We start from the raw sequence: 71871 nt of genomic DNA on the forward strand, positions 1-71871 counted from the left end.
AAGGATTTAATTTAATCTCACATTAAATAGATTTTCAAATACATTAGTAAACCAAATAATCAAAGCAATGTGGTACTGCCACAATAATTCACAGGCAGACCAGTAGAACAGAATAGTGTATATTTACACATCTATATCTTTCTATGTATCTATCTATATACTTTTTGTTGTTGTTGTTAATCCTTACCCGAGGATTTTTCCCCCATTAATTTTAGAGAGAGAGAAATCTATGTGAGAGACAAATTGGTTGGTTGCCTCCCAAACACACCCCAAGAGGGGGCAGGGATTAAACCTGCAACCCAGGTAGGTGCTCATGATCAGGAATTGAACTCAAGACCCTTTGGAGTGCAGGCCAATGCTCTAAACACTGAGGACAGCAGCCAGGGCTATCCAGGTATCTCTCTCTCTTTCTTTCTTTCTTTCTTTCTTTCTTTCTTTCTTTCTTTCTTTCTTTCTTTCTTTCTTTCTTTCTTTCTCTTTCTTTCTTTCTTTCTTTCTTTCTTTCTTTCTTTCTTTCTTTCTTTTCCTTCCTTCCTTCCTTCCTTCCTTCCTTCCTTCCTTCCTTCCTTCCTTCCTCTCTCTCTCTCTCTTCCTTCCTTCCTTCCTTCCTTCCTTCCTTCCTCTCTCTCTCTCCCTCCCTTCCTTCCTTCCTTCCTTCCTTCCTTCCTTCCTTCCTTCCTTCCTTCCTTCCTTCCTTCCTTCCTTCCCTCCTCTCTCTCTCTCCCTTCCTTCCTTCCTTCCTTCCTTCCTTCCTTCCTTCCTTCCTTCCTTTCTCTCTCTTTCTTTCTTCCTTCCTTCCTTCCTTCCTTCCTTCCTTCCTTCCTTCCTTCCTTCCTTCCCCCCTTCCTCTTTTCCTTCCTTCCTTCCTTCCTTCCTTCCTTCCTTCCTTCCTTCCTTCCTTCCTTCCTTCCTTCCTATTCACCCTGAAAGCTAAATAGGAGATTCACTTGAACCTGAAGCAACAGAAAGGAATTTGGGATTTGCCAAGAACAAATGCAGGCACTACTTAGAGCAGCAGTGCCCCAAATTATAAAACATTTATTCCATGGAGGCCCTCATTCAAAGGAAATAGCTAACCTTAGGAAATATAATTTTATTTGAAATTAGTAAGAAAGTTTCATAGAGATGTAAGAGTTCAATATACATGTATAAATATTGCCTGCTACATGATGCTACCCACTCTCACATTAAGAATGACCAACTCCTTTCTCACACCAGATTGTAGTGTAAGAGTCCAGAGGTAGAGTTCTTGCAGAGAATGTAGGAGTCACCGGCTCATGTGGCCCCAGACCACCTCTGGCAGACAGAAAATGAGGAAAGCAAAACTTCTTTCTTCAGAAATATGCAGTCCAGTGCAGTGTGCTCCTCACAGCTGCCCAATCATCTCACTGTCTATTTCAAGATCCTTCATTGCATGGAGATCCTAGGGATTGTGGTACTGATGGTGTAGGGGGACCCAATACAGGCTCACACATATTTCTTCTCCAGAAGGAACCTCTCTTCCCAGGTGTGTGGACCTGATATTGAGAGTTCTGTCCCAATTTCCTGCTTCCCGCCCTAACCAGTTTGGCTCAGTGGATAGAGCGTCAGCCTGCAGACTGAAGGGTTCCAGGTTCGATTCCGGTCAAGGGCATGTACCAATTTCCTGCTTCCCAACCTGTTCTACTCTGTTTTGAGGAGAAGTAGGGGAAAGGAAGGGAGAAGCAAAGCAATAAACAGGGACATAGATGCCAAAGACTTCTTTTGGGAAGTTCTCTGTCCCGCCATCTAGGAATGCACAAAGCTCAGTTGGAGTCTGAGTCAGAGGTGTCCCCCGAGGAAGATGAGCTGGAGCTGCTGTCATCTTCATCGCTACTGCTGGAGTCTGAGGAGCTGCTGCTTTTGGCCTTTCCCTCATGTTTCTTCTTTTCTTCAGATCCCTGTAAGCAGTGAGAACAGTCCCCATTTGTCTCTGAAGATGCCATCCTGGGAGCCTGTCGCCCCTGGTTCTGTGCAAGCCCTCCTGGCAGAGGCCTTGCTGGTGGAGACTGCACATCTGACCTCATGATCTTGGGGTCTGGCCCTCCACGCATTCTCATGTTCTTCCGCTTCCCAGAGGTTCTCTCTCTGTAGGCAACGTACTCCTCAGGAGACAGACTCTTAAGCCAGTGCTCCAGGTCCACCTTGTACTGTTTCTGAAGCTCCTCAGCCTGCTTCCTATAATGCTCCTTCTGGCTCCTTGGGATGTGCTGCCAGCGTCTGCTAATCTCCACCATGCGCTCCCTCTGGGGCAGGCCTTGCAGCTCCTTACTCCACCACAAATCCTGGTGGAACTTCTGGAATTCGTTCATGGGGGGCTTCTTGGGCTCTCCATGGGATTTAAAGTCAGAAAAATAGTTTTTTGAGGAAGACTTCACTTTCTTCCCTTTTCTCTGAAATTTCTTGGGGGCTCTGCTTTGACTCCTTTTGGGGACAACAGGGTTCTGCACTAGCTCAGGGTGGTCTATCTTGAACTGAACCAGTTTCTTCTGAAACTCCTGTTTCTCCTTCTGGAAAGCTTGAATATATTTCAGCTTCATCTCCTCTGGGAGCTCCTTGTATTTCTCAGACATGACCTTGGTCAGCTCCTGGTTCTTGAGTTTGGGGTGCATTTGGGAATATTCAAAACGCTTCTCTTTGAAGAAGCGGAGGTAAGGAGTCAGGGGCTTCTTGGGCATGTCCGGATGTTTCTTAAGTTTTTTGCTTTTATAAGAATTTTTAACATGTTCCTTAGCTTCCAGGACTAATTCTGTCAAAGTACGATACTTTCTTATCTTACTAGAAATCTCTAACCACTTGAGTTTGCATTGTTCTCCAGAATAACCTTTAAAAGCTACTTTTCCCCAGTCCATATGTGACTGGGTTGTTTTGAATGTGCGGTTGTCATTGGATGGGAGATTATTCTTCATGAGGTCCAGTAACATCACAATGTCTTCTTTGGGCCATTGGTCTTGGCTGTTACTCAATGCCATTTCTAGGACTTTGGGCCACTTATGAGGCCCCAGTTATGCAAACACCACAGCAGAAACTCAAAAGTCTTCAAGCTTAAGACTTAGCAGCTGAGCTATTTTGGAAGTTCTGCAGTGTGTGTTCTATGTTTCTGAGGAGCAATAGAAAAATGAATGAGAAAATCAGAACTCACTCGGGATATGTCCCTCATACAATTAAATAAATTAATGAAATAAGTAAAAAGTGGCCTGCCTACCTCTGAAGCAAAATTTATGTTTACCTTCCATATGCTACATTTGCACTTTTCAAAAGAGTTATATTAACTTTCATTCTAGCCTGCCTTTTGCCAGATCTCACCAGGGCCTTTGTTAAATAGAACAATAACTGGCTTTTCAAGGCTCAATGTAAGAAAAAATCCCTGGGAAGAAGAAAAAATTTAAAATGAAAAGAGAAATGTGGGAAAGGCAGAGGACTGTTGCTCTCTATTGCCTTGAGTGTGGCCACCTTCTAGGTGCAGCTCAGGTATCTGTGACTGAAGGTACAGGCTTGAAATAAAATGAAACAAGCCAAGGAGACATGCATTCCACTGAGGTCTTTTTCTGTGAGCGAATCTTGAACCTGCAGTAAATGGTGAATTTGTAGGTTATCTGGAGTGCAGGGGAATGAGTGATTTCTAATGAATCATATCGATTCTTTCCTCAAATGTCAAGGACTGAATAAGAATTATGGAACATTTACTATTTTATTTGGTTAACTCTTCGTCATTCTTAAGCATCTGTCACTTTTACTATTTTACAACAAGGTTTTCCAATTAAGCTTTAGGTTTCATGCCAATTATAAAAGTACCCAAAATATATAACTTTCCCTCATCCCAATTTGTATGCACAAGGAACATAACTTAAAAAAATAATTATGTAAATGTCAAAATAATAACAGATCAAAATTCTATAGCTCAAGAGTAAACTAAAAGTAATTATATAATTTTCATTATGTAATTACATTTTGTTAATACAGTCTTAGGCCTACAGATAGTTAAATTAAATTACTATATGTGTACTTATTTATTTATTCTAATCAAAGAAGAAAGAACTCATTTACTTATAAGCGTGTACAAATCTTATGATTGTATAATTGATCTCATCAATGTTTATAGGATCCCCCACCCAGTTGGGTCAGGAGTTCTGTGTTCTCTGGGTTCTTGTACCCAAAGGCAGCAGTAACCTTTTGAGTTTTCCAGCAACTTCAAATGCCTCCAAACAGAATGAATCTGGCTTTTGAGACACATTGATATAGGGATCCCTGAAGCTCCACCCTAATTAGGTTTCTGTAGTGGTGAAGGCAGATCACTGATTCAATTAATTTCCTTTGGAATTTCAGGAATCATCTATTTACCCCTCTTCCCCTTTGTAATTCATCCTTGGCATTGATTTTAAACATCCACATGGCAAATATTCCCACATTCTACTCCCATTCCTGCTCCTACATCTGACTTTATTTGGAATGGTACTGTGTTTGAATATAGGTCCTGTCCTTCAGTGCTAATTTAGTCTTTCCCTCTGGTCTAGAACCTGAAATCCTCTCATCTCTGGGATGGCTGTCTTAGTTGTCTCCATCCTGCTCAGGAAGCCAAAATGAAAAAGGTTCAGGACTGAAAGGTCTTAACAGATTTGGTTTGGTTTTTGCTTGCTGGTTGTTTGGGTTTGTTTGTTTGTTTCCCCACTGGGATTATTTCCCTCTTTCCTTTTGAAACAGGAATCAGCCTGGCCAGCATGACTCAGTGATGGAGCATTGACCTATAAACCACGAGGTTAGGGCACATGCCTGGGTTGTGGGCTTGATCTCCAGTGGGGGACATGCAGGAGGCAGCCAACCAATGTTTCTCTCTCATCATTGATCTTTCTATCTTGCTCTCCCTCTCTCTTCTTCTCTGAAATCAATAAAAATGTACTTAAAAATAAAAATAAAAATGTGCCTGTTAAGGAAAAAAAAATCAGAAACTGGCCACATGAGCCTTAAAAAACAAACAAAAGAAATAGCCAATAGGACCTTTACAAGAGTTTTTTTAACTAATTGAACACATTTACTTTTTAGGTTAAGATGTATGAAGACACTTACATACACATATTATGTGGGATATTTTAGGTAGTGTATGATTTTCATAATTGCTCAAAAACTAGAGAAATCTCTTTTAAAAACTAAAATATCTAGTAGCAATATGGTACTAAAATAAAATATTATCAATTAATTTATTACAATAAATATCCATATATTACAATTGCTCTAATCACAGATATTGCTGTCATTTCAATTAACTAGGAAATCTACTTGTGTACTTAGAAAAGATGCAAGCACTCCAACAGGTAAATTGAAAATATTTGTAATAAGTGAAAGAAGGCATGGAGATATTTACTCCAAAAAAAATATATTTACTCTAAATCCATACTCACCAGTGTGCACTAAGAATGGTCCCACCTCTGGAAGTTGTGTCAATATCAGGGTCAGTAGGAAACCTCTGTGCTCAACTGGAAGCTCCAACTTCAGTCCGTCTCCCCTGGAGAAGAAGTGACGTGGCCTCTGCACAGATGTGCCGTTTATATGAGTCCACCCAGGTAAGACCACACCCACTTGCTGAGATTGGCTTATGTCTTCAAATGGAAGTAACCAGTCTGAACCTGAATAGATTACAGACAGCAGGATGGCTGATTAGGTTTACAACACATAGAAAACACTTGGGGGCTTTCATCCTAACAGAATGTAAATGTATTTTGCAGTAAGAGGCATGAAACTTTCAAATATGGTATTATTAACTATAGTCACCATCTTATAGATGCTGTAGAAAATTATTTTTAACAGTGGTGCCATGCTACCTGTATTTTGTTGGCACCTATCACTATTAACAATCACTGATACACCCACCATCTAAGTTATACAATTTAGGTCTGATTTTTAGAAATATACGAAATGAAAATAATCTAACCATGCTGGAAAGTTGAAAAGTGGAAATCTAAATGAAACTCACCTTTTAAAATTTATTGAAAAATTAATGATAAATCTTTCAAAGCCCACATAACCTAGAAAGAGGCGAAGTACTTGACCTCTTAATGAGTAGGATTGTAAATTACGGTAAGGGTCATTGACCAGAAATGATCCCTAAATTAATTCTGGGAAAATTATCTCAAACATTTATCAACATGTCGCAAGTCATCTACGTAAGCATATAGAGGAAGAAGTTTCATTTTTCAGCAAAAATCAAAAAATTCTGAGGGCAGGCTGCCCTTCGTCACAGTTGGAATCCTGGTCAGGCCACATACCTGAGATGCTGGCTTGTAGGGGATTTGTAGAACGCAGCCCATCCATAATTCTCTCTCTTTATTGATGTCTCTATCTCTTTCTCTCTCTTCCTTCCTCTCTCTGAAATCAATAAAAGCTAAATTTATAAAAATAAATGATATATCAACAAATAACTAAACCATCATAATTAAGTTTTGCTAGGTACCATAGTAACTTCTGGATTCTCCTTCCCAAAACCCAGGCTTCAGTGGTAAGACAAATCCCCTGGAATTTGGAGATTATAGGTCAGTAGAAAAGATGGATATATGCACAGAGAAATTAAAAAAATCAGAACATCAAATAAGGAAGAAGAATTTGCTGTGTACACCTGAAGAAGAAAACAAAGAGCAAATGACTCAACCTGAGATTCCTTTCTTATTTTAGATTCTATGTAGCTTAGTTACTGTATTTATTTACTGTTTTATTTTTGTAAATACATTTTCATATTGATTTCAGAGAGAGGAAGAAAGAGAAATAGAGAGAGATAGACACATCAATGTTGAGAGAGAATCATTAATCAGCTGCTTCTTATAAGCTCTCTACTGGAGGTTGAGCCTGAATGCCAGGCATGTGCCCTGACCTGGAATCAGATCTTGAGCTCCTGTTCCATGGACTGACGCTCCACCATGAGTCATAGCAGCTGGGCTACTTACTATATTTATTGTCTAGGAAGGAATGAGATGGCAAGGTTATAGAATTTTAAAATTCTGTGTGACATAATCACAAATCCAGGAAACAGTACTGCAAGTGATTGTTGGGACAAGTCCCTGTAAGGGGGTGCACCATGTGACAGCACTACAGAGGGCAGACTCTCACAGAATTATTTGATTTTTGCTGAAAAATGAAAGTGCTTCATCCATATGCTTCCATAGTTGACATGCAACATGTTGAGAAATGTTTGAGATAAATTTCCCAGAATTAATTTTGGGATAATTTGCTGATCAATGGCCCTTTGTGGAGAGATAATGAGAAAAAGAGAGACAGAGAGAGAAATATACACTTGAGAGAAACACATAGATTCATTGCCTTCTTTACATGCCCAGAGCAGGGCAGGGAATCAACATTCAATCAACATGCTTGACCTTTACTGGGAATCAAATCCTGGGCTGATACTCCAACCAGTGTGCTCAAACAGCCAGGGCTGTTGTCATATATTAATGTAAGAATACCTTGACCACTACTCTTTATTTTAAAAACCTCACCCAATAGTATCTTTATTTATTCTGGAGAGAGAGAGAGAAAGAGAGAGAGAGAGGGGGAGAGAGAGAGAGAGAGAGAGAGAGAGAGAGAGAGAAGAGAAAGATTGATAGGTTGCCCCCCACATTCACTCTAACCAGGGATAGAATCCGCAACCTGGGTATGTGCCCTGACCAGGAATCAAACCCTTGCCCTGAGATCACAAATAGTACTCCCTTGCTCTAAAATCGCTGCTCTGGTGCTTGGAGCATAGCTCAGTGGTTGAGCCTCAACTTATGAACCAGGAGGTAATGGTTCCATTCTGGGTGGAGGCGCATGCCTGGGTTGCAGGCTTGATCCCCAGTGGGAGGCATGCAGGAGGCAGCCAATTAATGATTCTCTCTCATCATTAATGTTTCTATCTCTCCCCTTCTATGCCTCTCTGAAATAATAGAAAAGAAAAAAATAGCTGCTATGTCCTGCCATGGTTGTGGCTGTGGCTGTGGCCTTGACATCACAGATATTGTTAACATGTTGTTAAAATTAACAGTCAAATTAACCATCTGGGTGCTCCCTGCACAAGTCCGTAAGTGAAGCCTTCCCTGACACCCACCTCTATCCAGCCTGCTGCCTGCTCCCAAGGCAGCAACTCTGAAAATCACTTTGGTCTCCTTTAACTACTTAGTTTATGACTCACTGTAACAAGATGGAAACCCACATCAATAGGGGGAAATGACAAAGAAAGAATATTTTTAAATGAATAATTCCTATCTGGACTCTGCCAAAACTTGCTACTTAAACCTGGATGCATCCCATCCCCGATATATTTCTCACTAAATAAGCCAGCTGTGGGAATGCAGAGATTTTGTAAGAAATGGGAATTGCAACCTTGACTCTAAACCTTTTGCAACAAATGCATATATATACTTAAAGTAGATGAAGTTAGTAAGTTAGTACAGTTATGATTTTTTAAAATAGTCTTGAACTCCAAAAGCACAATTACTCTCTCCTGGGGGCCATAATTGTTCAAAATAAAGCCAAAGGCAATTTTTCCTTCTATTTATTAACCACTTTTTCTAGCAGCAACTTTTCCTCAGTTAAGTACAAGAATTTTATTTACTAAGGAAATATAAACTAATCCATCCCAGCCAGTGTGGGTCAGTGGTTGGGCATCAACCCCTGCCCCAGAGCTCACTGGTTGGATTCCTGGTGAGGGCACTTGCTCAGGGTGTGGGCTCCATCTGCACTGGGATATGTGCAGGAGGCAGCCAATAAATGTTTCTCTCTCATCAGTGTTTCTCTTTTTGTATTTCTCCCTTCTTCTCTCTGAAATCAATTTAAAAAGACAAAACAAAACACATGTAACAGCAAAAAAAGAGAGATTAGTTTGAGTTCATCAAAATTAAAAGCTTAAAATAGTTCTGGGATATAATTAAAGTTAAATTGCCTGAAATTACATGACATAATGAAAATCAAAGTCAAATATCTTGAGCCAAGTGAGTGACTGGCATTGAGTGCTAGCTGGGATATTAGAGCCTGCAGGACCCAGCACCTGGAGCTATAGATTTGGGTAAAGTGCCTGAAACTCAAGCTATTTGGAAAAGGAAGGATGTCAGCAGAAGAGGGATTGTTCTTTATGCAGAAGAAAAGGGGGCGGAAGGGGGATGGAGTTGATTAAATAGTTAAGTAACTTCTCCAGGTTGTGTGATTTCCTGGGTCTGCTTTTCATGCCTACAAAGCCTGTCCTGCTCTAGACACAGAGTCATTGAGTCACAACCTGAGTCACATTTTGCTTAGACCTTTGTGTCTCCAGGGCAGAGGAAGAAACTCTTGATTTTCTTCCCTCAGAAAAATGGGATCAGACCTCCCACAAAACTTCCCTAAAGAGCTCACCTGTGCCATCTGCTTGAATTACTGTATAGACCCAGTCACCATGAGCTGTGGGCACAGCTGCTGTTGTTCGTGTCTCTAGGTACCCTGGGAGAAAGCTCTACTTGCTGTCCTGTGTGCAGGGAACCATCAGAGCAGAAAATCTTCAAAACCAATATTATCCTGAAAAATGTGGTTTCCATTTGCCAGAAAAGCCAGTCTGCGGCAATTCTTAAGCTCTGAGGACAATGGGCGTGGGATGCACAAGGAGACAAAGCAGATCTTCTGTGAAAATGACAGGCGCCTGCTGTTTGCACTGCTCTGGCTCTCAGCAGCACCAGGCTCTCAGACACTGCTCCGTGGAAGAGGCTGTTGAGGAACACAGGGTTAGTGGTGCCCTCAGAGCCCTTTGAATGCTGGAGGAGAGTACAGCAAAGAGATGAAGGTTCAATCTCCTCCTTTCTGACTGCATTGATACCCACTTCAGAATCAATAATGAAGCTGTGAGGAAATGCACTGGTTTACCTGTCTTCATGGACTTTGCAATTAAATATGGAACTGCCATTGGACCCAATGATTATAATTCAAGGAATATATCCCAAGAAAACAGAAAGAATGTATGCACCCCTATGTTCATAGCAGCACAATTTACAATAGCTAAGATCTGGAAACAGCCCAAGTGCACATCAGTAGATAAGTGGATAAAAAAGCTGTGGCACCTTTATAGCATGGAATACTAGGCAGAAGTGAAAAAAGGAGGATCTCTTACTCTTTGAGACAGCAGGGAGGGTAATGGAGAATATTCTACTAAGAAAAATAAGCCATTCGAGAAAGATAAGTATCACATGATCTCAGTCATATGTGGAATCTAATTTATCAAAATAAAGTGGTGAATAGCATGGATCCAGAGACATAGAAGCATGAAAAAGTGTTCGGAATCTTGGGGGGAAAGCAGGGGAAGGTCGTGGGTGGGTGATGATCATTCAAAGAACTAGAAGGCATATATGTATAACCCATGGACACAGACAACAGGGTGATGAAGGCCTGGGGCAGGGGGCGGGGACAGGCTGGCGGGGTTCAATGGGGAATAAAAAGGGACATATTTAATACTTTCAACAAAAAGATTACAAAAGAAAACCATGGCGGCAATGACAGGCACGCGTATCCTGGGCTTGCCTTTCCCCTTTGTGACCTCTCGCCAGGGCCCTGCTTGCTGGGAGTGGGGCTTTCCTGAGCTCTCCTGTTTCTGAGGACTGCTTTCCTGACTTGTACCTGGCAGGCTCCATGGAGAGTGCCTGGGGAGGAGAGAACTCTCCAGGCACCTGCTGTTTCCTGCTCTTCACCTCAGTCAGGCTCAGCGGCCTCCTGGGCATTTCTCCCACTCCTGCCCTGGTGTCCTGGCAGCTGCAGGTTTTCTGTGCTGTGGGGGCTGAGTGGGGCTAACCTGCACCCAGGGCCGTGTGGGGGTCACGGAGCTCTGCTCAGAGGCCTTGCAGGCACTGGTGCCTGCCCCTCTTCTGCTCTGAGCTGTGCTTTCCTGTCCACATTAGGCCATCATCACCATCAGCCTCCCAAGGCTTCCTCACCATCTTTACTGGGTTCTTCCTATCAGTGCTTTCCCATTGGCTGAGGTATCCCCAGGGTTGGAGCAGAGAAGGAACCCTGAGCCCCTTTGCAGCCCACACCTCCACTCACTGTGCTCCCTGGTACTTCTGAGCTTTCTGCCCCAACCCCACTCACCTCCAGGGAAGTGTTTGCATCCTACTGATGCCCTTCAGGCAACAAGGCTGTGCCACCATATCTCCCTTTGCTAGGCCAGCTAGTTAATGCTCCCTCATCTACTTCGCCTTTGCAACAGTCTCCTATTGATTCTCTAAATCTCCCATCTCCTACTTACTCCTCTCCAGTCATACCACCCAGCGTGTTTACAGGGTTTTCCTTTGCTTTACCTTCATATTAGTAGGATTTCTGGGAGTCATGACTAAACAGAAGTCATCTAATAGTAAACATTTAGAGAACTAAACAAACTCATTCTTTAAGTTGACCTGGAAGAAAAGAATATGGAAGATTCATCATGAAAATTACATAGCGAAAGGCCTGGATATATTATTGTAGAGCTATAGGACATAAAACACTGTAGAGTTCGGAATAAAGAGATTCTCTCTTAGCCTTTCCCCTTTTTTATTACAATTAGTGCAGTCTCCTGAGGAGGCTCCAGGATTCCTTGCTGCCACCAGTCCCTTCTACACCTGGCCTTTTGTAACTCCTGGAAAACCTTTCATTTTACTCCCTAAAGTCCCTCCTGGTCCCCGGGCCATGGCTGCTCCTGACACTTTCCAGGGCTAGTGGAGCCTAAGGGCTTTCCTCAGCCCCTCTTGAGATCCAGTCCTTGGGCAATGGGAGCTGTTTCCTCTCACAAGTCCCAGGAACTAGTGTCTGAGGTGTTGCCCCTGGAAGAGCTGGGTTCTCTGTTTCTGGCCCCATCTACAGGTACCTCCCCTGCAGGAGAGCTCAGGGAAATGGGGATTTCTCTGGTTTGGTCCAAGGACACCAGAGGACCCTGCTCCCCATCTAGGTCTTGAGCTAAATATCTTGGACCCCACTTGTAGCTAGATGCAGGACCAGGGACAGTACCTATCTTCTTAAGCTTGGCAGTGACCTACCCTGGACCACAGGTTCACTGCCCCTGAGCTAGATTTCAGAGATGCGTGTTCCCTTCCGTGGCTCCTCTGGGTTCCAGGGACTAACTTCACATTGATATACTCAATATTTACCAGTAGACGGATTTGAACATATAATAAAATATTTTTCAAAAAAAAGAAACCAAACACCTTAGGTGGTTTGGCTCAGTGGATAGAGCATTGGATTTCGGACTGAGTTAGTCTGGGATGTGATTCAGGTCAAGGGCACTTACCTGGGATGCTAGCTCCTCCCAGGCCAGGACCCTGGTTGGGGCCCATGCAGCAGGCAACCAATTGATGTGTTCTCTCACATAGATATTTCTCTCCGTCTTTTTCTTTCTTTTCCATTCTCTCTAAAAATCAATGAAAAAATATCCTTGTGACTCTCTAAAAAAAATGCAAAAATATCCTCAGATGAGGATTAAAAAGAACAAAACAAAAACAGCAACTTGCATTATTATCAGTCTCATTAGATAACAAGAAAAAAAAAATAACTGTAATCCACAGAACTAACTAATAATAGAATGACAGATTAGCCTTTTTAAACTGAAAGATTATTTACATACCATAAGCAAATACCACCAACAACCATCATAACTCTCCAGGCACAGATAGTCCCAGCCCCCCTAACATCCCTTTAGTAACCTCCAGGTGGGCTGGCCATCCTCAAGTGGGGGTAGCAGAACGCTAAGCATAGATGAGATGAGTGGCAGTTGTCAATGCTCAAATTCTGGACCACAAATCAGGTCATAGCAAGCCAAGACCCTGACAGGTTGCTTCCTCCCTGGCTCCTCCATTCTGCAGCAACCAGGACAGGACTATGGAATCTCAACCAAAGGAGAGCTGCTGTGTACATGCATATGTTTGTGTGTGTGGAGGTGGCAGGCCTGGATAGACAAGCTGAAATCTATTTCCCCCACATCATCCTCACACTTACTAGGGCTTTCGTTCACTTTCTAAATGTTTCAAGAAAGCAAAAAGATAACCCATAAATAGAAAGAAAAATATTTTAAATACATATGTATCTTAAAGGATTTGTATCCAAAGAACTCTTACAGTTCAAAAGAAGACCAAAAATCCAATGATCATTGTACAATTTAGAGGACTTGAGTAGGCACTTCACTAAAGAAGATATATGGATGGCTACCAAGGACATTGTCTTAGCCTATTTTTACTTCTATAACAAAAAAACTGTAGACTGGGTGGTTTATAAACAACATCAATGTGTTTCTCGCAGTTGTGGGGGCTGAAAAGGTCAAGGTCAATATGCTGGCTGAATCAGTTTCTGGGAAAGTCCTATTTCCTGTTTTATATACAGCTGTTTTCTCTTCCAGTTTTAACAATTAGGAGAGGTGAGGGAGCTTTCTGAAGTCTACTTCATAAGGGCACTAATCCTATTCATGAGGGCTCTAGCCTCATAAGCTAATCACCTCCCAAAGGCCTTTTAAACCTATCAAAAGTTTTAGGTAGTAGCTGATGAGTAAAGAATGAAATTGTGATTTATTGAGATTCTAAATCCACTGCAGCTGTCTGGGTTACCCTATCTTACATAAACTCAAGGTCACTGCTTGGGTGCGGGGAGGCGGGGGGGGGGGGGGGGGGGGGGGGCAGGGCGGAAGCTGAGATATATCTTCTTAGACCAGTGGTTCTCAACCTTCCTAATGCCTCAACCCTTTAATACAGCTGGTCTTGTTGTGGTGACCTCCAACCATAAAATTGTTTTCATTGCTACTTCATAAATGTAATTTTGCTACTGTTATGAATCATAATGTAAATATCTGATATGCAGGACGTATTTTCATTGCTACAAATTGAACATAATTAAAGCATAGTGATTAATCACAAAACAATATGTAATTATATATGTGTTTTTCGATGGTCTTAGGCGACCCTGTGAAAGGGTCTATCGACCCCCAAAGCAGTCACGACCCACAGGTTGAGAACCGCTGTCTTAGACAGACTTTTATACCCTGTGACTATGACAGTTTATCTCTTCTTTTACACAAATATTCCCCACCCCACAATATGGAAGCTGTTATATGTGTGCTATGTAGATAAGAAAGTAATTGAGGTGATAATGCCTACAATACTAATTCATTTTTAGTGAGGTCTGTCTCTCCTTTATTGACCAAAACACCTTTTAAGAGTCCTTGTTACAGACTCATTTAAAAACCAACTTCCCATTACATACACATGTATATGCACATACATTTTTTAAGTTATTGAATCGTATTAATGGTATTGGTCTGTTTGGTGACATTGGACATAGTTACCATATTATGTTTTTCAATCCGTGAATATGGGATATTTCCATTTACAGGACTCATAGTTCTTTCCTCTTGTTTTCAATAGCGTTTTATAGTTTATATACACAGAATTATATAACTTTTATTGAATTTCATTTTAGGAATTTCAGTTTCTGAGCATATAACATGAATTGTAAATTTCCTTTCCAATTTTTTTGTTTGTTTAGAAGAAATTCACTGATCTCATTTCTTCCTAACTTCATTAATTATAGATTTCAGGAAAATTTCTAATTATGCAATCATGCTGAGCTAATAATATAAATTATGATAGCTTTCTTTCCTCTTAGAGTTATTTCTTTCACGTGTCTAATTGTATTGAATAGGAATCCATCATAGTGTTGAATATATGTGGTAACAGCATAAATTCTGTTGTTTTTTAATAAATTTTGATTGATTTCAGAGAAGAAGGGAAAGGGAGATAGAAACATCGATGATGAGAGCCAATCTTTGGTTTTGTTGCACTTGCACTCTGCCCACTGGGGATGGAGCCCACAACCCAGGCATGTGTGCTGACAGGGAATGAAACTATGACCTCTTATTTCCAGGGCCCATGCTAAATGGCTGAGCACCATCAGAAGGCTTAGTCCAATGTTTTAGACCTTGCACATGGCAGAGGAGTAGCTATTTCCTGCTTATTGCCCCTCTCATTCTTAGCCATAGCAGGGATTCAAGCCTCTTTATACCTACTTAGTCATTGTTTTCCTGGGGACTTTTTCTGGGGAAAGATGAGGGGGAAGGATCCTCAGTTCAGTCATCTGCTCTTCATTTTCTTCTTAAGTTGTACACAGCAGATCCCTCTTCCTTATTTGAGCCCTTAGGAATTTTTTATTTCTCTGTGCTTGCATTTATCATTTCCACTAACCTATAATCTGCAGATTCTAGGGCTTTTGCCTTACCTTTGAAGATTGGGTTTGGGCTAAGGGAATTGAGAAGTTATTATGCTACATAGCAAAACTTAGTTACTATATTTATGTATTTTGATAAATATTTTTTTAATTGATTTCAGAGAGAGGAAGGGCAGACGGAGAGAGACTAACATCAATGTTGACAGATAATGAGTGATTGGCTGCCTCCTACAAGCCCCCTAAGGGAATCTAGCCTGAAACTCTGGCATGAGCCTTGACCAAAATTCAAACCAAGTCCATCTGGTTCATGGGTGGAGACTCAACCATTTAACCACACCAGCCAGGCTAGTTGCTCTATTTATTATTTGAAGTAAGAACCAGATTACAGGGCCTGGGTTATAGAATGTTAAAATGCTGTGTGACAGAACGAGAAATCTAGGAAATATCAGTGCAAGTGAGTGTTGGAGAAGTTTCTGTAAGGGACAGCAGTAGGTAACAGCACTACAGGAGGGCACACTACCCACAGAATTAATTGATTTTTGCTGAAAAAAGGAAACTTCTTCTGCTATGAGCTTACGTGGGTGACTTGCAACAAGTTGATTAATGTTTGAGATGATTTTCGGAGAATTAATTAATTTTGGGATCTTGCAGGTCAATGACCCTCCTGTTGGTTTACAATCCTGTACATTGAATTAGAGGGCAGCAGCTGTGCCTCTTTCTAGAATATGTGGTCTTTGATGGATTTTACATTTGTTTTTCCATAAATTTTAAAAGTAGAGTTACTTAGATTTTCACTTCTTAAACTTCTCACAACATTATTTTCATAGATTTTTAAAAATAGGACTTAAATTCCCAAACATTTGATAATGTGGAAAATAATTCATATGGCATCAATAACTTGTGATGGGTTTCCACAAAATACAGGTCGCATGGCACCTCTGTTAAAAATAATTTTCTACAGCACCTATGAAATAGTGACTACAGTTAATACTGTATTGCATATTGAAAAGTTTCATGTTTCTTACCAGAAAACACATTTACATTCTGTTAGGGTGTCAGCCCCCAAGTGTTGTTTTCTGTGTTGTAACCTTAATTAGCTATCAGACTATAATCTGTATAATTCATTCAAGGTGGTTATTTCCTTTTGTAGATTTCAGCCAATAGTAGCAAGTGGGTGTGGCCTAAGGGGAGTCATATAAAAGGCCCATCTGTGCAGAGGACACATCACTTCTCCAGGGTAGACTGACTGGAGTTGGAGCTGCCAGTTGAGTGAAGAGAATTCCTACTGACTCTGATATCCACAGAACTCACCGAGGTGGGAGCACTCATAGTAGACTCTGGTGAGTATGGAATTTAGAATGTATATGATTTTATCTTTTTGAGTAAATATCTCAAAAAATGCCTACTTTATCTTATTACAAATATTTTCAATTTACCTCTCCAATTCCTGGGATCTTTTCTAAGTAGAGAAGTAGATTTCCTAGTTAATTGAAATGACATCAATATTTCAAATATCTGGAATTGGAGCACTTTAATAGAGTGATATTTGGTATAATAAGTTATTCATTATTTTTTATTTTAGTACCATATTGCCACTAGGTGTTTTTTAGGTCATAAAAGAGATTTCCCTAATTATGGAAATCATAAACCAACTAAAATGTTTCACATAATGTATGCATGTAAGAATCTTCATGCACATTAACCTAAAAAAAATGTGTCAATGAGAAAAAACTCACAAAGTTCCGCTTTGCTATTCCTTTAATACCTTCAGTTCCAGGCTATATTTGAAAACTTTAAAATAGATCCCAACCACTGTAAGGCTTCCCAAGAAGTGGCACTAGTCATAATGAGAGACTATCAGACATAGCGATGAACCAGTCATGCTTCCATGAACTGCATCTCAGGATTTCCTAGTGTAGAGATTCCTGTGTTTTTATTTTTTTAAAATTATTTACAGGGAGAATTAAGGAGAGAGAGGGAGAGAGAGCTTGAGGTATTGATGAGAAAGACAAAGGGGAATCCATTGCCTCCAGCATGCACCTTGAATGTGTATGAAACCTGAGCCATGGCTTGTGCCCTGACCAGGAATCTAACCCACGGGCATTTGGCACAGGTGATGTTGCTCCACCCAACTGGTCCACACTGGCCAGGGCTTTCATTTTGTATTTATTTATTTATTTATTTATTCAATCCTCACCCTGGCATATTTTTCATTGATTTTAAGGGAAAGGAAAAGAGAGGGAAAGACGGAGAGAAATATCTGTCTGAGAGAAACACACCCATTTCTTGTCTCCTGCACATGTCCCCACCAGGCCCAGGCCAGGTCGTGGTCAGCAACCAGGATAAGGGCCCTTCACCAGAATTGAACCAGACACCCTTTGGTCTACAGCCCAAGACTCTATCCACAGTGCACTAGATGCCAATGTTTCTCTTTCTCCCCTCTGTCTTCCTCTCTTTCTAAAAGATATTAAAATATTTTTATTTAAAATAACCTATTAGGATAGCCCTTCCCCAAATTTCCATTCTTTTTTTTATTTTCATATAAAATCATGAAGATATGGCATACCAAAAAAAATGAAGTCAGTTCTTCCCCTTACTTACAGATTCCGTATTTGAAAATTTGCTTATGCACTGAATTTACTAGTAATCCTAAAACTAATACTCATAGTGCTTCCTAGCCATTCTTGGACCTGCACTGAGAAGGAGAAATTTGAGTCCCACCAGTTGAATATTTCAAGCAGAGTTTGAATAAGGAGAAGCTCAAACAGCAAGTAAGTGTCTTTTCCATGGTATATTATGCCAGCTGTTTGGCAATTTGGTGGTGTTTCTTGGTGACATCGCCTTTAAAATAGCCCGCAGCCTTAGTGCCAAAGCACTAGCTGTGCTTTATGGAGATAATGTACCTGTTAGGTAAGCTTCCTTAAGGAAAGAGCTCTATCGCTAATGGCCACGAATTCAATGTTAATAATAAACAATATATATTAACTAAGATGTCTTTAAATAGAAACACACATAAAATAAGATGATGTACTAACTGATGGATGGACAAGCTATGACCAGAGGCTGGAAGGAGACTAACTCTGCCTTTTGGTTTAGAATAATGTTTTAGTACTTGCTAGTACATAGAGTGTTTCTGCTGTAATATAGATCACGAAGGGAATTTACTATAAGCATGTAATATCTGTCATTTTAGTCAGAAATAATTTGTTTTTAGAGTGCAATGAAAAATCTATACATACAGATAATAAAAGTAATAGATTATGCAATAGAAATATGAATCATTATATGAAGAACTTATTTCTGGCAAAGAAAATTAAAGAGCAAAGAAACAGGAGAAGATGCTACTCTAATTACCAATGGGAAGAAAGCAATTGTTTTCACAAGAATTATTTTTTACACATGAGATTGACAACATTTTTTGTATATTTGATAAATGTACCCAAGTATTGGATAATTTGTGATTTCTTTTAAGTGGTGGAAATGGAAAGTAATTGGATTTTTAGGGAGTGTTCCCTGTGGGTCTACTCCAGGAACTATATTGAAGTATAAATACATTAGAGTACAGGGGTGAGGAACCTTTTTTCTGCCAAGGGCCACTTTGATATTTATAACATCATTTGAGGGCCATACAAAAGGAAAGGAAATTATTGACAATTAGGCTGCTACTATTTGGTCAAACCTTTAAATTACCCCTATGCCTTGGGAGGGCCAGACCAAATGATTTTGGGGGCCTTATATCGACCTCAGGCAGGACGTTCCCCACCTGTGGATCAGAGGATCACTTTAAGAAATGGTTGGCACTCACCAAAAACTCAATAAATATTATTAAATTAATCTTAGATATTGTTGAGCATCTGTCTACTGTGATAGCATTCATGTTTTATTTATTTTATTTTTATTTCAGAGGGAAAGGGAGAGGAAGAGAGACATAGAAACATCAATGAAGAAAGAAAATCACTGAATTGCTGCCTCCTGCAAGCCCCACACTGGGAATGGAGCCTGCAACGTGGCCATATACCCTGACCTGGTCGCTCAAGCACTGAGCCACGTCAGAAAAACAGCATTTATCTTTTAGGTGCATCTTTCATACAGTTATTTTCAGAAGCAAAGCCTGCATGTTGTAGAGAGTATGAAGCGAATGCAGAAGGACAGGTATGAGCAGCTGTAGGCCCTGCTCTGAGAGAGTTCCTGTTAGACAAGACAACTTCATCTTCCCACTACTGACTTAACGTGGGTGAAAAGAGAACAGAAATCTTTGTCCTCTGATTTTGGAAATCTTGTTTAACTTTCAAACTTGCAATGTCAAGGGCTCCCAGTCCTCCACCTCTGGCAGAAATGTCAAGAGGCCCTGTCGCTGAGAGCTGGTGCCACACTGAGATCAAGGTAGTGAAATTCTCCCACATGTGGACCATCGGTAACTTTAGCTTTTGCCGGCAGGAAGTGGGTGAAGTCATTCAAAGTTCAACCTTTACCTCAGAAGCCATTGATCAACTGAAATGGTGTTTGAGAGTATACCCAAAAGGGTTAGGTGAAGAAAGCAAAGATTACCTGTCCCTTTACCTGTTTCTGGTCAGTTCTCCAAAGCGTACATTTTTGGCAAAATTCAAACTCTCCATCTTGAATGACAAGGGAGAAGAAATCAAATGTTTGGAGAGTCACCGGGCATATAGCTTTGTACAAGGCAAAGACTGGGGATTCAAGAAATTCATCCGTAGAGATGTCCTTTTGGACGAAGACAATAGTCTTCTCCCTGATGACAAGCTGACCCTCCTCTGTGAGGTGAGTGTGGTGCAAGATTCCTTCACCATTTCTGGCCAGAATACCACGAAGATGGTGAAGGTTCCTGAGTGCCAGCTGGCCGATGAGCTAGGAGGACTTTGGGAAAATTCCTGGTTCACAGACTGTTGTTTTTGTGTCGCTGGCCAGGAATTCCAGGCTCACAAAGCTATCTTAGCAGCTCGTTCTCCAGTGTTTAGGGCCATGTTTGCACATACAATGGACAAGAGCAAAAAGAATCGGGTTGAAATCATTGACATGGAGCCTGGAGTTTTTAAGGAAATGATGTGCTTCATTTACACGGGGAAGGCTCCGAACCTGGACAAAATGGCTGATGGTTTGCTGGCAGCTGCTGACGAGTATGCCCTGGAGCGTTTGAAGGTCATGTGTGAGGAAGCCCTCAGCAGACAGCTCTGTGAGGAGAATGCTGCAGAAATGCTTACCTTGGCTGACCTCCACAGCGCAGATCAACTGAAAACTCAGGCAGTGGGTTTCATCAACTCTCATGCTGAGGATGTCTTGGAGACCCAGGGGTGGCAGGCAATGGTGACATCCCATCCCCACTTGGTGGCTGAGATGTACCGCTCTCTGGCTTCAGCACGGGGCGCCTGTCGGGGACCCCCATGCAAGCGCCTGAAGCAGTCCTGAGATCCTGCCTGTTGTAAGACTCCTTTGATTTTCCAGAAGCAGCAGCCATTGAGCACCTGGTAGACAGCACAATCTGTGGAGTTTTCATCGGCTGTTGGGGGAAGCCTGCCTCTTTGGCCCAAGGTTTTTAGTTTTATTATTTTCCTTAAAGAAATCATATTTTCAAATGTATCTTTATTGATTTCAGAGAATAAGGGGTAGGGAGAGAGGGAGAAACATCAGTGATGAGAGTGAAACTTCCGTAAGCTGATTCCTGCATGCACCCTACTGGCGATCAAACCCACAACCAAGGCATCTACCCTGACCACCAATGGATCCTTGACCTCCTGGGTCATAGACTGACACACACCGACTGAGCAACACTGGCCAGGTTAAGGATATTTTCTTCCATGGATTTTTAGAGGGAGTGCAAAGGAGGGAGGAAAGACAGAGACAGAGACTCTGAGAAAGAGAAAGAGAAATAGATGCAATGCCCAGACAGATGCATTGCAAGGGATGGAAACTGCAACCCAGATACGCATCCTCGAGTGGAATCAAACCCCTGACCCTGAGGGTCTGAGCCAAAGCTCTAAACACTGAGACAGTGACCAGGGTGAGATAAGTCTTACATTGGGCCATAAACATTTAAATTTAGAAAAATGTTCAAATGTCTGTCTTTAGGGATTTGCTTGTTCTGCAGATGTTGTGGTCATCTCTGCACTTTACTAGATGTGACAACCGAAACTGCTCGTGTTGTTGCAGCTCACAATAAAGTAACATCTTAAAAGACCAACTTTTGCCTCAGGACTTTATTTGCAAGGTGTCCACATGATTTCTTTTTCTTTTTGCAGTGACTCTCACTTTGCAGCCGGGAAGAACTAATAGACTTGTCTTCCTACCTGGAGGTTTGATCAGCCTTTGTGTGGGATGTGGTCCTCAAGGTGCAAATGTCTCTCCTGGATCTGAGTGTTTTTGTGACTGGGATGCTGAGACTTTACCTCTGGGAGACATGACCGGGAGATAGAAGTGGGAGACATTGGAATTAGGCTGCCCGAGTCTGTAGTGATGATTGGAAAGAGAGGAATAAGAGTGTCCAGAAGGGCCTCTTCTTGGCTGTGCTAAAACCCCCATCCACTACAGTGTCTTTGCCACCTCCCCACATTTACTGCAATATGTGCCCTAACCTATTGGCTGAGTAGGGGCATTTCTGGATTATGAAGGTGAAAGTGTGACCTTTATAAATGTAGCTCAAAGTTCCTTATATGTAAAATTTCTTCCTGCTCCTTCTCTCTCCGTCTCAGGCCTAACTTTTCCTTTAGTCACTTTTGACTAGAAATAGATTAGGAATCATTCTACATGCTGGGGAACACCAGTATCTAAGAAAGGCGTTTTCCGAATACACTATCAATTAAGACAAATATGTTACCCTTTTTTTGTTTTTAGTTTCCTTCTATGCCATGAAAATCCATTTACTATATTTTTAAATATGATGAAAACATTCAAAACATTGGTTTTTGTTTGTCCTTTACTCAGTTTGTTAAAATCTGCACGCATGATGCATGGCATAGAATATGTTCTCTGGATTTTGCTCTTTTTCTAAACTGTCATCAGGAAGTATTATAATAGATGACAGGGACAGCTGATTCTCACAGCCTGTCAGCCTGGTGGTCAAATCCCTCTAGTATTAACTACAACAATCAGAGCTTAACTACAACAAGACTGCGCACAAAGACTACTAGGGGGTGTACCAAGAAAGCATAAAAAATGCGGAGACAAAGAAACAGGACAAAACTATCAAGGGAGGATATTGAGTTCAGAACCACACTTTTGAGGTCTCTCAAGAGGCTTCTAGAGTCTGTCGATAAACTTGATGAGATGTACAGGAAATCTAATGAGACCCTCGATGGTGTGATAAAGGACCATCTAGAAAGTAAGCATACACTGACTGAAATAAAGAATATTATACAGACTCCCAACAGCAGACCAGAGGAGGGCAAGAATCAAGTCAAAGATTTGAAATGCGAAGAAGTGAGAAACACCCAACCAGAAAAGCAAAATGAAAAAAGAACCCAAAAATACGAAGATAGTGTAAGGAGCCTCTGGGACAGCTTCAAACGTACCAACATCAGAATTATAGGGGTACCAGAAGATGAGAAAGAGCAAGATATTGAAAACCTATTTGAAGAAATAATGACAGAAAACTTCCCCCACCTGGTGAAGAAATAGACTTACAGGTCCAGGAAGCGCAGAGAACCCCAAACAAAAGGAATCCAAAGAGGACCACACCAAGACACATCATCATTAAAATGCCAAGAGCAAAAGACAAAGAGAGAATCTTAAAAGCAGCAAGAGAAAGAAACTCAGTTACCTACAAGGGAATACCCATATGACTGTCAGCTGATTTCTCAACAGAAACTTTGCAGGCCAGAAGGGAGTGGCAAGAAATATTCAAAGTGATGAATAGCAAGAACCTACAACCAAGATTACTTTATCCAGCAAAGCTATCATTCACAATTGAAGGTCAGATAAAGAGCTTCACAGATAAGGAAAAGCTAAAGGAGTTCATCACCACTAAACCAGTATTATACGAAATGCTGAAAGGTATCCTTTAAGAAGAGGAAGAAGAAAAAGGTAAAGATACAAATAGTGAACAACAAACATGCATCTATCAACAAGTGAATCTAAGAATCAAGTGAATAAATAATCTGATGTACAGAATGAACTGGTGATTATAATGAATCAGGGACATAGAAAGGGAATGGACAGACTATTCTTGCGGGGGAAAGGGGAATGGGAGATGCGGAAGAGACTGGACAAAAATCGTGCACCTATGGATGAGGACAGTGGGTGGTGAGTGAGGGTGGAGGGTGGGGCGGGAACTGGGAGGAGGGGAGTTATGGGGGGGGAAAAAGAGGAACAAATGTAATCTGAACAATAAAGATTAAAAAAAAATAGATGACAGGGGTGTCTGAAAAAGTACAATTAAATTCGAGAAGTTGGCTGATTTCATGTAGCATAATATTCTTCAGGTCCATTCATGCTGCCCCAAAGTTTCAGAAACCCCTCTTTTCAGCTGTGTAGTATTCCATTGTGTAAATGTCCCACAGCCTTTTTATCAATTTGCCTATAGATGGCCACTTGGGCTGTTTCCAAATCTTAGTTATTGGGCAACAGAAATGAAGGAGAAAATAGACAAATGGAACTAGGTCAAAATAAAAAGCTGCACAGCAAAAGAATCATGATCAAAATTAAAAAGGACCCCTCCATATGGGAGAAAATATTTGCCAATGTTACCTCTGATACGGGGTTAATATCCAAATTATTTAAAGTACTCATACAAGACGACAAAAGGTAAAGAAATTATCCAACAGGAATGGGCTGAAGGACCGATTAGACATCTCTCCAGTAGAATGACCAAATTGTGGTACAATCATATAGTGGAACACCCTGAGACAAAATAATAAAAACAATTGCTACACACAGGGGAGTGCATAAATCTAGCCAAAATACTTTTCTTTAATTCTTTAATTTTAAATATATATATAATTTCAGAGAGGAAAGGAGAGGGAGAGAGAGATAGAAGCACCAATGATGAGAGGGAAGTATTGATTGGCTGCCTCCTACTAATAATGCCTCTGACTGAGGATCAAACCTGCAACCTGGGTATGTGCCATGCCTGGGAATTGAACTGTGTCCTGCTGGTTTATAGGTCGACACTCAACCACTAAGTCACTCTGGCTGGGCTCACCAACATACTTTTAAACCATGAAAGTACACACCAAAGGTGTATACTATGTGATTTTATTCATATGAATTTGAAGAAATGATCATTAGAAACAGGGCATATTAATCACCAGCATATGATTACCTTTTTGGGAGAGGGGATTAGACTTGGGACAGGGTAGGCAATCCTGGGATCTAGAGGTCTGAGTTGTTACATTTGTGGTATGAAAGAGAATATTCTTTTGACAAGTTCTTCACCATTTTCCATAATATTAAGAAATCTCTGGACAGGGAAGCTATATTTTTGGGCCAGTATCATGGAACTGTATCCTTTCACTGTGTTCCCAAATATTATTTCATTTGTGGTTTCCTACCTTATGGATTCCAGGGACCTCTAAGAGCATTATTTCCCCAGTTTGATACATATAGAGACACAAAATTGCTATCAGTTAACAGCAATTTCTAAGATGTGGGAAGTCAGCTCAAATGAACTTGTAATTTTATCTAACTCTGTAAGAAACATTTATTTTCCTGATTAAATACGAAGCTTTGGTATAATTTCAAAAATATGCTCATTTTCAATGATACTCATTTCTTTTGTTGTGTTGCCTAACATATAAGCTACAGTTTGGAATTTGCTTTCAACACAATTCTATACTATTCAAAGCTTATCACATCTTACAATTAAAGTTGGTTAGTGAAATTATATTTAAATTAAGCATCCAAACTGCTACACAGAAGCATGGTATGGGAGTAAAATATGTAAAGGAAAGGGAAATAGAGGTATGGAGGAGAATAAAAGAATGAAGACAGGTAGAGAAAATGGAAAGAACAGACCTGAGGTATCTTAGAGTTTTGGGGCTTGTACCTGATTCTGGGCTTTCTGTATTTCTCAACTTGATAAAATTTAACACACACACACACACACACACACACACACACAGGAATACAGAGTGAAAACCAGGCTGCAGCCAGGCCCAGCTGCCTGCCACCTGCTGGCTGACATCTATACCACCCCTCTCTGCCGGGCCTCGGCAGCATGGCCACAACCAGGCAGTTCAGATGCTCCTGCAAGTGGAGCAGAGGAAAGGGACACCCTTCCAGGTGCTCAGACACATCACCCAGCGCTCCTTCTGGGTCCACTCTGAGTGGGCGATAGAAATTGTGTATTAAATAATAATACACATTATGCAGTGAAAACAATAGTATAAACACATAGGCATTTTCTGAATAGGTTATATAGTTTATTTTAAATGTGATATTAATCAGCATAATTTCAATAATTTCAAGTCCTTTGAACGTGAGTTTGAAAGTCTGAAGCAAGACAAGCACAGATCACTGCTATTACTTAACATTGTTCTGAATATTCCAACCAACGCTGTTAGAAAGAGAAAGGATTCGAGGTATGAAACATGTCAATGCTGCCTTTACTTTGTAAAATGAACTTTATCTAGAAAAACACTTAATAGTTCACTAAGATATCTAGCTATCTAAATGCTGAAAATTTAATGGTTTTCATATAAAAATGATACAATTATTTTATTTTGCTTATATTTATGAGAACACAATATGGAAATAGCTAGGAATATACAGGGGGAAAGGATTTAATTTAATTTCACCTTAAATAGATTTTCAAATATATCTGCAAACCAAATAATCAAAGCAATGTGGTCCTGCCACAGTAACTCACAGACAGACCAGTAGAACAGAATAGTGTATATTTACACGTCTATATCTTTCTATGTATCTGTCTATGTACCTATCCACATACCTTATTATTTTTGTTAATCCTCACCTGAGGATATTTTCCCATTGCTTTTAAGAGAGAGAGAAACCTATGTGAGAGACAAATCAGTTGGTTGCCTCCCAAACATACCCCAACTGGGGGCAGGGATCAAACCTGCTACCCAGGTAGGTGCTCATGATCAGGAATTGAACTCAAGCCCCTTTGGAGTGTAGGCCAATGCTCTAAACACTGAGGACAGCAGCCAGGGCTATCCAGGTATGTTTATATTTCTATCTATCTATCTATCTATCTATCTATCTATCTATCTATCCCTTCATTCATACATCCACTCATACATCCATCAACCCTGAAAGCTAAATAGGAGATCACTTGAACCTGGAGCAAAAGGAAGGAGTTTAGGTTTTTCCAAGAACAAATGCAGACACTATTTGGAGACGCAGTGCTCCAAATTATAAAACATTTATTCCATGGAGGCCCTTGTTCAAATGAAATAGCTAAACTTAGAATATATATTTTTATTTGAAATTAGTAAGAAAGTCTCATAGAGATGTCAGAGTTAAATATTCATGTATAAATATTGCCTGCTACATGATGCTGCCCACTCTCACATTTAGAATGGCAACTTCTTTCTCACAGCAGATGTAGTATAAGAGTCCAGAGGTAGAGTTCTTGCAGAGAGTGTAGGAGTCAAAGTCTCATGTGGCCCCTGACCACCTCTGGCAGACAGAAAATGAGGAAGGAAAACTTATTACTTCACAAATACACAGTCCAGTGCAGTGTGCTCCTCACAGCTGCCCAATCATCTCTGTTTGTTTCAAGATCCTTCATTGCTTGAGGCTCCTAGGGGGAGTGGTACTGATGGTGTAGGGGGACCCAATACAGGCTCAGATATATTTCTTCTCCCAGCAGGAACCTCTCTTCCCAGGTGTGCGGACCTGATATTGAGAGTTCTGTCCCAATTCCCTGCTTCCCAACCCATCCTACTCTGTATTGAGGAGGAGGAGGGGAAAAGAAGGAAGAAGTAAAGCAATAAACAGGGACAGGGAGAAGAGCCCTTCAATGTACATAGATGCCAAAGACTTCTGTTGGGAAGTTCTCTGTCCCACCATCTAGGAATGCACAAAGCTCAGTTGGAGTCTGAGTCAGAGGTGTCCCCGAGGAAGATGAGCTGGAGCTGCTGGCATCTTCATCGCTACTGCTGGAGTCTGAGGAGCTGCTGCTTTTGGCCTTTCCCCCATGTTCCTTCTTTTCTTCAGATCCCCGTGAGCAATGAGAACAGTCCCCATTTGTCTCTGAAGATGCCATCCTGGGAGCCTGTGGCCCCTGGTTCTGTGCAAGCCCTCCTGGCAGAGGCCTTGCTGGTGGAGACTGCACATCTGTCCTGATGATGTTGGGGCCTGGCCCCTCCTCTCATGTTCATGTTTTTACGTTTCCAAGAGGTCCTCTCTCTGTAGGCAGCGTACTCTTCAGGAGACAGACTCTTAAGCCAGTGCTCCAGGTCCACCTTGTACTGTTTCTGTAGCTCCTCAGCCTGCTGCCTATAATGCTCCCTCTGGCTCCTTGGGATGCGCTGCCAGCGTCTGCTAATCTCCACCATGCGCTCCCTCTGGGGCAGGCCTTGCAGCTCCCTACTCGACCACATATCCTGGTGGAACTTCTGGTATTCGTTCATGGGGGGCTTCTCGGGGTCTCCATGGGATTTTATCTCCTCCAAAAAATCATGTTCTGGGGAAGGCTTCACTTCTTTCCCTTTCCCCTGAGACTTCTTGGGGGCTCTGTTTGGGCTCCTTTTGGGGACAACAGATGGCTTGGATTTATGCACTACCTCAGGGTGGTCTTCCCTGAATTGAGCCAAATTCTCCTGAAACTCCTGTTTCTCCTTCTGGAAATCTTGAATATTTTTCAGTTTCATCTCCCCTGGGAGCTCTTTGTATTTCTCAGACATGACCTTGGTCAGTTCCTGGTTGTTGAGTTTGGCGTACATTTAAGAATACAAGGGCCGCTTCTCCTTGAGGAAGTGAAGTTAAGAAGTCAGGGGCTGCTTGGGTATGTCTGGATGTTCTTAAGTTTTTTGCCTTTGTAAGAATTTTTAACATGTTCCTTAGCTTCCAGGACTAATTCTGTCAAAGTGTGATACTTTCTTATCTTACTAGAAACCTCTAACAACTTGAGTTGCACATTTCTCCGGAATAACCTCTAAAAGCTACTTTTCCCCAGTCCACATGGGACTGAGTTGTTTTGAATGTGCGGTTGTCATTGGATGGGAGATTATTCTTCATGAGGTCCAGTAACATCACAATGTCTTCTTTGGGCCACTGGCTTTGGTCCCATTTCTAGGACTTTGGGCCACTTATGAGGCCCCAGTTATGGAAACACCAGAGCAGAAACTCAAAAGTCTTCCAGCTTAAGGCTTAGCAGCTATTTTGGAAGTTTTTCTGTGTGTATTCTGTGTTTCTGAGGAGAAATAGAAGAATGAATGAGAAAATCACAACTCACTTGGGATATGTTCCTCATACAATTAAATTGCCTTAACAAAATATGTAAAAAATGGCCTGCCTACCTCTGAAACAAAATTTATGTTTACCTTCCATATTCTACATTTTCACTTTTCAAGAGTCACATCACCTATCATTCTAGCCTGCCTTTTTCCAGATCTCACCAGGGCCTTTGTTAAATAGAACAACTGGTTACTCAAGACTCAGTGAAAGAAAAATTCCCTGGGAAGAAGAAAAAATTTAAAATGGAAAGAGAAATATGGAAAAAGCAGAGGACTATTGCTTCTAGTGACTTCAAGTGTGATCACCTTCTAAGTGCTAATTAGGTGTCTGTGACTGAAGGTATAGGCTTTAAATAAATAGAAACTAGCTGAGGAGTCTTGCATTCCACTGTGGCCTTTTTGTATGAGTCAATTTTGAATCTAGAGTAAAAGGTGAATTTATAGATTATCTGGAGTACAGGAATGAATGCTTCCTAATGAATAATATTGATTCTCCCTTCAACTGCCAAGGAGTGAATAAGAATTATGGAATATTTACAATTTTATTTGGTTAACTTTTCTTCATCCTTAAGCATCTGTCACTTTTGCTGTTCTACAACAAGTTTTTCCAATTAAGCTTTAGGCTTCCTGACAATTATAAAAGTACGGCAAATATGGAATTTTCCTCTATTTGCCTTTGGCAATAGATATCCCAATTTGTATGCACAAGGAACATAACATAAAAAAAATAATTACGTAAATGTCTAAACAATAACAGATTAAAATTCTATAGCTCAAGAGTAAACTATAAGTAATTATATAATTTTTATTAACTAGGTAAATTATATTTTCTTAAGAGAATCTTAAACCTACGGACAGTGAAATTAAATTACTATATATGTATTTATGCATTTTACGGAAAGAAGTGAGAACTCATTTACTTACGAGTGTGTGCTCACCTTGGGATTGTATAATTGATCTCAGGGGAATGCCCAACCAATCAGGTCAGGAGTTCTGTGTTCTCTGGGCTCTTGTACCCAAAGGCAGCTGTAGAAAGCATTCATTCCTGTACTCCAGATAATCTATAAATTCACCTCTTACTTCTCTTGTACCCAAAGTTGCTAGAAGATTTCCAGCAACTTCAAATGCCTCCAAACAGAATGAATCTGGCTTTTGAGACACATTGATATAGGAATCCCTGAAGCTCCACCCTAATTAGGTTTCTGTAGTGGGAAAGACAGTTCATTTATTAGATTAATTTCCCTTGGAATTTCAGGAGTAATCTATTTACCCCTCTTCCCCTTTGTAATTCATTCCTGGCATTGATTTTAAAAAACATCCACATGGCAAATATTCCCACATTCTACTCCCATTCCTGCTCCTACATCCTACTTTATTTCGAATGTTACTGTGTTTGAATATAGGTCCTTCCCTTCAGTGCCAATTTAGTCTTTCCCTCTGGTTTAGAACCTGAAATCCTCTCATCTCTGGGATGGCTGTCTTAGTTGTCTCCATCCTGCTCAGGAAGCCAAAATGAAAAAGGTTCAGGACTGAAAGGTCTTAACAGATTTGGTTTGGTTTTTGCTTGCTGGTTGTTTGGGTTTGTTTGTTTGTTTCCCCACTGGGATTATTTCCTTTTGAAACAGGAATCAGCCTGGCCAGCATGACTCAGTGATTGAGCATTGACCTATGAATCACGAGGTTAGGGCACATGCCTGAGTTGTGGACTTGCTCTCCAGTTGGCGGCATGCAGGAGGCAGCCAACCAATGTTTCTCTCTCATCATTGATCTTTCTATTTACTCTCCCTCTATCTTCTTCTCTGAAATTAATAAAAATAAAAAATAAACATGTGTCTGTTAAGAAAAAAAAAATCAGAAACCAGCCACATGAGCCTTAAAAAACAAAAATAGCCAATAAGACCTTTACAAGGGTTTGCTCACCAACTGACAATATTTACTTTTTAGGTTAAGGTGTATGAAGACACTAACATGTTGAATATTTTATGTGTTTATGATTTTCATAATTGTGCAAAAACTAGAGAAATCTCATTTAAGAACTAAAAAATTGAGTAGCAATATGGTACTAAAGTAAAAAATAATCAGATAATTTGTTACAACAAATACACATATATTACAATTCCTCTAATCACAGATATGGATGTCATTTTGATTAACTAGGAAATCTACTATTTAGAAAGATGCAAGCACTCCAAGAGGTAAATTGAAAATATTTATAAGAGAAAGAAGGCATGAAGATATTTACTCCAAATATATATATATATCTATATATATATATATATAGAGAGAGAGAGAGAGAGAGAGAGATATTCTAAATTCCACCAGTGTGCACTAAGAATGGCCCCAACTCTGGAAGTTCTGCAATATCAAGGTCAATAGGAAATCTCTGTTATCAGCTAGCATTTAAAAAAGAGACCAGCACCTTAGGTGGTTTGGCTCAGTGGATAGAGCATTGGATTATGGACTGAGTTCATCTGGGATGTGATTCAGGGCAAGGGCACTTACCTGGGGTTCTGGCTCCTCCCAGGCCAGGACCCTGGTGTGGGCCCATGCAGGAGGCAACCAATTGATGTGTTCTCTCACATAGATATTTCTCTGCCTTCCCCCCCTCCCCCCTTCTTCTACACTCTCTGAAATCAATGAAAAATATCTTTGGGACTCTCTAAAAAATAAATGCAAAAATATCTTCAGGTGAGGATTAAAGAGAAAAAGAAACCAGCAACTTGACTTATTACTAGTCTCATTAGCTATCAAGAAAAAAAGATAACTGTAATGCACAATAACTAAATAATAATAGAATGACAGATTAGCCTTTTTAAACTGAAAGATTATTTATATCCTATATACAAATACCACCAACCATCATAACTCTCCAGGCACAGACAGTCCCAGCTCCCCTAACATCCCTTCAGTAACCTCCAGGTGGGCTGGCCATCCTCAAGTGGGGGTGGCAGAATGCTAAGCATAGATGAGATGAGAGGCAGTTAATGCTCAAATTCTGGACCACAAATCAGGTCATAGCAAGCCAAGACCCTGACAGGTTGCTTCCTCCCTGGCTCCTCCATTCTGCAGCAACCAGGACAGGACTATGGAATCTCAGCCAAAGGAGAGCTGCTGTGTGTACATGCATATGTTTGTGTGTGTGGAGGTGGCAGGCCTGGATAGACAAGCTGAAATCTATTTCCCCCACATCATCCTCACACTTACTAGGGCTTTGGTTCACTTTCTAAATGTTTTAAGAAAACAAAAAGATAACCCATAAATAGAAAGAAAAATATTTTAAATACATATATCTCAAAGGATTTGTATCTAAAGAACTCTCACAATTCAAAAGAAGACCAAAAATCCAATGATCATTGTACAATTTAGAGGACTTGAGGCGGCACTTCACTAAAGAAGATATATGGATGGCTACCAAGGACATTGTCTTAGCCTATTTTTACTTCTATAACAAAAAGACTGTAGAGTGGGTGGTTTATAAACAACATCAATGTATTTCTCACACTTCTGGCGCCTGAAAAGTCCAAGGTCAATATGGTGGCTGATTCAGTTTCTGGGGAAGGCCTATTTCCTGTTTTATACACAACTGGCTTCTCCTTCAGTTTTACCAATTAGTAGAGGTTAGGGAGCTTTCTGAAGTCTCCTTCTTAAGGGCACTAATCCTGTTTCTGAGGGCTCCAGCCTCATAAACTAATCACCTCCCAAAAGCCTTTTAAATCTATCAATACTTTTAGGTAGTAGGTGATGAGTAAAGAATGAAATTGTGATTAATGAGATTCTAAATCCACTGCAGCTGCCTGGGTTACCCTATCTTACATAAACTCAAGGTCACTGCTTAAAGGAAAGAAAATCTGAGATAGACCTTCTTAGACAGACCTTTATACCCTGTTCCTACAACAGTTTATCTCTTCTTTTTACACAAATATTCTCCTCCACAATATGGAAGCAGTTATAAGTGTACTATGTAGATATGAAAGTAATTGAGGAGATAATGCCTACAATGCTAATTCATTTTTAGTGAGGTCTGTCTCTCCTTTATTGACTAAAACAACTTCTAAAAGTCCTAGTCATACACTCATTTAAAAACCAACTTCTCAATTACATACACATGTATATGCACATACATTTTTTAAGTTATTGAATCATATTAATGGTATTGGTCTGTTTGGTGACATTGGACATCGTTACCATATTATGTCTTTCAATCCGTGAATATGGGACATTCCCACTTACAGGACTTATGGTTCTTTCTTTCATTTCTTTCAATAGCATTTAATAGTTTATACACACAGAATTATGTTACTTTTATTAGATTTATTTTTAGGATTTGCAGTTTTTGATCATACAAGATGCCTTGTAAATTTCTTTTACTATTGTTCATTGTTTAGAGGAAATTCACTGATCTCATTTCTTCCTATTTTCATTAATTATAGATTTCAGGAAAATTTCTAATTATGTGATTCTGCTGAGCTAATAATATACATTATTATAGCTTTCTTTCCTCTTTCCTTTTAGATTTATTTCTTTCACATGTCTAATTGCATTGAATAGCAATCCATCATAGTGTTGAATATATGTGGTAACAGCAGAAATTCTGTTGTTCTTTAATATATTTTTATTGATTTCAGAGAAGAAGGGTGAGGGAGATGGAAACATCGATGATGAGAGGGAATCATTGATTTTGTGCCACTTGCACTCTTCCCGCTGGGGATGGAGCCCACAACCCAGGCATGTGTGCTGACAGGGAATGAACCTATGACCTCTTATTGACCAGGGTCCAGTGGAAACCAGGGTCTTAGGAATCTGCAGAACGAGTCATCTGGAAATTAATACACACTTCCAAACACTTCCACAGGAATGTGAGCTCTCCTTTGGTAGTTGGCTCCAAGCCATCATTAAGAGACTAACAGTTCTATCTATCATCTATCTATCTATCTATCTATCTATCATCTATCTCCTGGTGTAATTTAGTTTAGAACACCTGAGAATGTTCTCCTTATCAAGGCACACTATGGCAGGGGAGGGATCCTGAAGGTGATATCAAAACCAGCCATGTCCATGGCATCTAGGAGTGGGCTAAGAATGCCTGAGAGGTACCACAGCATTCCAGGGCAGCTGCCCAAAGGGGAGGTCCGTTTGGCTAGCAACTGGGAGCCCAGCTTGTCACAGTAGTAGAAACATCTGGCAGCTTAAGAAATGCATCTTTTCTAGGAGATAAAGCATCTTGACTGTGGACAGGGCCAGCCCAGATTGCTGCTTGGCTGGGAGGTGCTGTGTTCCCAGGGTTGAGGGTCAGATACAGCCATATTTGGCTAAATCTTCATCAGTGATAGGCTCAAAGATGGAAGACCGCCCATTGGCAGGGAATGTGTCCCAGGACTCCAGAGAGGCAGCTGCCTCTAGCTTTAGCTCCAGGGATTCACAGTCAGGGGTCCAGGACATTTGGGCAACTGTGGCGGGGCCTGGACCACGGAGGCATAAGAGTGGTCCATCCTCACAAGCTCAGAGAGGCTCGCAGGAGCCCTGTGATTTCCAGCAGGGTCTGTGGGGTAGGACCTCAGAGTCCCAGTGACACAGCAAGGAGTTAGTGGGACATTGTCAGGGAAATTGACTAGAATATTGTCCAGAGATAGCAGGCACGGGCCAGGGTGCATCGGTGCATCAGGATCCAATGGAGGCCCCAAGGGTTGAAGGTCAGGGGCACAACAGCACCCAGAAGCCCACACAGGATGCTGGCCACCAGGGCTCAGTGGTGCTGGGCTGTCCATGGAGGGTTTGTCCTCAGGCACAGGCTGGGCTTGGGGATCCGGAGCTGTGCGCACTGCGCCCACTAGGTGGCGCCTCTTAGCCGGGGCCTGAACAATCCGCTCTTGAGTCCCCTGTTCCTGAGGACGAGGACCACTCTCACGACCACGTGTGCCAGTTGGCTGGAGATCCTGGGCAGTTGTGCCGGAGGTTGGCTGTGAGGATGGGTTGGGCTTTGAGGAGCAGAGGGCCACGGCAGCCGCAGGCTGGGCAGCAGAGGCAGAACCCAGGCCTAGCAAGGGGCGCAGGCATGGCTGGCGCACAAGGGTGTGGCGGCGACCGTACCCGCAGCCCATGCCCACTGATCGAGGGGTATGCGTGGCTCGACGGGGCTGGAGGTGCCTCAGCCCAGATCTCCAGGCCGCCCTGCCCTCCCTCCAGGCGCTCAGCTCCTGGCTGCCAGGCGCCCTGGGCTCCACGTAGTCCACAACAGTCCGGTCCTGCCCGCGTTTCCACAGCTCATAGCGCTCGGGCTGCAGGAGGCGCACGAACACGTCCATGGAGAAGCTCACCGGGGACTCCCCGCAGCTGCACTGAGAGGCCACTTTGCCATAGTCGACCCATCGCGGGGTGGCAAAGTTGATGGCCTCGGCACAGTTGAAGCCATGGTTGAAGCCAGCGTGGTAGCCATAGGGAAAGGTCACCATGAACTCTCCAGCCTCCTGAGTGATGCGACTGAACGGGACCCCGTTCTCCTTGAGGACAGTGGGAGAGATGAGGGCCACCTTGTGCCGCAGGAAGGCCTGGCAGCCCTGAGAGCTGCCCGGGAAAAGCTCCCTGGCCAGGCGCTCCAGGCGCGGGCCGTGTTCTGGGGGCACCGCGTACCACGTTTTGGGCTCCCCGAAGTGCAGGTAGTTGATGCTGTAAAGGTCCATGTCCTCCGTGTGCCAAGCGAAGGTGGTCTTCCACATGCCAAAGTACAGGTAGGGGGTGTTGACGCCTTCGATGACAACCCCACACTCCTGCTCCAGCAGGTCCTGGATGGTTCCCAGGTGGCCAAGGTTCCATTGTTTAGTGTTGGCATCAAATAAGGAGCCACTGACGTCAGCGCCATAGATGGGCGCGGAGTACGGGCGCGTTTTCCAGTATTTCCGCTCCAGATCCTCAAAGTCCAAGTGTGGTGGAGTCTGATACTGTCCACTGTTTGCCAACAGGCGATACTCGCCCACTGTCATGGCCCTCTTCTTTTTGTGGTATTGAGTGAACACACCTGCTCGCCCAGACGCCACCTGCTGGAGGGGAGTGGCTATCACCATGTCACTAACCTCATCGTAGGTCTGTCTGGCTTTCCATTCCTTGGGTGGAATGACCTTTGCCAAGCCAGCTCGGTGGGCACCTTGGGATTCCATGTAACCAATATATTTGTTGAAATCTTTAAATTCTTCCATGGTTGGGTGGAAGGTCATGATTCTCCCACTTAGCTCATTCGACACCATGGCTGCAATGTAAGCAGAGGATTCCCGGGTTCTCAGGGATGTTTTCGATACCTGAGAATGAGGGAGTGATGTCTTCTCTCTTGTTTGACCAGCATTCAGTTGGAGATCCTCTAGCCAGGATCTCCAGCCAAGGTCTGTGTCTATTGAGCTATTACATCTGTATTTATACCAGTTGATTTTAATCCTATCCATTCTATTCCAAAGGTTAGGGCATTTCTCATCTTCATTCCAAGGTTACTCTGTTGTTCTTTTAAGCTACAAGGGAGTAACTGAAGCAGATTATCCTAAATAAAGATTATGTAGCTAAAGCGTGATTGGTCGTAGTTAAAGTGATTAATTGCCCGCCTGGCACTTAGTTAAGGGGTTTTAGTCCCTCCCTAACTCCAGGGAAAGATCCTGACTTGGGGAAACAACCTTTCTCAGGAAGGTGGTCCTGTTTAAAACACATAGCGTTAAGAGGGTGAGCAGACATATGCCATATATGCCAGGTCCCTGGAAACATAAGCTGTGCAGATGTTTCTTCCCTGCAGCGACTGTGTCAAGCAGCAAGGGTGGATCGGCTTCCGGCAGGAACATAACAAGGACATTGAGTAAAACCTGAGGAAATCTGATGAACAGATTTATTAAATAACATATAGGCCTTGATTCATCCACTGTAACAAATGTACCACAGTATTGTAAGGCATTAATGATAGGGGAAACCGTGAATGAGGTAGCATGGGGGTAGTTATATGGGGGGAACTCTCCCAATTCTCTGATCAAATTTTTAATCTAAAACTGTTCTAAAAAATAAAGTATCACTAAGTGTAATAAAATCATAACTAAGAGAAGGTGTCAACGAAGAATAGAAGAATGAAAAAAATTAGAAACATAATCTATTTTTAAAAACAGTCAACAATACAGCTCAATATAAAACAAACAATGATAATTTTTTTCAAGCAGGAAGGCTTAACATTTGTTTAATTATAAAATATGTTCTTATAGAAATTCACAAAGCATATTTGTACAGCTTAACTTACACATATTAAGAACTATTAACATCTATTAATAACCGTGCTTAATAACTGTGCTTCCTGAGGTACAGGAGATATTCTACCAATGACCCATGGCCACCCTGCGTCCCCTGCAGGTTGGTATGATCAGCTGGGGAGTCGTGGGTGTCTGCAAAGACAAGAAACTGCAGCACCAGGTGCCTGCTCACGCCTGAGACTTTCACATCAACGTCTTCCAAGTGCTGCCCTGGCTCAAGGAGAAACTCCATGAGGAGGATCTGCGTTTTCTCTCAGGGGTTTCCTGCTGGGAAGGGGCATGGGATCCAATGTTAAGAGCTGTGACAACACCTGTGCTCAACATCCTTTGGGGTAAGGGAGTGGGGAAGACGCACTGGCCATCTTGCTGCAAATGAGATCCAATCTAGCAGCCGTTGTAAAAGGCTCAACCCATTCCCCAGTGCTGAGAAACCAGAGGCTGAGGGAGGTGTGTGAGCTTCCACCTCAGTGCTTTACTGACACCAGTGTCGGGGCAGGCGGGGCACAAGCTGTTCAGCTCCGCCACCTAGAAGCCATCCACAAGGTTTTCCTGGCAGACATCGTCACTGTAGACAATCTGGGTCCTTTTGTCCCGATGGCAGCCCGGAGGACTGTTGTGGAGGGCGAGGGAGCCCCACACGGACTTGCCAGCGGCGGCATCCAGCATGGGCTGTTTGCGGGCAAGGCTGACCTTGAGCTGCACGGACTCCACCTGCGTCCCGTTGAGCTCAGCAACGGCCTGATCTGCTGACTCCATCTTTTCATAGGTGACAAAGGCAAGTTTCTGGGTGGGTCCATGGAGAGGTCAGTGATGTTTCCAAAGGGGGAGAAGGCCCCACGGAGGAGGGTGGGAGTCATGTCTTCCCCGAACACGTAGAGAGTGTTCCCCTTCCGAGGGGCCCGGCGTTCAGGGAACGAGTCCGACCTGCGGAAAGGGCCTTCTCGGTCCCGGTCCCGGTCTCTGTCTCGCTCTCTGTCTCTGTCTCGGTCCCGGTCCCGGTCGCGGTCGCGGTCTCTGTCGCGGTCTCTGTCTCGGTCCCGGTCCTGGTCGCGGTCTCTGTCTCGCTCCCGGTCTAGCTCTCTGTCTCTGTCTTGGTCCCAGTCTCGGTCTCTGTCTCGCTCCCAGTCCCGGTCTCTGTCCTGGTTCCGCTCAGGATGGCGGTCCCGGCTGCGGCTTCGGGGAGGGGAGACTGAGGAGCGGGCGTTACCACGTGCTTCGGAGCCCCGTCCAGAGCTTCGGGGAGGGCCATCGCCAGCCCCCGGGCCCTCTGCCTCCTCCCCGTCTGGCCCCGGGCCCCCAAGCCGGGCACTGGCAGACACAAAGCTCTCGTACAGAGATGTCCTTTGGGGACGTCTGGGCGACTCCTGCACATGGTCATCAGCAGATAGGCCCCCCTGGAGCGGCTGGGAAGTGGGGACCGGCCCCTTCTCAGGGTCCTTGAACTTTCCCTCTAGGGTTCGAGAACGCTTGAAGCCCGAGTTCTTGGTCTCAGCCTTGATGGCACTGATGGCTCCCGACTTCACCAGCTGCTTTGCCTGCTCCGTGGCGGTGGCTGGGTCCAGACGGGCTGCGCTGGCAGAGAGCGTTTCACACGCCTTGGCTGGCTGTGCTGCTGCTGCTTTGCTTCTTCAGAGCCAGCAGCGCCTTTTTCTTTCTCTTCCGTTCGTTGAATTTCTTCTGCAGAGCCTCCTCCTCCTCGCTCAGTCCGAGGGGTATCACCAACATGGTGGCTCCTGAGGAAAGTCAGTCCGGCCCTGTCTCACCTCCCTTTCAATACCAAACCTGTCGAAACATAAATGACAACAGTTTACAGTCACAAACCCATCTCCTCATCTCTACACCCCGAGAGGCAGCCTGTGCTCTCCTCACCTTCCTTAAGAAGGAGTCCACGGAGCCAGCTGCCTTCCTCTCCTGCTCTACAGCTGTCACCACCCAAAGGAGACCTTTAAGTTCTACAAGTGACAAGATTACCAATGTCACGTGACAGGATCCCAGCTCATCCTGGTTTTCTTTTAATCTCAAATCTTCTACAACCCCCTGGCAATGTCGAGCAGTCATCTGATTGGTGGGGTAGCTCTTACATCAGTCAGGGCAAAGCAGAGGTATAATCCTCAGTTCATCCTAGCTTGATGTCTATGTCGGTGGCCAGAGCTGTTTCATGCCTGGGACATATAAAAAAATTCTACAATGATTTCACTATAAATTCTTGATGTGTTTTTCTGGAATACATAATCAAATATTTCATTCTTTCTATCTGAAAACTTGATCTGAAGAAATGAAAAAAAAAAAAGTGAAACAGTTTAGGGTAGCTAGATATGAGAAATTTACAAACCATGTAAGGGCCTTTCCCCTAAGAAATAATAACATGCTGCTCAGCCAGCGTGGCTCAGTGGTTGAGCATCAACCTGTGAACCAGGAGATCATGGTTCGATCCCCAGTAAGGACACATGCCCAGTTGTGAGCTCGATCTCCAATGTGGGGGGTGCAGAAGGCAGCCAATCAATGATTCTCATCATTGATGTTTCTATCTCTTTCTTCTTCTCCATTTCTCTCTATAAAAAATCAGAGACAATAAAAGTAAATGTAAACTTAGAATTTTGGATGTGATTTTTTTTTAAAAAAAATGTATTTTATTGATTTTCTACAGAGAGGAAGGGAGAGGGATAGAGAGTTAGAAACATAGATGAGAGAAACATTGATCAGCTGCCTCCTGCACACGCCGTACTGGGGATGTGCCCGAAACCAGGTACATGGCCTTGACCGGAATCAAACCTGAACCCTTCAGTCCGCAGGCCGACGCTCTATCCACTCAGGCAATCCGGTTAGGGCTGAATGTGATCTTGGGACATAGAAAGGATATTGAGTAAAAACTGAGGAAATCTGAGTAACAGATTTATTAAATAACGTATAGGCTTTGATTCATTAACAAATGTACAAATATACCACGGTATTGTAAGGTATTAATAATAGGGGAGGAGAAGCAAGATGGCGGCGATATAGGCAGACGCGTCCCAGGTCTTGTCCCGGAGCAAACGGAGTAAGCAGCTGAAACTAATAACACCCACCCCGAATTGGCAAATTTACTCAGCTGGTGAGACGGTTTGCAGCCGGGAAGGGCAGACCTCCCCTGGAAAGGTTAAAAACCAGGGATCTGGGCAGGAAAGTTTGCCAGACCTGAGCCCAGAGGGTCGGAGGGAGACCGCATGGCAGACAGCCGCGTCTCTTGGGACAGACACAGACCCTGACCAGGGTAAGGAGTTCCGCGGGTTTGCTGGCGCCAGGAGATTTGAGATTTGGATTTTGTGATTGCGGAGAACTGAGACTAAAGGGGGCATCCTGAGGAACTGATCAGACCATGCAGTGCCCATAAGAGAGGAGCGTTTCCCAGACCGGTAAGAGAGGAGCGTTTCCGCGGCCGGCCGGCGTTTGTCTGTTTCTTTGTTTTCACTGAACCCTGCTCATAGGACAGTTCGGATACAGACACTCACCTGTGCTGAAGAGAGGGTGAAGGTGCAGACGAGGGGAATCTGGGGAGAGGCTGAGGAAAGAGGGGGAGCCGGAGGAGGTGGCAGCGAATTGAGTGCTGAGACCCCCCTGGGCCCAGGACTAGGGCAGCCATTCCTCCAGAGGGTGGAATTCCTCCCCCCAGCCCCCCAGGCAAGGAGCACAGCCACACCCAGATTCCACCCTGTATGAGATAAAGGATTAAAACAAGCTGATTAGTCCCTGGGAGTTACCAGGGTCTGGCCTATAGAGGGATTTTCAGTCCCACCAACAACACAGAGCAGGGTAAGGATTAAAAAAGGATAGAGAAGCTGTATAGCCTCAGAGGCCAACCCAAAAACACTGCCACCCAGAGGCTGAGCCACAAACTGACTCTTAGGGGAATACAAATTAAGGCAGACTGGATCACAAATACGGCCTGCTTTAAAATCAGGACTGTGATTTACAACACGGAGGAACAGTGTAATGCAGGCAAATTCAACACTCTCCTAAATACCTGGCAGGACTAAGGCGAACCAGGCTGAAGAGTAGAAGAACCGAAAGACCATCACTACTGCAAATTTTTTCTTTTTCTTTTTCTTTTTAATTTTTTCACCTTTTTACTAAGAAACCAATTTTTTTTTCTCTTTTTCTTCTTTTTCCATCACCTGATTTTACCCTTTCAATTACCACATTTTTATTTTTAACCAGTATTATTACTGCTACCATTTTACCATTTTTTAAAGTGCCATTTTATTTTCTCTTTATTTTCTTTTGGGATTAGTGTTCTCCATTCTATTTTCATCGTTCCTTTAGCATTAATTTTCCCTATCTCAATTTCACCTCTTTGCTAAAACCCTCTTCCTTACTTTTCCCCTTTTGGTGTCCTGTTTCTCTTACCCTATTCCTGCTCCAGACTTTCCCAATTCCCTCTTTTTACCCCTTGTCTAATTCCACCCTACTTATATATCCTATTTCCAATCTACTGCTCTAAATCCTTATACACCTATTCTTTATCCTTCTTCACTTTCCAAACATTTTTTTCTCTCTTATCTTTCTATTGTTTTCTTGATTGTTGAATATATTGGGCTTTTTTTTTTTTTTTTTTTATTTGTTTGTTTGTTTTGTTTTGTGTTTTTTCTTCTTTTTTAGGACTGGTTGTGAGGTTGTTTTTCTTTTGCTTTTTCTTTTTCTTTTCTTTTTTTTCTGCTGGTTTTTCCCTTCCCTCCCCCACCCCACCCCGGTTATTTTTGTGCTTCTGTTTTCCCTTACCCCTCTGGATATTACTGGTGGTTTGTAGTTTGCATTCATCTCCAGGGATCTGTTGCTGGAATTTGTTGAGATTAGTGGCAGTTCTATTGGAGTTTGCTCCTCATACCAATAGTCTCTTCCCCGCTTCTACTTCATTCTCTTTTTTTGCTCTCTTTTTTTCCCCCCTCTTTTTTCCCAATTCTATTTTTGCACTCCTTTTTTGTTTGTTTTTTTTCTTATTTTTCTTTTCTGTTCTCTCTTTTATCTTCTTCTCTTCTTTCTCCCTTATCCCCTAATTCTCTTAATTCGGGTGGTCACCTTTATTTGGGGTTATTAATATTGTGAATATACTTGTGTTCAGTGCCTGGTACGTTGTGCCTTGCTCTGTTGTATTTTATGCCTTTAAATCAACGCAGCAGATCCAAGCAACAGCAGCCCCCTGATCACCGCAGCCTCCTGATCACCACAGCCTCCTGATCACCACACCCTCTGTCTGTGGAACAGCAGCTGTACGTGAAGCCTCCCCCCACCAGCCAGAAGAGCCAACACAGCTGTGAACAACACCCACCAGAGGAGCTGCTGCCAACTGGAAAGCAGCTGCTACCGCAACCGTCTGAGCAGCAACCACAACCCAAGGAGCCCCTGCCACCCAGGGAGCAGCCACTGAACATCTCAACATCTACATATGTCAGCGAGATCAAACATGGGTAGGCAAAGAAACCCCCAAAGGAAAGAAAAGGAGGACTCGCCAGAAAAGCAGCTAAGTGAGACAGAGATATGCAACATGACGGAAAAAGAATTCAGAATAAGGTTCCTAGAGTACATGCACCAGATGTTCAAGAAGCAAGAAGAAACAGATGAAAAACTCAACTACTTATGCAAGAAGCTAGAAGAAACAGATGAAAAAATCAACAACTTAAGTAAGTCCCAAGAAGAAATGAAGAGTGACATAGCTTCAATAAAAAACTCCATTGAAAGTATCAACAGTAGACTGGGAGAAGCGGAGGACCGAATTAGTGAATTAGAAGACAAGGAAGCAAAACACACTCAAACTGTACGGCAAATGGAGAAAAAAATTAAAAGACAGGAGGAGAGCCTAAGGGAGCTTTGGGACAACATGAAACGAAACAACATACGAATAATAGGGGTGCCAGAACAACAGAAAGATGAACATGGATTAGAAAACCTATTCGAAGAAATAATATCAGAAAACTTCCCTGAGGTGGGGAAGAAAAAAGTCACACAAGCCCAGAGAGTCCCAAACAAGGTGAACCCGAAAAGACCCACACCAAGACACATCATAATTACCATGGCAAATGTTCAGGATAAAGAGAGAATCTTACAGGCTGCAAGAGAGAGACGGAAAGTAACATACAAGGGATCTCCCATTAGATTATCAAATGATTTCTCAACAGAAACACATCAGGCCAGAAAAGAATGGACGGAAATCTACAAAGTGATGCAAAGCAAAGGACTGAATCCAAGAATACTCTATCCAGCAAGGCTATCATTCAAAATTGAAGGGGAAATAAGAAGCTTCACAGACAAAAAAGGGCTAAGGGAGTTTATCACCACCAAGCCAGCCATGCAAGAAATGCTAAAGGGACTGGTGTAAAAAGAAGAAATATCAAGCTCAGAAAGAAAACAGCCACACACACACACACAAAAAGAAATGGCTACAAACAAGTACCTTTCAATAATAACTTTAAATGTAAATGGACTAAATGCTCCAACCAAAAGACATCGAGTGGCTGAATGGATAAAAAAACATGATCCATACATCTGCTGTCTACAAGAGACCCACCTCATTAGAAGGGACTCACACAGACTGAAAGTGAAGGGATGGAAAAATATCTTTCACGCAAATGGAAAGGAAAAGAAAGCTGGGGTAGCAATACTTATATCTGACAAAATACATCTCAAAGTGAAGGCCATAACCAGAGATAAGGAAGGCCACTTCATAATACTAAAGGGATCAATACAACAAGAAGATATAACCCTGGTAAACATATATGCACCCAATGCAGGAGCACCCACATACATAAGAAAACTTCTGGAAGATATCAGGGGAGAGATCGACAACAATACAATCATAGTAGGGGACTTTAATACACCACTGACATCACTGGATAAATCCGCTAGACAAAAACTCAGCAAAGAAACAGCAATCCTAAATGACTCACTAGATCAGATGGACTTAATTGACATCTTCAGAACACTTCACCCCACAGCTGCGGAATATACATTCCTCTCAGGTGCTCATGGGACATATTCAAAAATAGACCACATATTGGGTCACAAGCAAAGTCTCCACAAATTCAAGAAGATTGAAATCATAAAAAGCTTCTTCGCAGACCACGATGGCATAATGTTAGAAATAAACTACAATAAAAACAACCCAAAATACTCAAACACTTGGAAGCTGAATAGCATGTTATTAAATATTGATTGGGTTACCGATGACATCAAAGAAGAAATTAAAAACGTCCTGGACACTAATGACAATGAAAACACAACAATCCAAAACCTCTGGGACACAATGAAAGCAGTCCTGAGAGGAAGGTTTATAGCTCTACAGGCCTATCTCAAAAAACAAGAAAAAATGGTAGTCAATCATCTAACTCTACAACTCAAAGAATTAGAAAGAGAGCAACAAGAAAACCCCAGAGTGAGCAGAAGGAAGGAGATAATAAAGATTAGAGCAGAAATCAATGAAATAGAGACCAAAAAAACAATACAGAAAATCAATGAAACCAAGAGCTGGTTCTTTGAAAGGATAAACAAGATTGACAAACCCCTAGCCAGGCTCACCAAGAAGCAAAGAGAGAGGTCCCAAATAAACCAAATCAGAAATGATAGAGGCGAAATAACAACAGACCCCACAGAAATACAAATGATTGTTAAACAATACTACGGGCAACTCTACTCCAACAAACTAGACAACCTGGAGGAAATGGACAAATTCCTAGAAAAATACAACATTCCAAAACTCAATCAGGAAGAATCTAAAAACCTCAATAGGCCAATAACTATGGAAGAAATTGAAGCAGTCATCAGAAAGCTTCCAGCAAACAAAAGCCCAGGGCCAGACGGCTTCACAGGGGAGTTCTACCAAACATTCAAGGAAGAACTAAAACCTACCCTCCTCAGACTACTACAAAAAATTCAAGAGGAAGGAACGCTTCCAAGCTCATTCTATGAAGCCAGCATCACCCTAATACCAAAACCAGGTAAAGACATCACAATGAAAGAGAATTACAGGCCAATATCCCTCATGAACATAGATGCCAAAATCCTCAACAAAATCTTAGCAAATCGGATCCAGCAGTACATCAGAAGGATCATACACCATGACCAAGTAGGATTTATCCCAGAGATGCAAGGATGGTACAACATCCGTAAATCAATAAATGTGATACATCACATAAACAAATTGAAAGAAAAAAACCACATGGTCATATCAATTGATGCAGAAAAAGCATTCGACAAACTCCAACACCCATTTTTGATAAAAACTCTCAGAAAGGTGGGAATAGAAGGATCATACCTCAACATAATAAAAGCCATATATGACAGGCCCACAGCCAACATCATACTCAATGGACAAAAACTAACACCATTTCCCCTAAGAACAGGAACAAGACAGGGATGCCCACTCTCACCACTCCTGTTCAACATAGTACTGGAAGTATTAGCCATTGCAATTAGGCAAGAAGAAGAAATAAAAGGCATCCAAATTGGAAAAGAGGGAGTAAAACTGTCCTTATTTGCAGATGACATGATATTATACATACAAAACCCTAGAGACTCCATCAAAAAGCTACTAGACTTAATACATGAATTTGGCAATGTAGCAGGATACAAAATTAACCCCAAGAAATCTGAGGCATTTCTATACACCAATAGTGAACTCTCAGAAAGGGAGATCAGAAAAACAATCCCATTTACCATCGCACCAAAAAAATTAAGATACCTAGGAATAAACTTAACTAAAGAGGTTAAAGACCTCTACTCAGAAAACTACAGGACGTTGAAAAAAGAGATAGAGGAAGACATAAACAGATGGAAGAACATACCATGTTCTTGGATTGGTAGAATCAACATCATTAAAATGTCCATACTACCCAAAGCAATCTATACATTCAACGCACTTCCCATTAAAATACCAATGGCCTTCTTCAAAGATCTAGAACGAACTCTCCAAAAATTCATCTGGAATAAAAAAAGACCCCAAATAGCTGCAACGATCCTGAGAAAGAACAAAGTAGGTGGGATCTCAATGCCAGATATCAAGCTGTATTACAAAGCCACTGTTCTCAAAACTGCCTGGTACTGGCACAAGAACAGACATATAGATCAGTGGAATAGAATAGAGAGTCCAGAAATTAGCCCGAACCAATATGCTCAATTAATTTTTGACAAAGGAGGCATGAACATACAATGGAGCCAAGATAGTCTCTTCAATAAATGGTGTTGGGAAAATTGGACAGACATATGCAAGAAAATGAAACTAGACCACCAACTTACACCATACACAAGAATAAACTCAAAATGGATAAAGGACTTAAATGTACGACAGGAAACCATAAAAATTCTAGAAGAATACAAAGGCAACAAAATCTCAGACATATGCCAAAACAATTTCTTCACTGATACAGCTCCTAGGGCAGTTGAAACTAAAGAGAAAATGAACAAATGGGACTACATCAAAATAAAAAGCTTCTGCACAGCAAAAGAAACCATCAACAAAACAACAAGAAAACCCACCTCGTGGGAAAACATATTTGCCAACGTCATATCTGATAAGGGCTTAATCTCCCAAATTTATAGGGAACTCATACAACTTAACAAAAAGAAGATAAACAATCCAATCAAAAAATGGGCAAAGGATCTAAATAGACACCTTTCAAAAGAGGACATTCAGAAAGCCAAGAGACATATGAAAACATGCTCAAAGTCACTAATCATCCGAGAGATGCAAATCAAAACAACAATGAGGTACCATCTCACACCTGTCAGAATGGTCATCATCAACAAATCAACAAACGACAAGTGCTGGAGAGGATGTGGAGAAAAAGGAACACTTGTGCACTGCTGGTGGGAATGCAGACTGGTGCAGCCACTATGGAAGGCAGTATGGAGGTTCCTCAAAAAATTGGAAATGGAACTCCCATTTGACCCTGTGATCCCACTTCTAGGAATATATCCCAAGAAACCAGAAACACCAATCAGAAAGGATATATGCACCCAGATGTTCATAGCAGCACAATTCACCATAGCTAAGATCTGGAAACAGCCTAAGTGCCCATCAGTAGATGAATGGATTAGAAAACTGTGGTACATCTACACTATGGAATACTATGCTGCTGTTAAAAAGAAGGAACTCCTACCATTTGCAACATCATGGATGGAACTGGAGAGCATTATGCTAAGTGAAACAAGCCAGTCAATGAAGGAAAAATACCACATGATCTCACTCATTCATGGATAATAAAGACCATTACAAACTTTTGAACAATAATAGATACAGAGGCAGAGCTGCCTCAAACTGATTGTCAAACTGCAGTGGGAAGGCCAGAGAGAGTTGGGGGGCAGGGGGGAGGGTAGTAGGAGATCAACCGAAGGACTTGTATGCATGCATATAAGCATAACTAATGGGCATAAGACACTGGGGGGTAAGGGAGGGTAGGGGTTTGTCAAGGGCGGGGGGGAAAAAAGGACACTTATGTAATACCCTTTGTAATAACTTAAGCGAAAAATTAAAAAAAAAAAAAAATATTGTAACATATTAAAAAAAAATAATAATAATAATAATAATAGGGGAAACCGTGAATGAGGTAGCATGGGGGTAGTTATATGGGGGGAACTCTCCCAATCCTCTGATCAATTTTTTTAAATCTAAAACTGTTCTAAAAAATAAAGTATCATTAAGTGTAATAAAATAATAACTAAAAGAAGGTGTCAATGAAGAATAGGAGAATGAAAAAAATTAGAAACATAATCTATTTTTAAAAACAGCCTACAATACAGCGCAATATAAATCAAACAATTCTATAAACCAGTACATGATAATTTTTTAAAGCAGGAAGGTTTAACATTTTTTTAATTATAAAATATGTTCTTACAGAAATTCACAAAGCATATTTGTACAGCTTAACTTACACGTATTAAGAACTATTCACACTGAAACCGGTTTGGCTCAGTGGATAGAGCGTCGGCCTGCGGACTGAAAGGTCCCAGGTTCGATTCCGGTCAAGGGCATGTACCTGGGTTGCGGGCACATCCCCAGTAAGAGATGTGCAGGAGGCAGCTGATCGATGTTTCTCTCCCATTGATGTTTCTAACTCTCTATCTCTCTCCCTTCCTCTCTGTAAAAAATCAATAAAATATATTTTTAAAAAAAGAACTATTCACATATATTAATAACCATAGAGTGAACAAAGTAGAACCACGTCTGAGGCCAAGAAACACTATATTGCCAGTCACTGGGTACCTGACTCAGGCTCCTCCTTCCGGAGCACTGCCTCATTTGCCTCTGCTACTAACCCTGTCCGATCTACAAGCATATTAATTTCAGTAAACAATACAAAATTAAAACTGTACCTGTTTTTTTAAAACATTATAGGACCTTTAAATATAAACCTTTAAGAAGAGAATGTACTCTTTTGTGTGTATTTTTCCTTCATTTGTGTCACGCACATAGCTGGATTTTGTTTTGTTTGTGGGCTGCATTCAATTGTAGACCTTGCTACTGCCACTGAGCCTGTGAGTTGTTTACTCTTCTGACCTCTTACTCCGCTGCTGTGAACATCCTCCCACACATCTATTGGAGTTCCCCGCACCAGTGCCTACAAATTAAGCTCTTGGTCATAGGTCATGTGAATTCAAATTTTACCTTGCTACTGTTTCTCAACAGTTTTCACCAATTACACACTTACTAGCTTCACAGGACATACTCACTGCTCTTCACTTTTTTGTTCGGTGCTTCATATGCCTGAGGGTTACTGAAATTCTGTAAGGGAGGGCTGGGGCCAGGGCAAAGGTGGTTTGCTTCTTTGAAATCTTTCCTTCTGTACCCAAACTATCATTTTCAATTTCCAAAATTTATTCTGAGTTTGTCCACTCTGTGCATCTTCAGTAGTAAAGACTAAGTCAAAATAACCATCAACTCTCCCTGTATCTCTTAGATATTCTAAGTACTTCTCTCTCCCTGTTCAAAGAGCTATGCTGATTGAATATGATGTCACATCATCTGAAGTGCTGTTTTAAATTGCCAATGCCTTATTTCAAGTTGAAAAATATTCAAATACAGCCCTAGCTGGTTTGGCTCAGTGGACAGAGCATCGGCCTGTGGACCAAAGTGTCCTGGGTTCAATTCTGATCAAGGGTACATACCCGGGTTGTGAGTTCAATCCCCCTTAGGGGGTATGCAGGAAGCAGCCGATCAATGTTTCTCTCTTATCATTGATGGTTCCATCTCTTTCCCCATCCCCCTTCCTCTCTGAAATCAATAAAAATACTTAACAAATTAGTGACTAAAAAAAGAAAAAGAAAAAGATTCAAATACCTAATATGAGTCACAAGGTTCTATGGTTCTCCTTCTTCTATTCTATGACTCATACAAACAAGCTTCCTTTCTACTCCACACTAGAGCTATTACATTTGCTGTTTTCTCTTAATGGAAACCAACTCCTTTTGTCAGTTGGGTCTCAGAAAGTTCTCTTGCTCTAACCTTTCCCTGATCACCAGAACCCAGGCCAGCCCTGCCAATTCTGCCCTACTGACCCATCGCCACATATTACAAATTGGAATAATCTTGTTAATTTATTTAATGGATTTGTTTATTGAAATGAATCAGGGAATTAACCACATTAAATATACATATAGCTCGACTGGAAGGGCTCTGTGGTTGAGCATCTACCTATGAACCAGGAGGTCATGGTTGGATTCCCGGTCAGGGCATATGCCTGGGTTGTGGGCTTGATCCCCTGTTGGGAGTGTGCAGGAGGCAGCTGATCAATGATTCTCTCTCATCATTGATGTGTCTATCTCTCTCTCCCTCTCCTTTCCTCCCTGAAATCAATAAAATATGTTAAAATATAAAAATATATACATACATATAGCTTTGAAACAGCAAGAAGACTTGAAGAGAAAAAATTTGGATGATGGTACTTTTGTCCTCTGCTTGCATATGTCTCCCAGCAACTCGGGTACTACTGCTCAGCCCAGTGCCAAATGATTTCCACACAGTCATCCTGAAGATAATGTCTGTACATCCAATTCCCCAGCCAGGCAGTCAAGCAGAACCCCACAACCATCCCCAACTTCATTCACCAACTCCACACACTTTTACTAGGCCATAAAAATATGTTTTGCTTAAAATGTTTTGATATAATTACTAAGACAAGTGAAGAAAACAATAACCTCAAACCCTCAATTGGTTTAATGAACAATATCAGAAAAAAAAGTCAGATATCAGTTACCTTTAATATATTTGTGAACAAATACCGGTGATATCATTTTAAACATATCAATGACTCAGAAAGATCATAACTTTTTTTTTAGTCTCTGCTGACCTAATTGGTGAAAGGGGCCTGGTTTACCAGGGGAGGGCGTTGGGTGGGGGAAGGGGAGAAAGAAAAGAAAAGGGAGGGAAACTGGAGGGGAACCAAAGCCCAGGATTTGTTGCCCCCAAATAATTGTGGAGTCTAGAGGCTGATAAAAAAATTTCATTACCACGGCTGAAAGTCTTTTTTGTAAGTATGGTTTTATTAACCAAAATAATCACCAAAAGCAAGTCCCACCTTGAGGCATGGAGTCTAAACCTCCAGCAGCATGGTAGAAAAGACAACATGCCCATTGTCCCAGAGTACTGCAAACTTTTTATACATCAAATGGGGCGGGGGTACCAAAAGAGTTAATCTAAAATAAATTTACATGACCTATAGGCAAAGGGGTGAGAGAAGGAGGAGGCCAGCTCTCGGATAGGAGCAGAATTTGAATGAAGAAAGGGGTGCTCCTGGAGACTGGCTGTGGGCAGTGGTCCAGAAAGCCCACGTGTAAATAAGCAGAGGCTCCTGGAGTTAGATGTGTCTATCTCTCTATCCCTCTCCCGTTCTCTCTGTATAAAATCCATACAAACATATTATTTAACAAATTACAAACATCCCCGAGGCAGTACTGGCTGACAGACTCATTGGGTGAAGTTCTAGTTCCAGCCTGAGCAGAGGCCTGAGCCGTGTGGAGGTGTGTCAGAGCTGCCGAGTAAGAGAAGCTGCTGGGCCCAGTTGTAGCTGCAGCATGTCCAGTGGGAACCAGGGTCCAGTGGAAACCAGGGTCTTAGGAATCTGCAGAATGAGTCATCTGGAAATTAATACACACTTCCAAACACTTCCACAGGAATGTGAGCTCTCCTTTGGTAGTTGGCTCCAAGCCATCATTAAGAGACTAACAGTTCTATCTATCTATCTATCTATCTATCTATCTATCTATCTATCTATCTCCTGCTGTAATTTAGTTTAGAACACCTGAGAATGTTCTCCTTATCAAGGCACACTATGGCAGGGGAGGGATCCTGAAGATGATATCAAAACCAGCCATGTCCATTGCATCTAGGAGTGGACTGAGAATGCCTGAGAGGTCCACAGCATTCTAGGGCAGCTGCCCAATGGGGAGGTCCATTTGGCTAGCAACTGGGAGCCCAGCTTGTCATAGTAGTAGAAACATCTGGCAGCTTAAGAAATGTGTCTTTTCTAGGAGATAAAGCGTCTTGACTGTGGACAGGGCCAGCCCAGATTGCTGCTTGGCTGGGAGGTGCTGTCTTCCCAGGGTTGAGGGTCAGATACAGCCATATTTGGCTAAATCTTCATCAGTGATAGGCTCAAAGATGGAAGACCGCCCATTGGCAGGGAATGTGTCCCAGGACTCCAGAGAGGCAGCTGCCTCTAGCTTTAGCTCCAGGGATTCACAGTCAGGGGTCCAGGACATTTGGGCAACTGTGGCGGGGCCTGGACCACGGAGGCATAAGAGTCGTCCATCCTCACAAGCTCAGAGAGGCTCGCAGGGGCCCTGTGGTTTCCAGCAGGGTCTGTGGGGAAGGACCTCAGAGTCCCAGTGACACAGCAAGGAGTTAGTGGGACATTGTCAGGGAAATTGACTGGAATATTGTCCAGAGATAGCAGGCACGGGCCAGGGTGCATCGGTGCATCAGGATCCAATGGAGGCCCCAAGGGTTGAAGGTCAGGGGCACAACAGCACCCAGAAGCCCACACAGGATGCTGGCCACCAGGGCTCAGTGGTGCTGGGCTGTCCATGGAGGGTTTGTCCTCAGGCACAGGCTGGGCTTGGGGATCCGGAGCTGTGCGCACTGCGCCCACTAGGTGGCGCCTCTTAGCCGGGGCCTGAACAATCCGCTCTTGAGTCCCGTGTTCCTGAGGACGAGGACCACTCTCACGACCACGTGTGCCAGTTGGCTGGAGATCCTGGGCAGATGGGCCCGAGGTTGGCTGTGAGGATGGCTCGGGCTTTGAGGAGCAGAGGGCCGCGGCAGCCGCGGGCTGGGCAGCAGAGGCAGAACCCCGGCCTAGTGAGGGGTGCAGGCATGGCTGGCGCACAAGGGTGTGGCGGCGACCGTACCCACAGCCCATGCCCACTGATCGAGGGGTATGCGTGGCTCGACGGGGCTGGAGGTGCCTCAGCCCAGATCTCCAGGCCGCCCTGCCCTCCCTCCAGGCGCTCAGCTCCTGGCTGCCAGGCGCCCTGGGCTCCACGTGGTCCACAACAGTCCGGTCCTGCCCGCGTTTCCACAGCTCACAGCCCTCGGGCTGCAGGAGGCGCACGAACACGTCCATGGAGAAGCTCACCGGGGACTCCCCGCAGCTGCACTGAGAGGCCACTTTGCCATAGTCGACCCATCGCGGGGTGGCAAAGTTGATGGCCTCGGCACAGTTGAAGCCATGGTTGAAGCCAGCGTGGTAGCCATAGGGAAAGGTCACCATGAACTCTCCAGCCTCCTGAGTGATGCGACTGAACGGGACCCCCGTTCTCCTTGAGGACAGTGGGAGAGATGAGGGCCACCTTGTGCCGCAGGAAGGCCTGGCAGCCCCGAGAGCTGCCCGGGAAAAGCTCCCTGGCCAGGCGCTCCAGGCGCAGGCCGTGTTCTGGGGGCACCGCGTACCACGTTTTGGGCTCCCCGAAGTGCAGGTAGTTGATGCTGTAAAGGTTCATGTCTTCCGAGTGCCCAACGACACTCCACACTCCTGCTCCAGTAGGTACTTAATGGTTCCCAGGGTTTTTATCACATATAGAGCCACTGATTATTTGAAAATGACATAACTTGTTCACAGACCTAGAACGAACTCTCCAAAAATTCATCTGGAATAAAAAACGACCCTGAATAGCTACAGCGATCCTGAGAAAGAACAAAGTAGGTGGGATCTCAATACCAGATATCAAGCTGTATTACAAAGCCACTGTTCTCAAAACTGCCTGGTACTGGCACAAGAACAGACATATAGATCAATGGAATAGAATAGAGACCCCAGAAATCAGCCCCAACCAATACGCTCAATTAATATTTGACAAAGGAGGCAAGAACATACAATGGAGTCAAGACAGTCTCTTCAATAAATGGTGTTGGGAAAATTGGACAGATATATGCAAGAAAATGAAACTAGACCACCAACTTACACCATACACAAAAATAAACTCAAAATGGATAAAGGACTTAAATGTACGACAGGAAACCATAAAAATTCTAGAAGAATCCAAAGGCAACAAAATCTCAGACATATGCCAAAGCAATTTCTTCACTGATACAGATCCTAGGGCATTGGTAACTAAAGAGAAAACAAACAAATGGGACTACATCAAAATAAAAAGTTTCTGCACAGCAAAAGAAACCATCAACAAAACAACAAGAAAGCCCACTACATGGGAGAACATATTTGCCAACATTATATCTGATAAGGGCCTAATCTCCAACATTTATAGGGAACTCATACAACTTAACAAAAGGAAGATAAACAATCCAATCAAAAAATGGACAAAGGACCTAAATAGACACCTTTTAAAAGAGGACATTCAGAAAGCCAAGAGACATATGAAAACATGCTCAAAGTCACTAATCATCCAAGAGATGCAAATCAAAACAACAATGAGGTACCATCTCACACCTGTCAGAATGGCTATCATCAACAAATCAACAAACGACAAGTGCTGGAGAGGATGTGGAGAAAAAGGAACACTTGTGCACTGCTGGTGGGAATGCCAACTGGTGCAGCCACTATGGAAGACAGTATGGAGTTTCCTCAAAAAGCTGGAAATGGAACTCCCATTTGACCCTGTGATCCCACTTCTAGGAATATATCCCAAGAAACCAAAAACACCAATCAGAAAGGATATATGCACCCCTATGTTCATAGCAGCACAATTTACCATAGCTGAGATCTGGAAACAGCCTAAGTGCCCATCAGTAGATGAATGGATTAGAAAACTGTGGTACATCTACACGATGGAATACTATGCTGCTGTAAAAAAGAAGGAACTTTTACCATTTGCAACAGCATGGATGGAACTGGAGAGCATTATGCTAAGTGAAATAAGCCAGCCAATGAAGGAAAAATACCACATGATCTCACTCATTCATGGATATTAGAGTCCATTATAAACTTTTGAACAATAATAGATACAGAGGCAGAGTTGCCTCGAACAGACTGTCAAACTACAGCAGGAAGGCCGGGGGGGGGGGGGGGGGGCAGGGGGGGTGGTAAGAGATCAACCAAAGGACTTGTATGCATGCATATAAGCATAACCAATGGACATAAGACACTGGGGGGTAGGGGAGGCCAGGGGATTGTCAAGGGCGGGGGAAAAAAAGGAGAAATATGTAATAATCTTTGTAATAATTTAAGCAATAAAAAAAGATATTAAGAAAAAAAGAAAAAGAAAATGACATAACTTGGTTGTATAAAGGTTTCTTCAAATATTTTCACTCCAAATCCTCAAAATCCTAGGTGCCTGGGTCAGATACTTTCAGCTTTCCCCCTAAAATGTGGGGATTTTTCCTGGAACACCAACCCCGCCACCTGCTGGACACAAGTGGACATTACAATGCTATGGACTCCTGATTTTGAGTTTCTTAACTAGGCCTGCTCTGTCTGTGGATTCCATGTAAACAATATATTTTTGAAACATATTTTTTCACACTGAATGAAATGTCATTATTTTAAATCTTAGAGTCTAGATGCCATGTTCCTCAGATGCTATGGTTTTAAATTAATAAGCACCAAAGTCTGTTATGAATATAGCTAAAGTTGCTAGAGAACTGCGTGAAGTGACTATTATCGAACACATAAATATTAACCACCACAACAAAATAACATCTCACCTATGTCACACAGCACCAACTATTCGAACTAGAACTCTTTAGCAACTACAATTATAAAAATATCTCCCAGCTTGCCAATTCATTCAGAAAGTACATCCACGAGTCAGCAGTTTCTTGCACAAAACAAATGGGATATTTTCATTGACAGTTCATTAAAAAATCTTAGTATGTTAGATGTGAATGAAAAAAACAATTTTATTCAATCAGGTCCAATGTAATTGATCAGCCACATGCTCCAAAATGTTCTTTATCACTGCTAGTAAACCTTGTTTTATCATCTCACTAAAGAAAACTATTTTCAGTGAAAGTATTTCTTTGAAAGCTGTATATGAAAATACACAAACCCCCATAAATGCCTCAACAAACTGAAAATTTGAACAAATAAAATAAAAAAATAATCACCAAAACAAAAGGTAAAGATTTAAACATTTTAGACTCCACTTTAAATGTAAATAGTCTTGTCCTAACCAGTTTGGCTCAGTGAATTAGAGGTTCTCAACCTGTGGGTCACGACCCTCAGAAAACAAATATAGCATATCAGATATTTACATTACGATTCATAACATTAACAAAATTACAGTTATGAAGTAGCAATGAAAATAATTTTATGGTTGGGGGGCACCACAACATGAGGAACTGTATTAAAGGATCATGGCATTAGGAAGGTTGAGAACCACTGCTAGAGCATCAGCCTGTGGACTGAAGGGTCCCAGGTTCCATTCCTATCAAGGGCACATGCCCCGGTTGGGGGCTCAATCCCCAGTAGGGGGCGTGCAGGAGGCAGCTAATCAATGATTCTCTCTCATCATTGATGTTTCTATTTCACTCTCCCTCTTCTCTCTGAAATCAATAAAGAACTATATTTTAAATGTAAATAGTCTTGCTTTAATCTCCTTTGAACATTTTTTTGCCAATCCTTAATTCTTTTTTTAAAAACAATTCTTTATTGTTGAAAATATTACATATGTTCCTTTTGTCCCCCATTAACTCCCTCCAGCCCGCCCCCTGCCCCAGGCCCTTACCACCCCATATATGCATGGCCTCATCCGTGTCCATGGGCCATGCATATATGCATACAAGTCCTGGTTGATTACTCCCACTCCCCCTCCCACTCCCCCTCCTTCCCTCTGAGATTCCACACAATGTTCCATGCTTTCATGTCTCTGGGTCCACTCCGTTCATTAGTTTATTTTTTTACTTAGATTCCACATATGAGTGAGATCATGTGATACTTGTCTATCTCTGACTGACTTATTTCACTTCACATGATACTCTACAGGTCCCTCCATGCTGTCTCAAAGAGTGAGAGATTCTTCTTTTTAACTGCTGCATAATATTCCATGGTATAAATTTAAATATATATACAGTGGGGCCTTGACTTACGAGTTTAATTCGTTCCGTGACGGAGCTTGTAACTCAAATTACTCATATGTCAAATAAAAAAGTGAACGAGTGAGATACGTGATGCTGGGCTGATGTTGTGGCATTCACTGTGACCTTCACTGCACCAACTAGTGGTGGGGTACCTGAAGCTGGCTCTTAACCCGAATTTTAGCTCACAACTCAAAGCAAAAAATCGGCCGAGAGACGGCTTGTATCTCGAAAAACTCGTTAGCCGGGACACTCGTAAGTCAAGGCCACTATATATATACTAGAGGCCCGGTGCACAAAAATTTGTGCACTTGGGGGCGGGGGGTGGTCCCTCAGCCTGGCATGTGCTCTCTCGCAGTTTGGGACCCCTTGGGGGATGACCACCTGCTGACTTAGGCCCTCTCCCCGGGGGGATTGGGCCTATGCTGGCAGTCAGACATCCCTCTGGCAGCCCGGGAGCCCTGGGGAGATGTTCACTTGACAGCAGGGAGCAGGCCTAAGCTGCAGTCGGACATCCTTAGTGTTGCTGAGGAGGCGGGAGAGGCTCCCACCACCACCGCTGTACTGGCAGCCATCATCCCGGCTTGTGGCTCAGCAGAGCTCCCCCTGTGGGAGCGCACTGACCACCAGGGGGCAGCTCCTGCATTGAGTGTCTGCCCCCTGGTGGTCAGTGTGTGTCATAGTGACCAGTCATTCCCAGTCGTTCTGCTGTTAGGGTCAATTTGCATATCACCCTATTATTATATAGGATATATGCCTAGCCAATGGACACAGACAACAGGGGGGTGAGGGCATGAGTGGGGGAAGGGGGAATAATGTGCAGATAAGGACACAGATGTAATCAATAAAAATTAATCAATAAAAATTCTAAAAAAAGGATGGAGGAATAAAAAGGCAATTGTCCAATAATATGAAATCTCAATTTTACATGAACGTTTTCCAAGATCCAAAAATATGCTTTCCCTTTGGACTCAACCTCAAAATGAAGCAGCATGGATAGAAGGTCTGGCTCTATGTGTTTCATCAAAAATTGAATTCTCTCAGCACCATCTCTATCCAATCTGTCAACATCCTCCAAAACCATTTATGTCCAACTCTGGTCTACTCCTTCAGTTTCCCATAAAATAAAAAGATCTTTTTTCTTCATAAAAATCTTCCTTTAACAGCCTTGGCCAAGTAGCTTAGATGGTTAGAGCATCATCCTGATATGACCAAGGTTTCGGGTTCAATCTCTAGTCAGGGCACATACAAGAGGCAACCTATGAATGCATCAATAAATGGAACAACAAATCTCTCTCTCTCTCTCTCTCTCTCTCTCTCTCTCTCTCTCTCTCTCTCCCTCTCTTCCTCTGTCTCTCTAAATATCAACAAACAACAATTTAAAAACATTTTCTTTAAAACTTTCAACATGACAACATAGCAAAACTAGTTGAAGATATAGGTGCATATGTGTATGTGTGTATATATATATATATATATATTTATTTTTAATGAAATAAATACATATATTCAATTTTAATTTAGGAGAGATGGAAACTCCATCTATCACAACTTCTAAGGTAAAAGTAAAAAATGTTCTCACAAATAAAAACTAAATGCTTTTAACTTTTAACAGAGAAAGTTCTCTCTTTCTATCAATTTCACATTTAACAAGAAAAACAAAAAGAATGGAATAATACATAGCCTACCTTCCACTAATCTGAAAGTGCTTTCTCACTTGGAGCCATCCTAAAAGGGAATAGGCTGATAGCAATAACATTTTAATCCAATCAGGCATATTCTAATCCAATCCCATGGCTCCTCATTATAATTCAAAATAGAATTAAACTTAAAATTAATAGCCACAAAAGATGATGATCCAGAGATATTTCCAGTCAGGAAAGAGAAAGATGAGATACTCCAGCTAGATAATTTCACTTAATCATTTATTCAAATAAATATGAAATATGGCTCAGTGGTTGAGCATTGATCTATGAATCAGGAGGTCACAGTTTGATTCCTGGTCAGGGTACATGACCAGATTTCGGATTCAATCCCTCATGTGGGGCATGCCAGAGGCAGCCAATCAATGATTCTCTCTCATCGTTGGTGTTTCTATCTCTTTCTTCCTCTCCTTTCCTATCTGAAATAAATAAAAAAATATTTTTAAAAAATATGAATTGAGTGATTAGAATGCTTAAGGTATTGAGATAGCTTCAATAGAGAATTTTAAAAAATCAAGACTTAGACTATTTTGAAAATATGTTCATTTCCATGGGGAAGATAAGACAGGTACAGAAATAGCACTAATTGATAAGTTGGATTTGAATACTGACTGCGATATTTACTAAGTGGTGACAGTAGTTCCTCCTTATCCACAGGGGTTCTAAGACCCCCTTAGTGAATGCCCAAAATCATGAATAGGTATACTTTGTATTTTTCTAGACATATATATAATAAAGTTTATTTATAAACTAGAGGCCCAGTGCACGACATTCATAACTTAGCGGGGAAGGGGAAGGGAAGGGGTCCTCTCAGCCCGGCCTGCACCCTTTAGCAGTCAGGGAAGCCCTAAGGAGATGTCCAACTGGCTTAACACCAAAGCACTCGCCAGCCATCAGCGGGCTTGTGGGAGTGCACTGACCACCAGGGGGTATCTCCTGCATTGAGCATCTGCCCCCTGGTGGTCAGTGAATGTCATAGTGACCAGTTATTCTGCCATCCTCTTGATTTGCATATCACCTTTTTATTATATACTAGAGTCCCGGTGCACAAAAATTTGTGCACTCATGGGGGGGTGGGTTCCCTTAACCTGGCCTGCGCCCATTCAAGTCCAGGACCCCTTGGGAGACGTCCACCTGTCGACTTAGGCCCACTTTCCAGGGGATCAGGCCTAAGCTTGCAGTCAGACATCCTTCTGGCAGGCAGGAAGCCTTCGGGGGATGTCTGAGAAAGGCTTAGGCCTCCAGTGGATTGGGTCTTAACCATTAGTTGGACATTCTTAGTGCTGCCATGGAGGTGGGAGAGGCTTCTGCTACCACCACTGTGCTGGCCAGCCATGAGCCAGCTTCTGTTTAAGAGGCACTCCCCATATGGAAATGCACTGACCACCAGGGGGCAGCTCCTGCATTGACCTTCTGCCCCCTGGTGGCTAGTGCGCATCATAGCAACTGGCCATTCTGCCATTCAGTCAATGTGCATATTAGCCTTTTATTATTATTACTAGAGGCCCAGTGCACAAAAATTTGTGCACTGGCCGGGGAGGGGGGGGGGGTGTCCCTCAGCCCCACTTGTGCCCTCTCACAGTCTGGGACCCCTTGGGAGATAACGACCTGCTGGCTTAGGCCTGCTCCTGGGTGGCAGAGGGCAGGCCCAATCCCTAGGTGCCTACCCCGCAGCCTCTGGTCGGGCTCAGAGCAGGGCAGATTGGGGAGTTGGGGCACCGCCCCCTGTCATGCACAGAGCAGGGCAAATCGAGAGGTTGCGATGCCACCTCTAGTCACGCTCAGGGTAGGGCTGATTGGGGGGTTGGGGCGCCACCCCCTGTCACACTCAAGGCAGGGTCGATGGGGAGGTTGCGGTGCCACCCCCTGTCATGCACAGAGCAGGGCGGATCAGGGGGTTGTGGCGCCACCCCTGTCACATACAGAGCAGGGCCGATCAGGGGGTTGGGGCACCTTCCCCCTGTCACAAACAGAGCAGGGTGGATAGGGAGGTTGTGGCCCCGTCCCATGTCACACACAGAGCCTCAGGGCGATCAGGGGGTTTGGGCACTGCCCTCTGTTATGCTGCTCCAGGGGCCAGGAGGCCTCGCGGCTCTGCTGATTCCATTGCTGGGAGGTCTCCACGCCTCTGCTTGACACCGGGGCAGTGAGGCCTCCTGGCTCTGCTGATCCCAGGGCGTGAGGCCTTGTGGCTCCGCTGATCCCGGGTTTGGGAGGTCTCATGGCTCTGCTGAGCCCAGTGCCAGGAGGCCTCGTGGCTCCACTGACCCCGGTGCTGGGAGGCATATTACCCTTTTACTATATAGGATAGAGGCCTAGTGCATGGGTGGGGGCCAGCTGGTTTGCCCTGAAGGGTGTCCCAGATCAGGGTGGGGGTCCCGCTTAGGTGCCTGGCCAGCCTGGATGAGGGGCTGATGGCTATTTGCAGCTGGTCACACCCACTTCAGGGTGGGGGTCCTCACTGGGGTGCCTGGCCAGTCTGGGTGAGGGGCTGAGGGTTGTTTTCAGGCTGGCGGGTGACTGAAGCTCCCAACCTCTCCTTTTTTTCTTTTTTTTTTATTCTGTGATTTATTTACCTTCTATGGCTGTCACTGGAGCTGAGAGCTGGCTTTAGCTCTGAGGCTCGGCTCCAGCTCTGAGACCTAGGCTGCTGAAAGCAGGTTTCTGGGGATTGTTTAGCTTCTATAATTGCAACATAGTTGCTTAGAGTGCAACTCAGAGGCCGGCAGTGGCAGGCTGGGAACCTTGGCTTCCTCCATCACTGGAGCAAGCAAGCCTCATGTTGGCTTCAGCTGCCTGGCTGCCGGCCGCCATTTTGGTTGGCAGTTAATTTGCATATCTCCCTGATTAGCCGATGGGAAGCATGTCGGAGGTTCGGTTAATTACCATGTTTGTCTATTATTAGATAGGATATAGGATGTCCCTATTTCCCCCTTTAGCCCCCTCAACCCAGCTCTTGCCCCCCACTTCTCTCTGGCCATCACCATACTGTTGTCTGTGTCCCTGGGTTGTGCATATATTTTCTTTAGCTAATCCCTTCTTTAAATTCACTTCTTTAAATTTTTATTTTCAGATTAGTGCTTATCACTGCACTATTATATATTTTCTATTATATCATTTAGAATTAAGATATTTTTAATTGAACCCTTGTAAATTTTAGCACAATTTAATAAGTTATGCTAGAAGCAATTAGGAGATTTTTCATGTAGTGCAGATACATTTCAATTAATATTTTATTAATTTTTAATTTTTTAATATTTTAATTTGAAATAATCTCATACATGTAAAAAAACTATAAAATACTACAGCATATTATATGTACCCTTCACCCAATTTCTTAGCTGTTAATAATTTACACATAACCATTATACAACTAACAGAATTTGGAATATATTTTTTATAATCTCTTTAATGCTACTTAATCCATTTACTTTGTTTTTGTTAATCTTCACCCAAGGATATTTTTCCATTGAATTTTAAAGAGAGTGAAGGGAAAGGGAGTGACACATTGATTGGTTGCCTCCTGCACATGCTTTGATAGGGACTGGGGATCAAGCCAGCAACTGAGGTACATGCCCTTGACTGGAATCGAACCTGGGACCCTTCAGTCCACGGGCTAATGCTCTATCCACTGAGCAAAACAGGCTGCAGCTTAATTCATTTACTTTTAATCTATATGTGTCTGGCAGACAAACAGCAACAGTGGGGTGGGATGGGACTGCAGGATAGAAAGTCTCCCTGAAGGGACTAAAAATCATGCAGATGCTAAAATGTCCACGAAGGGGTCTTGGGGGTGAGGGGTGCCTCTACCTCATTCCTTTGAGGGCTTGGCAGCAGGAATGCTGAGGGGTTTGCCCCAAACTAACACAGGGCCCACCCTGAGCCTGTAAATCTTCCACCCATGGAATATTCCGTTCCAGAGAGAATCAGCCCTAATCCCTCAGCCAGGGCCTGGAGGAGCAGCCCAGGCCATGGGCACATCCAGGACTGTGGACATTTCATGGCTTTTCCACTCCCACTCCAACTGCCTAACAACTCTGCACTGCTCCCCTCGCCCACCTCCCTGTCACCCCACCAGGACGCCATGCACAGGAGGGGACACTGGTTTTCCCATGCCCATTGGGAACTGGCTGTTTCTGTTTTTTTGGAGTAAAAAGGTTCCTGTGGGTCGGGTAAGGTCTCAGCTTGGCAGGAAGTTCTGAAACAGAGCCACTGACCACACCCACCTCCTCTGGGCATGGAGCAGCTTGGGCCCTCTGAGCTCATCTCGCTGGCAGAACTGAAGGGAAGACCGTGTGTACTCTTCTGTCCCTCACCCTTCACATGCCCAGAACCATCAGTGTCGCACTTTCTAATTCCTATACTGTATTTCATTAGTTCCATACTGTTTTACTAATCCTGAATCTAAACAGATGGTTCAAAAGGAGATCATTCTATTTTTAAAGTAGCTGGGCCTTCTGGGGGCGGGCCTTGCCTTGCAGCCCCGGACTGGACCCGCTGGTGGGCAGTTCCCTGGCCGCAGGGCAAGACCTGCTGCTGGCCTTCTGGGTCCTGGCCTGCCTTGCTGCGGGAGATGCAATCACCTGGCTTCTCCGATCACTGGCAGGGGGCGGGCAAAGGCGGCCCGGTTCCAGAATGCAATCTGGGACCCTTCAGTCCTCAGGCCAACGCTCTGTCCACTGAGCCAAACCGGTTAGGGCAGAAGTTTTTTAACTTCTGAAATCAGGTTTAGTTCATTTTTTTCTAGAAAAGTATCTATATTATTTGAGCTTTTTGTTGATTTCCCAGTTATATTATTTTATAATTTATCTAACTCAGTAATTTCTGCATGATTTATTAATTTCTTCCTGCTACTTTAGGTAAGTTTGTTTTTTCCTGATTTTATGAGACAGAAGCTTAATCCAGTTAATTTCATTGATAAGATTGAAAATTTTCCTCAATCCTATTTTAACTGATCACATCTATTGTTATGTGTATTTCATTCGTTTTGAAATCTAAAAACATTTCCATAATGCTTATTATGTTTTAGACATCCATTTTAGCTCTTTACAAATATTAGCTCATAGAACTGTCATACTAATCATATGAGGTTGATGCGATTACTACACCCATTTTACAGTTGAGGAAACTGAGTCACCTAGAATTTAAGTAATTTGCTAAGGTCACACAAACTGGTATAAGTTAAACTGGAATTCAAAACCAGGCAGTATGGCTCCAGAGTTCATAGAGTTAACAAATTTCCTGGTTCCCTGTTTCCTGCAACCTACATCTGTTCCTGTAACCTACAAGTCAGTCCATTGAAAATGTTTAACTTTCCAAAAACAAAGACTTCCGTAGTTTCTGGTTTTTAACAATAATGTCTACTTTTATTGCATGGAAATTAAGAAGCCTGATTTTTTTTCTCTGCTTTGGAATTTATGGATGTTTTCTCTTCAGCCTAATACTAGTTATACTATTAATTTTGTGATTGATCAGATCATTGGCACATTACAAAAGGGAGCATTCTATTACCAGGTACATGAATTCTACCTTATTGTTCTTGCTGTTTAAGCTTGCTGTATCCTTAAGCTTGTCTATTTTATATGTTGTTGTTTTTTGCCTTGCACAACAGGAAGTAAAAGAGGCCTCTGAACATCCAATTCCAATGTGTGGCCAAGGTTTGTCCTCACATCGACACCAACAATGCCCAGGGTACCAGCAGGTTATCCCACAGTTCAGCTCAGTTCTGATACTACATCCCTGGAGACAGCATCAGATCTCACAACTACAGGGTTCAGTCCTACAAAATTGCCATTGCCCCCACCCGACCACGGCCTTCAGATGCCAGTCACAAGCCCAGGAACTTCTGACTCATTGGCTATAAATAAGGGGTTCGTGGCCACCTGCTTGGGTTTTATTAATTTGTTAGAACACCTCACAGAATTCAGAGAACATTTCACTTACCATGTTACCAGTTTATTATAAAAAGTTATTGTGAGGGTCACCAAAGGAGGAATGCAAGAAGCCAAAAGGGGTAAAGAATTATGAATTTATAAGGTCATCTGGAAAACCAGATAGGCTGAGCCCCAAACTGGGGCCAACACCCAGGGACAGGGAGTCAGAGATTTTAAATGACCCTAGGGGGGCTTTTTCTGGGTGGAGCATTCCCTGGGCGGGTCCGGAGGGAGAGATAATGGTCTTAGCAAGTGGAATGTGGTCTAAGCAAAAGGAAAGTCCTTTGTGAAGTGGGCTAAAGGTCAGGTTCGAGGGAGGGGGTGTTGATTTCCACAATTGGATCAGACCTAACAGTTACAGCTCAGGAACAAGCCAGATGGAGAGGTGCACAGAGCAAAGCTTGGGGCCAGGCGAGGAGCATCACCACACACACATGCCCAACTCCTCCATTTCTTCACCAATCAGAAAGCTCCCCAGATGCTGTCCTTTTTGGGTTTTAAGGAGGTTTTGTTCCATAGTCATGAATAATTAAGTCGGTGGCCAGTGGAATTGATTGGCTGTCCAGCCCCTCTTTCCTCCCAGGAGATGGGGTTGGGGTGTGGGTTGGGGCTTCCAACCCTCTCATCACAAGGTTGGTTTCTGGGTGACTAGTTCCCATCTTTTGGTTACCAAGGGGCATTCTGAAAGTCACCTCATTAATATAACAAAAAAGACCTGTGTAGCTCTCATCTCTTAGGAATTCCCAAGGGTTTTAGGAGCTCTGTGCCGGAAACAGGGATGAAGACCCAATATACAGTATATACCTATTATAAATCACAATATCACATAAACATATCCTATTTTTAATCTGTTTCTTTTAACCTGTTTTATTTTCTGAAATCTATTCTTATCAATGTTGCATGGGTATTCAATGACAGCCATATTTTCATGGTGATACTTGCCTTTCAGCCTCAATTCTAATTTGTCTGAATTTAGCCCCATAACTCCTGCTTTCTGTTTGTATTTGCACCACAGAGTTTTGCTTGTCCTTTTACTGGTAACTTTTCTGAATCACTTTGTTTTAGATTATCAAAAGATAAACTAAGGTCATTTTAAAATTCGAAGGATTCAGATCAGGCAGCATGCAGTGTAGCAGCTGGGAAGGAGCTCCGAGGAGCTGTGCAAAAGGAAAGGCCTTTCCAGGCAGAAAGGAGCAGAAGCAGGAAGTCACAGAGGCAACACCTGGGTGGGTTATTGCAAGGTTACCTTCCCTTAGGCGCAGTGGTTCTCAAATACAGTTCCTCAGGTTGTGACCCAACCATAAAATTATTTTCTTTTTTTTTTTAAAGATATTTTATTGATTTTTTACAGAGAGGAAGGGAGAGAGATAGAGAGTTAGAAACATCGATGAGAGAGAAACATCGATCAGCTGCCTCCTGCACACCTCCCACCGGGGATGTGCCTGCAACCCAGGTATATGCCCTTGACCGGAATCAAACCTGGGACCTTTCAGTCCGCAGGCCAACGCTCTATCCACTGAGCCAAACCGGCTTCGGCCATAAAATTATTTTCGTTGCTACTTCATAACCGTAATGTTGCTACTCTTATGAATCATAATGTAAATATCTGATATGCAGGATGGTCTTAGGCGACCCCTGTGAAAGGGTCGTTCAACCGCCAAAGGGGTCGCGACCCACAGGTTGAGAACCGCTGTCTTAGGGGACAGAGGGGCCCATCAGGCAGATCCCCTGACTGAGGCTCATCAGGCGAGTCCTGATTGCCTGGCTTGGCTTCCATTTCTGGGAAACTGTTCGTAAGTTAAGTCTTGGTTTGGTGAGGTGATGCCTAGCATGAGCGACTCCACTTTGGCCCTGTTTTCTTGTTTTTAACAGCTATGTGTCTTTTATATCATTCTGAATTGTGAAAAAGCATTGTAAGGATTTTACCTTTCTTTATTCTGTAAATACACACTGGGGATAACAACTTTAATCAAACATAAGTAAGAGATTGTCCCCCCAACGCCGAGGATGCGGGTCATGAAGTCCCCCACCCTCCTTCTGCTGCTCTCGGGGCGCTGGTCCTGACCCCCACCTGGGCCGGCCCCACTCCATGGAGTATTTCTACACCTTCGTGTCCCCGCCCGGCCGCGGGGAGCCCGGGTACCTCGCCTTCGGCTGCATGGGCGACAGGCAGTGCCTGCGGTTCGAGTCCGAGGGCGGAGCCGTGGGCCGTGGATGCCGCAGCCATTCGTGGAGCGAGAGGACCCGCAGTTTTGGGACAGAGAACCAGGGAAGTTCAAGGGATGCGCACAGAATTAGCGAGTGAGGACATCCTGCAACCAGAGCGAGGACGGGTCTCACACCTTCCAGGTCATGTATGGCTGCGACGTGGGACCGACGGACGCCTCCAACGCGGTAAGGACAATACGGACGATACGCCTACGATGGCGCCGGCTACAGCGCCCTGAACCAGAACCTGACCTCCTGGACCGCGGCCCACATGGCGGCTCACATCACCTGTGACGCTGAGCATCCCAAGAGCTATCTGAAGGGCTCCGCATGGAGTGGCTCCGTGTTTACCTGGAAAAAGGGAAGGAGACCCTGCAGCGCGCAGACACTCCAAAGGCACACGGGACCCACCGCCCCATCTCTGACCTTGAGGTCACCCTGAGGTGCTGGGCGCTGGGCTTCTACCCTGCGGACATCGCCCTGACCTGGCAGCGTGACGGGGACAACCAGACCCAGGACATGGAGCTGGTGGAGACCAGGCCTGCGGAGGACCGGACATTCTAGAAGTGGACGGCCCCAACCATGGGGATACACCCGGAGAGGAGCAGAGATACACGTGCCATGTGCAGCACGAGGGGCCGCCCCAGCCCCTGACCCTGAGACGGGAGGCGCCTTCTCAGACCTTCTTCATCATCATGGGCATCGCCTGGGGGCCCGGAGCTGGGATGTGGGGGAGGAGGCGCTCAGGTGGGAAAAGAGGAAGCTCTGCTCAGGCTGCCAGCAGTGACGGTGCCCAGGGCTTCTAAAGAGGCCCCTGGGTCCGTTCCCAGTCAGGGCACATGTCTGGATTGTGGGCTCCATCCTCAGTGGGATTAGGTAGCCGGTCTATGTTTCTCTCTAATGGACATTTCTAGCTCTCTATCCTTCTCACTTCCTCTCTCTCTAAAATCAATAAAAACATAGTTTTATTTATTCATTGTTTTAACATGATTTTATTGATTTCAGAGAGGAAGGGAGAGGGAAAGAGAGATTGAAACATCAACAAGAGAGAATCATTGACCGGCTGCCTCCTGCATGCCCCTTCCTGGGGATCAAGCCCTGAACCCTGGCATGTGCCCTGACTGGGAATCAAACCACCACTTGCAAGTTGTGGACGAAAGGAGCCACATGCTAACCTGACAAGCTCGGGGGAGGCCTGCGAGGCAGTCTTGCAGACTCAGAGACCTAAAATAACCACAAAAGAAGGTCTGAAAATTAAATATTTAACTACAAACAGGTTATAGTGGGTAGTCATGTCCTAAGCAGATATTTTCCCTGACAAAGATCAACTTTGGTCCTTACTGAGCCCATTAGCCTTTTTGCCTCTAAAATAACATATCTGCGAGATGTCTGGGTAACTTGTAACTTCCTTTTTACCCCCGGATTCCTCAGGGCACAACAAATGGCACCAGGACATTCCCTCTTGTTATTGTTATCAAGTGAATTGTCAACTGTTGATTATGTTAAGCTATCCTGTAGCCATCTGTGTAAGAGAAGCACCTGTCCATCATTTCACTTTTTATCCAGGGGTTTCCCCGCTTTGCTTAATCCCACCTCCTTAATCTATCACCAATGAATTTCATGTAACCCACCTACATCCCTTTCCTTCGATTGCAATGTATAAATACAGATATAACCCTTCATTCTCCGGAGCATTATCTCAATTCATTGAGCTTCTGCTTCCTGGCATATGTCGACAGTTTGGCTCAAATAAACTCACAAAAATTCTGTACATGTTTCAATGGTTTTTTTTACATTAACAAAGTTCATGGGTAGGCGCTCAAACAGTGAACTGTGAGGGTGGGGCAAAAAAGCATATTATTTAAAAAATTATAAACATCCCTAAGGCAGTACTGACTGACAGACTCATTGGGTAACAGACTAGTTTCAGGTATGAGCAGAGGCCTGAGCAGTGACCTGGGAGTAGGTGAGTCAGAGCTACAGGAGAGAGATAGCTCCTGGGCTCAGATGTAGCTTTTAGCATGTGCAGTGACTCAGAGACTAGGTTCTCAGAATCACCTAATGCTGCCCCCATATAATTGTGGAGGATAGAGGCTGATAAAAAAAATTTCATTTCCACGGCTGAAAATCTTTTTTGTAAGTAAGATTTTATTAGTTAAAATGCTCACCAAAAGCAAGTCCCGTCTTGAGGCATGGAGTCCAACCCTCCAGCAGCATGGTAGAAAAGACTACATGCCCATTGTCCCAGAGTACTGCAAGCTTTTTATACATAAAATGGGGCGGGGGGGTGAGAAAAAGAGTTAATCTAAAAGAAATTTACATGACCTATAGGCAAAAGGGTGAGAGAGGAGGAGGTCAGCTCTGGGATAGGAGCAGAATTTGAATGAAGAAAGGTATGCTCCTGGAGACTGGCTGTGGGCAGTGGTCCAGAAAGCCCACGTGTAAACAAGCAGAGGCTCCTGGAGTTAGATGTGTCTATCTCTTATCCCTATCCCGTTCTCTCTGTATAAAATCCATACAAACACAGTATTTAAAAAATTACAAACATCCCCGAGGCAGTACTGGCTGACAGACTCATTGGGTAAAGTTCTAGTTCCAGCCTGAGCAGAGGCCTGAGCCGTGTGGAGGTGTGTCAGAGCTGCCGAGTAAGAGAAGCTGCTGGGCTCAGTTGTGGCTGCAGCATGTCCAGTGGGAACCAGGGTCCAGTGGAAACCAGGGTCTTAGGAATCTGCAGAACGAGTCATCCGGAAATTAATACACACTTCCAAACACTTCCACAAGAATGTGAGCTCTCCTTTGGTAGTTGGCTCCAAGCCATTAAGAGACTAACAGTTCTATCTATCTATCTATCTATCTATCATCTATCTCCTGCTGTAATTTAGTTTAGAACACCTGAGAATGTTCTCCTTATCAAGGCACACTATGGCAGGGGAGGGATCCTGAAGGTGATTTCAAAACCAGCCGTGTCCATGGCATCTAGGAGTGGGCTGAGAATGCCTGAGAGATACCACAGCATTCTAGGGCAGCTGCCCGATGGAGAGGTCCATTTGGCTAGCAACTGGGAGCCCTGCTTGTCATAGTAGTAGAAACATCTGGCAGCTTAAGAAATGTGTTTTTTCTAGGAGATAAAGCATTTTGACTGTGGACAGGGCCAGCCCAGATTGCTGCTTGGCTGGGAGTTGCTGTGATAAAATTCTCTTACTGAGGAAATCAGGTTTTTGGCAGCCCCAGTGCCTCTGAGCTCAGGCCAAGAGCAGCCCATGTTCCAGGCTGGTGTCCCCCATGCAAGTCGCTTAGGCCAAGAGAAAAACCGGGAATGGGTGAGGACCTGTCCCTCCTCCCATCATGCTGGGAACCTAGAAAGATACTGGTTGGGTGCACCTCTCCCCCACCTCATCCCTGTCCTAAGGTAAGTGGAGACGCTCTGGACATTCTCCAGAGCCAGGGAACCAGGGAGGCAGCCTCAGTGCCTTTCTGGACATGGAGCCAAAGCTTTACTCCAGTCCACTGGGATGGCATTCCCAGTGCCCCGGTGGGGATAAGAGGAAATACGCACTGGAGAAAAACCTCAAATGCCCCATTGTCTCCACAGCGCGAGTCACAGAGCAGAAGACAGAGCCCTCAGGAAAAGCAGCAGCAGCGCCGCCACTCAGAAGACACGCTCGAACTCCGTCTGGTTGGGATTGGTGGGATTGCAGCTCTGGTGAGTGGAAGGCTGGGTGACCTGGCTGCCCTTGCGGTGTCGTGGCGCCAGGTACTAGAACATGGATGTCTGGTGGGTGGAAAGCATGCCCTTGAGGTCTGAGGGCATGGGGTCAGACCAGAAGAAGTCATGGTTGAGGGCCTCGTCGCTGTCGATGCGCTGCGCAGGGTCCAGCACCAGCAACTTGTCGATGAGGTCCAGTGCATAGGGGTCGCGCACATAGGCCTTCAGCCGATCCTTCACCTTCCGCTTCTGGCCCTTCACTAGCTCCAGTTTCTCAAACAGCTCGTACTTGTGCACATTTGGCCACACCTCAGGGGTGATGGAGCCACAGAGCTGGCTGATGAGGGCAAGCTGGTGCTGCTCCGTGTTGCCCTGCATGATCGGGCGGCGGGTCCACATCTCCGCCATGATGCATCCAGCCCCCCACAGGTCAATGGGGGGGCCGTAGTCCCGCTCCCCGAGCAATAGCTCCGGGGGCCGGTACCAGAGTGTCACCACAGGGTTGGTATAGCGGTTGGGCCGGCTGTTCTTGGCCAGACTGAAGGCCCTGGCCAGCCCAAAGTCTGCCAGTTTCAGGACCCCGCCTTGGGTGATGAGCACGTTAGCTGGCTTCAAGTCCCTGTGCAGGATCTTGTTCCTATGGATGTAGTACAGGCCATTGAGCAGCATCTGCATGACCTTCTTGATCTCAGACAGCGTGAACCTGACTAACACGTTGCTCAGCAGCCCTGCAAGGTCATGCTCGCAGAAGTCGAGCACCAGGTATATACTGCCTTTGCAGCGATTATAGGGGGAAGCTTTGGCTCGACAGATCTCAATCAAGTTGATCACATTCTCATGTTTTAGAAGCTGGAGGATCTTGATTTCCCGCAAGGCCGTGATGGGGAACCCCTCCTCCTCATTCTCCAGCAGGACTTTCTTCAGAGCCACCTTTTGGCCGGTCAGGCGATGCTTTGCCTTAAACACCTCCCCAAAAGTGCCTTGGCTGATCTTAGTGAGCACCTCATATTTGGTCACCTCATCACAAAAGGGGTATTCCACAGAGTCATATTGCTTTGCCATGGCCGCCTCCAACACACCGCTGCTGCTCCAGCTCCGGGTCCTGCCTCAGTGTTCCAGGCCAAAAGTTTTTACTTTTAAACTGAGTTTTTCAGCCTGGCAGGTGTGACTCAGGAGCAGACGCCTTGGGGGAGGGGGAGGGGAGAGCGTGTCTCAGCCTCCAGCACTGTGAGTCTCCTCAGTTGGGGTGTTAGAGTCTCTGAGGCTTCTCCTGGATCACAGGCTTGAGTGCCTGGATGGCTCCTCACCCCACTGTAGCGGAAAGTCTCCTCAAGGAAGTTTAAAAGCTAAACTGGAAGACAAGAACACAGAATATTCATAAATAATTACACACACACACACGCACACACACACCTAACACTTAATAGAAATTATTCTAAAACCTGATTCTTAGAAAATACCATTAGAAATGAAAGACATAAGTGTGAAAAGTACAAATAAATAAGCACAGTATAATAAAATAGGGGACACATCTAAAAATGCACCAGGGAGAGTCTTAAAAAATTAAAGTTGAATCTTATGAACACCTTGTTGATAATAATTTTGAAAAGTAAAATAAATCATTTTCTCAAAAGTACATATATGCCCTGGCTAGTGTGCCTCCATGGTTAAGCATGAACCTATGAACCAGTAAATCATGGTCGACTCCTGGTCAGGGCACATGCCTGGGTTGTGAGCTTGATCCCCAATGGGGGATATGCAGGAGGCAGCAGATCAATGAGTCTCTCTCAACATTGATGTTTCTCTCTCTCTCTCTCTCTCTCTCTCTCTCTCTCTCTCTCTCCCTCTCCCTCTCCCTCTCCCTCTCCCAAGAAAAATAAAAAGTTTTTACTTTTAAACTGTGTTTTTCAGCCTGGCAGGTGTGGCTCAGGGTTGAGCATCGATCCATGATCCAAGAGGTCTCCAGATGAACTCCCTCAGGATACATGCCCAGATTATGAATTTGATTCCACATAAGG

General features: G+C 43.4%; 3 protein-coding genes and 5 pseudogenes across 3 annotated transcripts; 2 read left to right on the forward strand and 6 right to left on the reverse strand.

Moving 5' to 3' along the window:
- Window positions 1-1784: 1784 nt before the first annotated feature.
- Window positions 1785-2990, reverse strand: LOC139018478 (upstream-binding factor 1-like protein 1). Its single transcript, XM_070427055.1, has one exon. It carries the CDS (start codon window positions 2988-2990, stop codon window positions 1785-1787), a length of 1206 nt encoding a protein of 401 aa, XP_070283156.1.
- Window positions 2991-19473: 16483 nt separating this feature from the next.
- LOC139018249 (speckle-type POZ protein pseudogene) lies at window positions 19474-20598 on the forward strand (annotated as a pseudogene).
- A 6701-nt stretch (window positions 20599-27299) lies between these two features.
- On the reverse strand, window positions 27300-28561 carry LOC139018479 (upstream-binding factor 1-like protein 1; annotated as a pseudogene).
- Window positions 28562-33833: 5272 nt separating this feature from the next.
- LOC139018480 (lysine-specific demethylase 4D-like) lies at window positions 33834-37043 on the reverse strand. The gene is made up of 3 exons (XM_070427056.1): window positions 36879-37043; window positions 34186-35833; window positions 33834-34003 (listed from the first exon to the last, which is right to left on the reverse strand). Exons 1-3 carry the CDS (start codon window positions 37041-37043, stop codon window positions 33834-33836), a joined length of 1983 nt encoding a protein of 660 aa, XP_070283157.1.
- A 293-nt stretch (window positions 37044-37336) lies between these two features.
- On the reverse strand, window positions 37337-38536 carry LOC139018250 (negative elongation factor E pseudogene; annotated as a pseudogene).
- A 12846-nt stretch (window positions 38537-51382) lies between these two features.
- On the reverse strand, window positions 51383-55988 carry LOC139018481 (probable lysine-specific demethylase 4F). The gene is given in 4 exon segments (XM_070427057.1): window positions 51383-51564; window positions 51567-52584; window positions 52586-52803; window positions 55955-55988. Coding segments are annotated over 4 exon segments (1452 nt in total).
- Window positions 55989-65946: 9958 nt separating this feature from the next.
- On the forward strand, window positions 65947-66953 carry LOC139018483 (class I histocompatibility antigen, Gogo-C*0101/C*0102 alpha chain-like; annotated as a pseudogene).
- A 2951-nt stretch (window positions 66954-69904) lies between these two features.
- LOC139018251 (cyclin-dependent kinase 9 pseudogene) lies at window positions 69905-70915 on the reverse strand (annotated as a pseudogene).
- Between the last annotated feature and the right edge of the window lie 956 nt (window positions 70916-71871).

This window comes from Myotis yumanensis, unplaced genomic scaffold (genome assembly GCF_028538775.1).
Source record: "Myotis yumanensis isolate MYYU_CA2020_CCGP unplaced genomic scaffold, mMyoYum1.0.hap1 SCAF_10, whole genome shotgun sequence".
NCBI classification, from domain to species: domain Eukaryota; kingdom Metazoa; phylum Chordata; class Mammalia; order Chiroptera; family Vespertilionidae; genus Myotis; species Myotis yumanensis.

Bases quoted from the DNA above. Each gene is read 5' to 3' on its own strand.
- LOC139018480 (XM_070427056.1), bottom strand. From the start codon at position 37,043: ATGGAGTTTCTCCTTGAGCCAGGGCAGCACTTGGAAGACGTTGATGTG. The intron at 35,834-36,878 runs GTAGAATATCTC...CCTCATTCTCAG, and splicing joins AGGGTGGCCATGGGTCATTG to GTATCGAAAACATCCCTGAG. The intron at 34,004-34,185 runs GCCCGTGCCTGC...TCCGTGGTCCAG, and splicing joins TGATGCACCGATGCACCCTG to GCCCCGCCACAGTTGCCCAA.
- LOC139018478 (XM_070427055.1), bottom strand. From the start codon at position 2,990: ATGGCATTGAGTAACAGCCAAGACCAATGGCCCAAAGAAGACATTGTG.